Source organism: Mytilus edulis, chromosome 2 (genome assembly GCF_963676685.1).
Source record: "Mytilus edulis chromosome 2, xbMytEdul2.2, whole genome shotgun sequence".
NCBI lineage: Eukaryota > Metazoa > Mollusca > Bivalvia > Mytilida > Mytilidae > Mytilus > Mytilus edulis.
Genome location: NC_092345.1, coordinates 8,899,665 through 8,961,363, shown reverse-complemented (window position 1 = coordinate 8,961,363; position 61,699 = coordinate 8,899,665). Strand labels below are relative to the sequence as shown.

Genomic DNA, 61,699 nt, shown 5'->3' with positions numbered 1-61,699 from the left:
TTTTGGTGGGGTTTGTGTTGCTTAGTCTTTTAGTTATGTTGTAAAATTGAGAATGGAAATGGGGAATGTGTCAAAGAGACAACAACCCGACCAAATAAAAAACAGCAGAGGGTCACCAACAGGTCTTCAATGTAGCGAGAAATTCCTGCACCCGGAGGCGTCCTTCAGCTGGCCCCTAAACAAATATATACTAGTCCAGTGATAATGAACGCCATGCTAATTTCCAAATTGTACACAAGAAATTAAAATTAAAATAATACAAGACTAACAAAGGCCAGAGGCTCCTGACTTGGGACAAGCGCAAAAATGCGGCGGGGTTAAACATGTTTGTGAGATCTCAACCCTCCCCTATACCTCTAACCAATGTAGAAAAGTAAACGCATAACAATACGCACATTAAAATTCAGTTCAAGAGAAGTCTGAGTCTGATGTCAGAAGATGTAACCAAAGAAAATAAACAAAATGACAATAATACATAAATAACAACAGACTACTAGCAGTTAACTGACATGCCAGCTCCAGACTTCAATTAAACGGACTGAAAGATTATGATTTCATTATATGAACATCAGGCACAATCCTTCCCGTTAGGGGTTAAGTATCATACCATCTTTTATACTATTATTTGTCTCCTTGTCTTTTTATTTTTTAGCCATGGCATTGTCAGTTTATTTTTTATCTATGTGGTTGACTATTCCTGTGGTATCTTTAGCCCCTCTTTCATCTACTCCAGCTAATATTTGCAATTTCAGACTCATGTATCACAAAATCATATATTGTGAATTACCTGCCAATTAACTGCAGACCTTTGATTTTACCATTGACTGGTAATAAGTAATTCCCCTTAAACTGACCTAATCACAAACTTGGACACGTTTAGCTTGCAAAAGTTTCCATATCTATGAACCATGATTAAGAAGTCAAGGCCATATAATCTCCTTTACATTGTGACATGCAACAACTTGTACAGCAACATCCCCAATATTATCGGTTCATCTTAAACTGAACTAAACACAAATTTTAACATAAAAATATTCATTTTTTTTTTAAATTCCACATCTCTGGGGATGGGGCCTAATAATCCCCATGGACATCAGATGTGCAAATGCTTCAACAACTACATAGCAAATATCAGTGACCTACTAGTAATGGTTTTCTGTAACTCACCTATTTAAAAACTAACATGAAGAGTTCAGATTATTATCAAATATGCCTCACTCTGGTAGAATGTTTGCCCTGCTATATGACATTGATGATTTTTCAGGAGTTATTATTTACCCCTTTTTTGCATGAATGTAGCAGTTTCCTGAAATTTATGTTAAATGTATGGCTCCAAAATTGAAAGCCAACCACATTTCATTGCAACTTGTATATACTTTATTGGATTACATGAAAGGGAGAGCATATCTGCATACATGAGGATTATGAGTTTGAACTTTGACCTATTTGTATTGTATATATTATCTTCTATTATTTAATAAATGAAATTGAGAATGGAAATGGGGAATGTGTCAAAAGACTGCACAAGAAATCCTTAAGATGTCTTGTAAGTTTTTTAAGTGTTTTTGTGTTGCTGTCTTATTGCTGTACACACAACTGTATTTTTTTTAAATAATTACAAGTGATTAATTACAAAGTAATGTTTCATTCATACTCTGCTTTGAACAATAAATAAATGTAACTGTCCAATCATGTAAAATATATAAGATATACACTATAAACTAGTATGTTCCTTTTATATAACTTTAATGTAAGCTTATCATATACATGAAGAATGCAAGATAAATGCAATATTCTTTTGCTGCCTCTTTCCATACTATCAAACATTCATCTACTAACTCAACACTGTAACATATAACCAAAATAAAAAAAATGTACTTTTACATTTTGAATTTTAAAAAATCATTTTAAAATATCACTTTAACATGACATAAAATTGAAATTTTCATCGCTTAAAGATATTTGCTCCTCTTCAGATTTTTTTAATTTTTTTAAAGATATTCTGAAATCTCTGTTTTTATCCATGTAGTGCCATTATAAAAATTTGTCACTAACCCTACTTTCTTTTCATAATTTTATTACATATAGTTTAAAAAGCCATATTTGAAAATCTTATAAAATTCTTTTTATTTTTCACATTTTTTTAACAAAACAGGATGCCAATGTTAAATGTATGAAAAGTCTAGAGAGAATGCTTTCCTGCCCACTTTTCAAAGGCTTATATCTCAAAAACAGACGCTTCATTTTTTTTCTTTTTTTGGCTCCTTTATTTATACACTATCAATTTATAACAGTCCTTTGAAAAGCTTGTTAGTTTTAAACAGAGATGAGACGGGGAAACATCTTTAAATTCCATATAGTTTAACAGTTCTAAATTTCCATATTATTTTAGGACAGATCACTAAAAACAAAATATTTTTTATTATTTAATTCATTTAGCTAATCTATTTCCAATAGAGGTGCCACAGATTATGACTAGAACATGATTTAAATGAACTCAATATTCATAACAAAAAAGTTATTCAAATTACTTTTTTTAAATGTGTTGTTTCCCTTAAATAAATATAAATAAATAAATAGAAAATAAATAATATAAACTAATCTAAATTTAAGTCTAAATATTATGGATTCATACTTTTTCATTGGAACCAATTTTTTTTTGCTTTGAGGAAAAAGTGTTCTTCATAAATACAGGATGAATAAAAAGATATAGTTAAAGAAAAATTACTTTTCTGTTCCAAAGCTTGGCACAATTATTTAAATGATAAAACAAAATATCAGTTGTATATTCTTTGTTTATTTTAAATGGAATAATTCAGAATTTAGCTTCAAAAAGTTGTTTAGTCTCAGTGTCTTTGTAAAATGATTCCTTGACCAATCAGTGAATTTATAACATATTTTCATAATGCCATACCATTTCTGAATTGGTATTTATAGATATAGAAACATAAAACTAAACTGTTCTACCACATACTAATAACAAGATACAACTCCATGTAAGATATAACCCTAAAAAAAACTCCAAAATATAAATATTTGGCAACAAAATTTGTGTGAATCTTTTATGAAGTTGTACTTGAGAAACAGATAAACAATGGAATGTTTATAAAGTTGTATACAAATGGAAGCAGACACTAACTAAAAAATGACAGCCATAAACATGTTTACACAATAAAGTATCACTATAGTATGAAGAACACAAACTTAGTTGTCTTATTTCCTGAGACAATATCTTTAACTTAAAGATACAAAGTTGTTTGCCCAATGATAATATAATATAATTATTAATTACTTTTAAAACTTATTTTGTTTTTTAAAATTGTTACTTATTTTTCAAATCATCTTATGTTCATGATAAGACATACAAGTTGTGTCAAAATCGTTAATATACCAAAATACAAATGTTAAAAATAAACGAGTAAAATCTTTTTTGAAACTGAAAAACCATTTGTAGACTAGACAGTTTGTAAAAACATGTCTATGAGACTACACACAATTCATTAATTTTAATCCAAATTTACATATAAACAGAGGAGAGAATGAATTGAAATACAGACAGATGAACAATATAATTGGAGCATACAACCCATCCTTCACATGAAACAAAAATGTTTAGGACACTGAATTAATGATAATAACAATTTTGAACATCTGTAGGTATAGAAATTGGTTTATATGAACGTTTGGTGACATTACCATTATTTTCTTAAAGATTATGATCAATATTAAAACAGTTAAAAATTACACAGGTAGTACATAAAATAGATATTCGATGTCTGTGTTATACTACCAGCCTTTTTAAATAACTAACATGACTGTAATAAAAGCATTGTTCACATGGCATCTTTTAAAAAAACACTTCAAGTCATATTTTTTTCAAACAGCTTGTTGTTTATAAATGATGAGCTTGAGTATTACCATCATTGCAGATAAAGCTGTGAAACTAACTAAAAACAGTTTTATATATAAAATGTTCTTTTGTTCTTAGATAAAATTGTTTAATCTAAATCGTCCCCTTTCTTGTCTAGTCACAGCCAAATTTCATCTTCATAGAAGTTCTTCCTATCTGTCCACCATTTAGTGGTATTTGATATTCTGTCCAGCCCTGATCTCACCAAGACCACAGTCTAGGTATATTATAGCACTTTTATATCACTGTACAGAACAAACTCCACTAGATTTCTGGTCCTTCTTTGTTGTCTCCTCAGGTATAAAGCTTCTCCTCTTAGCAGCTGAAATATCATTTTAAAGTTAATAAATTGTCAGTATTATACAGATACAGATACAGAAATTGTATGACAAATGTAGATTTTTATGACATACAACAATTTAAGAACATTTAATAAAAAACATGGATGATATTTAGATGAATATTTGACAATAAATTTATTGAAATCCATGGTTTTGTTTTTCTTAAAAACTTGGATTTCATGTTTTCAAATTGTCAACAAAATAAAATTTTAAATGATTTTTCAATAGGCAGTGGTAAAAAATAAGTTGACTTATTTCTTTTTTTCTTGAAAAATATGTTGTAAATGTGATTTTATTTCTAGGTGCCTTAGTAAGATTCACAGCTCTTCTATAAAAGCATGCAAAGCAAACCTTTGATCAACTTGCCTGCTATGTTTGCTTGGATGTTTGCAAACAATAGGTAGGCTGAGTTTCAGTCTGTTTTATATATACTGGGATTTGATTGAACAATTAAAATTGACAAGAAATGAAGTTAATGTTTATTGTCCAATCATATTCCAGTATACAGTAAAACCTGTGTAAACCGGCCACCTCTGGGACGTCAAAAAGGGCCGGTTTAGGCAGTGGGTCGGTTTATTCAGGTTTTCAGATTGACAGGAAGTCAGTGGTTCATGACGTCAGATATTTTACAGAACTGCATATTTCATGCAATTAACAAATAATAAGCTTGTATAGTACAGTAGATTACTGACATATTATAAATTAGTGTATTGAATAATAGAAAATTCTGAAACTTATTTTATTTAACCTAGAGTGCCGATGATTTGAACACAATATATATTTGGACATGTCCCTGCTTTTTACCATTTTTCTACGAACGAAACATCTTCAATCATTGCTCTCATTGGTATGAGAAAGTTAAGAAATCCATCATCTTTGGAATTTGAAAAATGATTCATACATTTAATGTTTGTGAAGAAATACTCATATGAAGTTAAAGTTTCTGGCTCGTCCGCTTCATTTTCACTTTCGCAGATTTTGTTTACGTCGGAATCTCCGCGTTGTTTGAATTGATAAACACGAGTTGTTTTTCTGTCCATCATAAGTTTCCTCCGTAGGCATTGAAGATTAATTTTCCATAGCAGTTATTTCGTTTCAAAAGTGGTCGGATCTCTGTCGACTCCGAAAGTGGAATGTTTACATCCGGGTCTTCTTCAATATCAACATTTTCATCGAGGTTCACAAAGGGTTACCTAGAATCATGAAAACATAATTCCTTCGTCTCATTCAATGATTAATCGATCCAGTGAACAGTGAAATGAACCAAGAACGTTTTTTTCCTTTATCAGATTCCTGAATAAGATCTTACTTTTGTTTCAATGTAGATTCATTCACGAGACCTCTTTTGGCAATGGTGTGTTCAGTTCACATTGTTTTCAAAATCAATTTTCCTCTTTTATTGGCGTACTTCAAGTCTCCATATTAATATTTGTTTAAACTAACATATTCTAAGGAAAATCTTTTTAATGGTTGTAAAAACAGTTCACTTTACTTTTAATTCACTTTTTGTTACCTTGCTAATTTTATACCCTGAAGAAACCCTTTGTGTAAAAAACCACAACACACGCTCTTGATCAGTTGATTGACATCAATCAATACCGTTATGATAAAAGGCCAAACCCGTTTTGACAGGTAATAATTAAAGTAATTTACTGTATTGGGACTAGATAATTAGATCGGAATTCGGAATAGACAGGGTGCGGTTTACAAGGGATATTTTTGCAAAGAATATTAAGGGAGGAAAATGGGACTTTAATTTTCGGCCGGAATTGACAGGAAACCGGTTTACTCAGGGTCCGGTTTTCACAGGTTTGACTGTATAGTAAACAGACTGAAACAGATTACCTACCTTTTATTTACAAACATCCAAACAAACATAGCAAGCAAGTTGATCAAAGGTTTGCTTTGCATGTTTTTATAGAAAAGCTGTAATACTTTGATATGTTTTCTCCAGTTAATAGAACTAAAAACTTTAAAACAAAGTTTTTTCACCATGAAGTAGGAATTAAAACAGAGATGTAAAATACCTTCAACATAAACTTCTCTGTCAAACTGTCCTGCTGACATTTGTATTCCGTCCCTTCCAGCTTTCAGTATGACATCATACAAACCATAAACTGGACGGTGGTCAGATTTCTTAACATTCATAACTGCATCATAGTGTGTACATGATATACCATTCTTCTTCTTAGAATGAAATAAAACTCTGTCCTGAAAATATTATGAACAATGAAATGTATATTCTTAACTAAAAAGTATCAGATTAATTTTCACTATCTTCAATGACAAAAAGTTAATTTATTTCTTGTAAAGAGTTCAAGATCAGTGACAAATTTTTCATATCATAAGTGCATGACTGATAAAATATAGAAAAATAGAAAACTCAGGGCATCAAACTGTAATTATCTCCCTTTCATGTCTGTGCAATTTTTTTCAAGTTTGTGTATAGTTACTTCCCTTGTCATAATTTAAGTAAGATTTTAAGCAACAATTCTAACATTTTTAACAACTGATGAATCATTTTAATGTTATTTTTTGTATAACATGTCTTTAAGAATATCATAAATTGACCTATTTACTTTTGGATAGAATAATTTCAAAATTAGAACATTTTACCTAATTTCAGTTTAAGACTTCTGCAAATGTCTTTAAGAATTAAGCATCAGGGTATTGCGATCTTTAAGCATCAGGGTAATATGATCTTTCAAGCATCAGGGTATTGTGATGCTATATTGCTATAATAAGTTATACTTTATCTGGGCAATTTTCATTTCACTCAGAAGTTTTAATTCAAAATGAATATGCATACTAGTTTGAATAAGATGTGACTACAATTTTGTGGTAAACTAAGCTAAACAAAAACTTTAACCTGAAATGTATAGTTTTCAAGTAATCATTTTCCCATGTTCAGTAAACCCTGAATTTGAGTCAAATCACTAAATTTGATATATTCTTTAAAGTTGTCATCATGATGAACAAGAATACAAGGTTCCAAGTTGATGTGACAACAACTTCTATGTAAACTACCTTCAACCAAAACTTAATCTTGACATGGGATGAACAAACAGACAGATTAAGAGACAGACACATGCTATGGTACCTTGGGGATCAAAATATCTGAGTTATCTCCCCTGAAGGTAACTTAAGATCTATACTTACTGTATATGATGGAATTCTAAGTTTAGCTGAGGTATCATAATTATCTGTTTCCAAATCAAATTTATATGTTGGTTTAAAATTAATTCTCCCTTCTTGGTATCCTTGAAACACTTTTTCTGAAAGACACAAAAAAATCTTTACTTCCATGTGAAATACAATTTATAGAGATGATAGAGCTAAATTCATTCAAGTGAACTGACCAAGATTTTGCCATTAATTGCATAATAATTGATTACATAATGGTTGTATAACAAAAATATTGCATTCATTTATCTGTTATCTATACCTCTTTTATTAATTTATATGCAGTTTTAGGAAAGTAACAGCATTTTCAAGGTTGGAGATTGGAATTTTAAAAATCTTTGTATTGTGCTACCTTAACCAAGCTTTCACAATGACCGAGTTTTCCCAGAATTTTTACCTTGAAGTAAACAATTTAGTAATTCATCCGTGTGTAATAAATCTTCAAAGTTAGGATGATCTTGTTCAATAATGGCCTTGACAATGTCTTCCACTGTACGTCGACCTTTATCAATACGGAAGTTCAAATCACCTAACCAAAACACACTGTCAAAATTTGCTGAAATATCGCCTAAAATGGAAATTAATATCATCTTTGATTACTATTGTATGTTTTATTAATACTTAAGTTCCAAGATAGTCTGTTCTACTGTGTCTGATTTAATTTCCACACTTATGTCACATGATGACATAGAAATCTATGCAGTGTTGGGATCAGTACAACAGCGTCTGCATGCAAACATCATCATATGGACGATGTCACTTAATGGCAGGTCTTCATCCAGATGAGGAAGCCAAACTAGAACAGTGTGTGCAATTTTTTTTTTATGGAAATCTATTCAAATCATAACATTTGCTTTAATTGTCTTGTAAAAATCTAGCCATGTGTAGAGAGAATGTCACATAATAAAATATTTTGGTTTCTTTTTCATTCAAAAGTCTGAAAGATAATGAGTTATTTCATATCACAACATTGAAATGAAAATACTTAAGAAGGTATTACTCAGAATGCATTATATTCTAAAAGGTTTTATTTGAAATTGTTAGTTCATTATTTCATGGCCTCTTCGTTAATTTTATCATATGCATGTATTTATATCTAATTCCAAAACAGTTATTTTGATATTTTTCATGCATGTAGTTTATCAAATTGTGATACAGATTTCTTTAAATTAATTTCTTAAGAAAAGACAATACCAGTATACATGTACATTTGACAGTATTTACCTTGTTGAGTAGGGTTCTTTGGAAGTTTTAGCGTAGAATTTATTCGTTGAAAGTCACTAACTCTATCTTTCAACTTTCCATCATCAGCTGAAAATATCAATTCATATTTGTATTTATTAAGTTATAGTTAAAAAAAAATAATGTGAGAGAATTTGTCACTCAATTGCAGTAAAGTCAGTTACATGGACTGTATCCCAATATCATTGAACTCATAAAAATGAGGGTTTGTTCGTTTGTGCAATGTTTTAAAATGTTGATATTTTTTGTGTACAAAAATATAAATCTGAACAATGCAAAGTTTGTGTATTAATTTAATACTTTTATTGACTTTTGATCCAAACATTTCTTATGTTTTAATATTGCCAGTAAAGGTTAGAAACCATTGCTATAAGAAACATAGGCATTATATAGCGACCAAAATTTGTAACAATGTTTTGTTCAACAAAAAAGATGTTTAAATGAGAAATATACTTTCAACCCATTTAACCTTCATAATCCGAGATGGAGAAACTATTTGCATCAACATTCAAGCTTATTCTTTTTATAGCCTTGTAGGCAGAAAACCCTTAAAACAAATATCCATGAAAAAGAATTCTTCTGCGGTCTAATAAAGTTGGAATCCATGAAAATAGATGAATCCACAATAATGATTAATACAATTTTCATATAACAAATTTTGTATTTTTTGTTCACAATACTCACAAGTAAAATGACAATTAAGAAAAACAAAGGAAGTTCCAAAAAATGAAAATGCTATAGCAACTGCTCCCTTGGTCTTCACCATGGTAACAGCCCTAGTTGTTACTTGATCTTCATCTGGCACTGAAAAGATAAAAAAGAAATCACAACATTTACAAAACTACTCATTTTCACCATCGTTAACATTTTTATTGCTACTCTGTATCTTGCTCTATATAAAATGAAAATATATTCTACTAGACTACACAAATGTAGTGGCGACACTATAATCAATATATATTTTTAAAACAACCAACATTCTTTTCTTGTGGTTTAAACAGAATACTAAATTTTGCTAACATTATTTAAGTGTTAAATAATGTAAATATGATAATATCAGACAGTTTTATTGTGTGTCTTTTTATGTTGTAATATTAAACTACTGTCTCAGGTTAGGATGAAGGTTGTCGCCTGTTAAAACATTCAAGCATGCTGAATTTTACTGCACCAGTCCTATTAAGTCAGTGTGGTTTAAAGGTGTTTCTGTTTCTCGTTTGTTATGAAGATTAACTGCTAAATTTTAATACATTGTTACTTGGATGGAGAGTTGTCTCATTGGCACTCATGTCACATCTTCTTTTTGATTAGTTTGAGTCAGCAACAATATTTACTTTGTGTTTATAAAAGTTTTAAAACTGACATTTATAATAAAATTAAAGAAACCGATGTAAGCATTGAGTTTCAAGTATCACAAAATGGATAGATGCAACTGTTGTAAAATAAGCTTCTGTTTCCATTTCAATGCTTTGCACCAATAATGATGTTTATAACGTTATCATCCTGAAAATCTACGTAAAATTCAATTTTTAGCTTTCTTCATAATACTTCCGACTTCATAAAACATGTATTAATTCAGCTTACCAGAACAAAACCAAATAAGATCTCTGCGTATAAATATGGCAAGATGAAGGGCACCGTGGGTAGCAGAATGGAATAAGACATGTGACATTCCTAATGTAGCTTGGATCTGAATCTCCCATTCCTTTCTGAAATAATAATTACACAATTATTAATTTAACATTTTAGTCTATTTCTGGTACATGTAATATCCATTTGACATGGCCAGGTACTAATACATGTATCCCGTCATTATGTTATTGTGCATTGTTTTCGTATTCTTGTCTTTCATTTTTGCTTATGTGCTTTGTCTATGTGCCTTTTTGTTTTCCTTGTTGACATATTTGTTTGTTTTTAAGATTTAAACACAATGTTGACTGCTGTACCACTATTTTTGACATTTTTACCTAGGATGTCTATTTGTTTTGTTCACACATCATTGTCAATATAAAGTAATTTTATGCAACTGTCATACAAGTGAGAGGTTTAGCTAGCTATAAAACCAGGTTTAATCCATCACTTTCTACATAAGAAAATGTCTGTAACAAGTCAGGAATATGACAGCTGTTAAATATATGATATTATCGCAATTCTATGAAACTTGCCTTTGATAATTTCCTTTCTCAGCAGAGTAATATGAAAAAATATTGCTAAACAAAGGTGGCCTGTGGCGTTGCTAGTGAAATTGACGTCGTCATAGGTAATATAGCAATAAACAGATCATCTTTGGTTATCTCAACTCGATTGCTTTTCTCACTTTTGTCGTTCCGGCTCAAGCAAGATAATCAATCTTGTTGAGATGATCAACTATAATCTATAAATGTCTTTTAAGAATTATGTTTCACTCTGAAAATTATGAAATACTTCTGGTTGTATATGGATAGTTGGCTGGATAATGGAAATCAAAGTGATAAGAGTGTCATAAATGTATGGGTTTGAAACCGTACCAATGACATTAAATATTATTATACTTTACATATATCTTAATCAATTTTATTGGGTGAAAAGTTATCACGTGACATGGAATAATTCAGTTGTTTTTCATTCAATTGCAAGGAAGGATGAATTACCCTAAAAATTTCCACCAGCATTGAATAACCCTATTATTCACCGGTGAATATCCTTTTGGAAGACCACCAAGAGACGAGGAAATAAGGCGTTGGACATGAATAGAGTGCCAGCAGCTGATGATAGCTCTTATAGAGTAACGGTCCTTTTCAGGGCCATCAATCTTTTACAAAAAGATTCTAACTTTGTTGTACATTCGAGAAGTTCTAGAACACAAATGTATTTTTAAACCTCAGCTTGTCTATGACTTTGTTATAAATGTAAAGTTAAAAAAATATAGGAAGTGTTCGAAAGGCCTTTCAACTGTTAGTTCAGTATATTTAAACAATTGTGGCCCCTTAGAATCGATGAATATCCAAAATTGTCAACCCTTAAAAGTTATTTCACTTCAGGCTGCGCCCTCATTGAAATAACCTTCTCGTGTTGACAATTTTGGATATTCACCTTTTCAACGGGCCATAATTGTATAATATACAATGTGTGCTCATAAAACATTCCTGTTCTTTTAGCATTTACACCCATTTGTATGGTACTTACTTATGCATACTATTTTCCTGAGTTCCTATAACATACATATCTTGTACATATTCACTAGCTTCTGGTAATACAAAATCTTGTAAAGATGTGCTGCATTCCTGTAATGTAAAATATTATATGTAACCCTGGAACATATTTACCAGTTTCTAATTTGGTATAGACCAATAAACATATACATTGTGTACAATTACATAATGTTAGGTAGAAAAATAATAATCTTACCTTCAGTTCCCCCATATTCCAACATCCTACCCAAATCTTTAATCTTTTATCAGGAAAATATCTTTCTAATTCTTCAGAACTCAGTAACACTGAAGATACAGAAGCATTGCCTCCTGTCCCACTCCTGAAATAAAATCACACTGTATAAAATCTTGAAAATGGTGAAGAGGATAAGATGAAATGTTCGTACCTTATAACAAAAAGTACTGTATAATTCCTGTATATACAGTTTAAATGAGGAATATTGTCAAAGATATCTTTGGCAGGTACCAAACCAGGCATAAGGGAGGTTTCTTGATACCAAACCAGGCATAAGGAAGGTTTCTTGGTACCAAACCAGGCATAAGGGAGGAATCTCTTGGTACCAAACCAGGCATAAGGGAGGTTTCTTGGTACCAAACCAGGCATAAGGGAGGAATCTCTTGGTACCAAACCAGGCATAAGGGAGGAATCTCTTGGTACCAAACCAGGCATAAGGGAGGAATCTCTTGGTACCAAACCAGGCATAAGGGAGGAATATCTTGGTACCAAACCAGGCATAAGGGAGGAATCTCTTGGATTACACTAAATAATGTTAGTGCCTACTCATTTTTAATTGTTTAATTTTTTTTCTTGTGTGTTTGGGTTGCTATTCCATTGATTCTTCCAATATTACCATTTATTTATATTGACTAATATACACACTTTTAATCAGATCTTTGTGTGAGCTCATCATCATACATGTTTGTTTTTTGTATAGAATGAAACATAAAGTCTTACCATCTAACACTGGAAGTAAGAATGGGATTCATTTGGACTAAACTTAAACAAGACACATAATTTTCCACAACTTATGAATTATTTCTTTCACAGAACACAAGTATTTTAAGACATGTTAATTTTGATTTAGCATCAAAGCATTAATAAATTTCCCTGTTCCTGCATCTCATAGTTTAAATATTGTAACATTCTACGTTGAAGTCATGTCCGTATTTGTATTTCATAAGATCAGTCTGGTTTTTGACCTTTGGTGTCCTGTGGTATGTGTTATGTTTCCATGTCAAAGAGAAAAGACATATATTCCAAATGTTCCACTAATGTAATGGTTGCACCTTTAAAATCTAACACATACGTGTACATAAAATTTACAAGCATATAAACATTCTTATCAAAATAGTAAACTTGAAGAAAAAAAACATTAAAGAAGAATAGATTATTCCAAATTAGTGATATATTGTATCATTGATTTTATATTATGTCCACAACATTTAGGTTTAAACCAACTAATTATAACTTTTTAAAAGCTTATCTTTAAGTCTAATCTTGAACCCAAATATATATATATATTTAAATACAATACCTATATGGCTATATCATGTTTACCTGCCTTATTTATTGATTTTATGTACACATAACAGTACATGTATACTGCAGTATTTATGATTACATAAATAATTTTGGTAGCAGTCCATTATAAACAACTCTTGATTTCAGTTTTTTTTTATTCAACTCTCATCATTACCACAAAATACTTTATTATCCTACCAAAAAACATGCTTTTTGACATATTTTTGAACAAAAAAACAAGGGAAACCAGTCACTTTTACTTAAATTAGTATTTAAATAAAACATTAGAGCCCACTTTTCTAAAAGTCTATAAATAAATCCAACTACATATCACATTGAGTGCAAAATGTACATAACAACTCACCACAGGAAAAAATAGGGAGAATGTCATGGCTACAGATGATACCCCTTTTGCATATCACCTTATAAAGGGACATAACTAAAGAACAGTAAAAGTGACACAACCAAAATTGGAACTTTATCTGTGTTTTGTGCACAACTTTTATAACATTTATCTGAGGCAAACTAAACAAAGAGAATTGAAACCAATTTTGCAATTGTGATGTTTGAATGGACAAGTGTAAATATAGGTTAAACACTTAGAACGCCCCCTTAACCTAGCAGTGGGGCCATATAAAATCAACAGATTTCTAAATTTTAAAAAATGTACTTGAAACATTAATTATTTACCATGTTTTCTAGCATCTGCATGTCATAAAGATACATGTATCCAGGATTGTTCAAATTTACAAAGGACTATCTCAACCAAACAATATCATTATTAGGGAATGAAATTAATAATTCGTTGTTTTACCCGCAATTCTATAAATGTGAATGGAATATGTGGGAAGAGCACTGCATGTGCTTCCTTTATGTTACATTAATACTTCATAATAACCTACCTCGCTCTAGCTTCTTTTATAGAAATAGGTGCAATGATAGCTGATGATGTAGATGAACGATTTGATACAGTGTCAAAGCTTGTTTTGTCTATTCTTTTAAAGGAAGCATCAGCTTTATACATTGTACGTAATGATCTGGAAGATATATCACCAGGGAGCGGAGGTGGATGAGTCTTTGGTGAGACGGGAGGCAGTTTTCCAAATGTTATTGAATCATTATCATTCTGTAACACATGTTTGTAGTTTTCGGTAATTTGAGCAATGTCAACTTCTGACCCCATCTTACTATCTCTGCCTGGACTCATTTGAACATCGTTTTGATATTTTAGGTCAGATGTAGAACCTGTTTTTGTGTCTTCTACAAAGACATCATCAGTAGACATTGTTTCAGTCATATCTTCCTGTTTTTTAGACTTAGAACTATTAGCTTCTTCCCCGGATGAATGTGTCTCTCTGTTACGCTTTTCACCTTTTGATAAAAATTTAGAATGGCTCCTCCCAGATTTAGGTGTCTCTGGAGGTTTTGGCACAAATGGACTATTTTTCAAAGATTCGAGAGATCCTGAACGTTGATTAGCAACTTTTAAAGCTCTAAATCGTCTCACAGTTGCATCGGATGGAGCTTTATTACTTATAATATCTTCATCATCTACTTTTTTATCTTTTTCATCACTATCTGTGTCTATGTCCATATAATTAGGAGGAGAGATATCTGATGCATCGCTTGAGACCTTATAATTTCTTGGTTTAGGTATAGGTGTTTTATTTAAAGAATCACTTTTTACTGAAGAAGCATTAGTATTCAAACTAGTCTGATTATCTCCCTTTGGTGTTATAAGTAATGTTGAGCTATCTAGTTTATCTTTAACAGTTTCCTTTGTGGTATCAGTATTCAAATTTTGTAACAAATTGTCTTTTATTTCAACTTTTAATTTTGAAGGTTTATCTCCCTTTTTCAAATTAGAAATTTCAATATCTTTCTTATCTGCCTCTAATTTTAATTTATCTCCCTTTTTATCAAGATTGATATTTTCTGCTTGTAAATTTTTATCTGGCAATATTTTACTAGTGTTTGATCGTAATGATGCTGCTGATCCAAATTCACTTCCAGATTCTGATATTCTTCTTTTTTCAGTTAGTTTTGCAATGGCACTTTTCTTTTTTATTTTCTTTGATTTGCTGGCTGGAGGTTTTGTTTCTGTTTTCTCCTTTTCTATGACATCATGGCTTTCCATGGTACATTCTTTTTGCCATATCAACTTCTGGTAGCATTTGTCACAAACATCATCTAAAACACATATTTTTTTAAATTAAAATTTCTGTTTATTCATACATGTAGTTCAAATTTTAATTGTCTTGAATGTGCATGACATATTTGTCACTGGTCATTATCAAGTCAAATCAATGTTTAGGCCAGGGTTTTTTTTCAAATGATTTAATTTGTCTTTGCTTGTAGACATACATGTAACCCTCGTATGCTGAAATTGTATGACAATGGCATGCATTTTGTGTTTATAACAGCTGAGCAATAATATTCCATGGAACTAAAATTTAAGAAATGATGACAAAATAGTGTACCAAACATAGTGTTAGTAAGTGGAAATACACTGTTCTGTCTTGAAAGATTTGTTTTCTCCTTTTTTTAACCGACCTGACTTTTTCATGTAAAAAATCATAAACCAACAAATTAAAAAAACTTGGTCTTATCTATCAAATTTTAAAGACTTCTATTCAATGGTCAGACTCTTTGAGTTATAAGCCAAAAACTGCATTTTACCCCTATGTTCTATTTTTAGCCATGGCGGCCATGTTTTTTGATGAAATGGGAATTAAAACACAAACTTTATTCTAGATACCCTAGGAATCAATCAGATGAAGTTTGGTTTGAATTTGTTCAGTAGTTTCAGAGGAGAAGATCTTTGAAATAGTTTACGACGACGGACGCCAAGTGATGGCAAAAGCTCACATTTCCTTTTAGGAAAGGTGCAGTCTGCACCAAAAACTTTTTCAACTACGTGTCCGAAGACCAATATCCTGACATTTTTCTTATTGGTCCAAACAAAATTTTGCAAAAACTTACTAGTCCGAATAAAATTTTACTAGTCTGGGGCATCGGACTAGTGGCTAACCGTGCAGACTGAAGGTGAGCTAAAAAAAGAAATAAACAGATCCACCTAGCTTTTATCAATTTCAGGAAACTTCTTCACACATGAAAACTAATAAAAAAAATTGCAAACACATTGTAAGAAAATTTGCTTGTGAAAAACATGCAAGTTTGTTTATTGACAGTTTATTTTGTTTTTTTTACTTTTAGATTGGCTTCTAATATGATAACATCTTGGGATGGTATTGGTTTTTCTTTGTATAAGACTATTTTTAATCAGTGTTCTTACAATTAAGCTAGGTCAGTTTAAATCATTTAGCATGTACACTGCTGGAGTTATGATATCTGTTGCAGCTCTTCTTTGCAGTTGTTCCAGGCTATTTATTTTTGCAAAAGTGTGTTGATCCCAAACTCTGCAACAATATTCTCATTTTTGGTCTAAGATAGTTTGGTAAGCTCTTTTTTGTTTGCCTGATGAATGATAATGATTAATTTGCTTTTGCTGTTGGTGTTAATTATTTATAGTATAACTAATCGCCGTATTTGAATATCAAAAATAAGACAACGCGTGACCGAACGACGCATGGATTAAACGAGTGCGCAGCAGGACTTTAGTCCATAGCGGCGTTCGGTCACAAGTTGTCTTATTTTTGATATTCAAATACGGCGATTAGTTATTCTTTTTATTACATTGGCAAATGGCTTTTTTTTATAAAATTAATGTAGAAAATGTAAGGAACTATATCTTTTTCCTACGCATTGACAATTTGTTTTGATCCGACGTTAACGACGTCTTGACAACGCCTATTGTTGTATGACGTCAGAGAGTGAAATAACCGCGTTTATTTCACATGTGAAATTATCGGTTTTTATCTAACTGGGAAATCAATGTATTCATTGCAACCAATGTAATAATATATATTTTTTTTATTGTTCTATTTGAGATAAGAAAAAAGCGAAATGCCTAGATATTTTAAATAATTTTATACTTTTTTTTGAAATTGTTATCATCATTTTGTGAGTTCATAGATCAACTTATTTAAAAATTGAAGAAAAATAAAAACAAAATAAAAAGCAAAACAGAAAACAAAATTATGAAATAAAGGCAATTATTGTTTCACTTTATTAAATTATAGATTTCTAGATATAAAAATCTATAGATCCATTGTTTAGAGTTTAAGCTTGTCTCAGGTTGAGTTACAAATGTATCTAGAAGCACATGTTAATTATCCAGATGTTCAAAATATAGAGTTCTTCCCAAGCCATGCTGAAAGATGTGATTTTACTGTTCAGTGTTGAAATTTTCAATGCAAATGTAAACTACCACTATCACACATTTTCAGAGTATATGCCCACAGGCACTTGTCTCAGAAAAAAATTTCCTATACCTTATTATAACACAAGGTACTTAACTTGCATTTTAGAAAAATGTCAGGTTGTGACGAAGTTCCGTTATATGCCGCTTTATAGGCTGTCAACCCCACTAAAACTTGTTATATCGTAAATCTAAATTGATTTATCTTTACAATGGTGTATAACATGCCTATATTTGTTGTCGGAATCATCCGTATCAATCCTACCAAAGTATGTCAATCGTAATAATTTTGCAAACCGCTGAAGAATTGGCAATACACGTCCGCAGTAAATGATATATTATAAAAATTGTTTTAAAAAAAACCTGTTAGTTTTCGTATGAATAGAACTTATCATACAGTTAGTAAAATTATATAATATACCATGAAAAAAATCTAACAAGTGTTGTTTGTGGTATGTCTAATTACACTTTTTTCAGATAGTCAGACCTCAATTGGAATTTTAACTTTAAACTGGAAATCAGAGAATTACATCAAAGTCATAAGAGAAATTAAGAAAAACATGAAAGTATTAAAGATGAATGGAATTCCATTAAATTTTGAATGGACACCTGGTCATGCTGATATCCAAGGAAATGACATTGCTGATTCACTGGCCAAAAAAGGAGCTAAAGAAGCTGAAAAAATAGAAGAACCATCAGAAGTAACCAGGCAGGATATAAAACGTGCAGCAAGAGAAAGTGTTTTAAGAAAATGGCAGAACCAATGGGAATCAAGTCAACGTGGCAGAAATTATTACAACTATCATCAAAAAGTATGTCAGAAAATACCAAAAGATTTACCATCCAAATGGTCGTTTTCAATTACAACTAGTTTGAGAACAGGTTATTGTGATCTAAATGATTATAAATCCAAAATTATACCATCATCAGACAAAAACTGTTCCTGTGGAGAGCCAGAAACTGTAGAACACGAACTTTTACATTGTTCTAACTATGAGGAGGCTAGAGAGAGGATGAGAACATCTATTTACTTTATTACAGGAAATATACACATGGATTTAGACACCTTATTAGGAATCGATGAAGAAGACATTAATAGAGACAATCGAAATGAGATATTGTGCCATCTGGAAAATTATTTAACGGAGTCTGGTAGATTCAAAAACACTATACAGCAAAAAACACTATAAATCTATATCAAAATTAAGTCAAAATTTTTTAAGCAGCAGCCACAATTTCAATTAAGTACATGAGTGAACATTACATATGTGAAGAAACTACAAAAGAGGAAACGTACACAAGTGTTTACAGTGTCATTTGGGACACTTACTAAAGACTTAAGACTAAGTTACAAATTTTTCCATGACGTCAATGTCTTGCAGACTCTCTTTTGACTTTACGTATGAAATGAAACAAGATCAGAGATAACTCCGAGAATCATTTAGACTTTCCCATAGAATTGACCAATCGGAAACCGAGATATACAAGGAGACGTGACGCGTTTATTGCCAATTCTTCAGCGGTTTGCAAAATTATTATGATTGACATACTTTGGTAGGATTGATACGGATGATTCCGACAACAAATGTAGGCATTTTATACACCATTGTAAAGATAAATCAATTTAGATTTACGATATAACAAGTTTTAGTGGGGTTAACAGCCTATAAAGCGGCATATAACGGAACTTCGTCACCACCCGACATTTTTCTAAAATGCTAGTTAAGTACCTTGTGTTATAATAAGGTATATAGGAAATTTTTTCTGAGACAAGTGCCTGTGTATATGCCTCATATCAACTTACTTGTATTGACAGAAAAACTGTTACAGCAGTGATTATCAGTATGTGAATATAAAAGTTGTGTGTGAAATTTGGGTAACACATCCATGTTTACATGTTTACCTTCTTTACTTACTGCATATCAAATTCATGCATTATTGAACATAGATAGTGTGTTTTCTTAACAACTAAAGTTGTTATGCGGATGTATGATTAATTCAGAAACCACAGTTAATCATTATTCTTGATTATTATTTACCCCGAGTAAACCATAGCAACTGTATAAATTCAGAATCAGCATCTGAGATTTATATATGCCATTATAGATTCTGAGTAATTTGACAGAGAAAACGTTGATTGGCAAAGGCTGTAAGAGAACTGATAATATCATATAAAAGTTGCATTAATGTGATAAAACACGCTTATTTACCGGCGTGTGTATTTGTTTATATCAGCAGCCACCATCTTGGAATGCAATCCACAGTGCGCAGCCTCAGTAATATTTGCAAGGTACTTAGAATCTCTGTTGCGTTTGCTGGTAAGGTAAATGTCCATTCTGTCAAGCGTTTGCTGGTGGAATGTCGTACAAAAATATTAATGTTAAAAGAAATGAAATAATATTGCATATAAGATATAACTTTGCACTCAAAAGTGTAAATACTGCATTTTTTGTACATTTCATGATGAAATACGTAGTTTTTTAATGTTGCAAATCATAACAAAACATTTACGATGCTGTTCTATTCACTCCCTCTTATTTTCGTTTTAAGATAATTACATTTTAATTAATCTTTTGGACTTCTGTTAAAAACAATCTTTTAAGAGGAAACGATTAAATTATTCCGTAATGCAAATTGTGTTTGAAATCTAGAATTGACAAATAATTAATTAAATTTGGAGGTTAAACAAAAAGTAACAGCCAAGAGGGATGTTCATGCCAACAATCATTGTTTGAAAATGGAGGAAAGGGCACATGTGTCAGGAGACTGCAGCAACCTTTTCCAATTGGATATATGGATAAAAGGAAGTTATTGATAAACTGCTTGTTATTTTATTTCAATTTAGGTTTACACTTGAGATGAATGAAAGGAAATGTCATGACAAAGTAGAAATCATATTTAAATTAAACTTAAAACTGTGAGTTGAGTAACCATGAACTCTGCTAGAGGAGCAAAATCCCCTTCAAATCATGATCTCAATATATTTTTGGATAGACAGATTCAAAATAAATTGCTGGAAATTGATGATCAGTTGTGGCTGACTGATTACATGGTTGAATCAAAAGGAAACACTGAATTAAAAGTGCCAAAAACTATTAAAGTGACCAGGAATGAGGATGTGACAGGATGGTTTAGCAGTTCAAAATGTGTTCTACGCAAACTGGAAAAGGAGAAGCCAACTCCACAACCTATTACTTACTCATGGAGAGAACAAACACGATTAAAAAACTTGATTCAAAATAGTTTCGTGTTCAAACATTATCCTTACCATCAATCATATATTGAACAATATAGGGAAGAAAATTCTCAGTTAAGTGGAATTAAAACAGTAGCCCAAAAAGAATCCAATGAACCCCGAAAAATAGCAGTTCAAAATACTGCAACAATAACAAGTGCACAAAACAATACCACTGCATCAGGAAATATTTATTCACAGAATTCTGGTCAGAATATATGCAGCCATTGCAATCAACCATATACTGTTTCAACATCACAGCCTCTCATTACTGCAGCCTTTAGTTACACACGTAGAGAAACTACCTCCCTCTCAAATGGTGCTTGTAAATGTTCTCAATCTAATTCTAACCCCATTCCTCATTCATCAAGTTCTCATACTTGCACTAAACACAATCATCACCAACACAAAGATGTGGCTAGTTTAGCCTATAAGTATAAACTTTCCAAGGAAGCATTGATGCACAATATTGCATGGAAATCAGAATCCGACAATTCAAGTGAGCATGAAAGAGATTCATTTAAAACACCAAGAGTAGCATCTGGAAAAAGATCAGCTGGAAAAGCACCTACCAAAGTTACTGTGCCATCTCTACCAAATGGTCACAATAAAAACATTCAAACAGTTACTGTGTAAGTATATAAATACATTGAATCTTGCTAGTAAAAATAGACAGATTGTACATTGTAAGTCCTTCATGGGTAGTAAAAGTTGTTCTCAGTAATCAGAAAGCTGTTGGTAGTAAATTGCCAAGTCTGTACAAAACTGTTTAAGTTCGCCATGATATTATAGCTACATGTACTGGGCCACTGACCCCAATACAAGTTTTTTTCCACAAAAATTCTTTATACAATGTTATTTTACAGGTTGTTGCTAGATAACATGTACATGATGTATGTATTAAGGAATTTGTTTCTGGTCCTTCTACATTTTAACTCTCCTTTCAAATTCAAAATGACAAAAATTAAAGGCTTGTTACATGCATATTAATTGTGAAAACTTCAGCTATAATCATGATAATCATACATTTAAAATTTAACATTAATTTACCTCAAATATTCAGTTACAAATGAATGTCATGAACGTATACGTACATGTATGTCTTTGAGAAAAAAATCAAAAATCAAATGACATTCAGTTTTTAGATACAAATTGTATTTAAGACATTCATGTACACATACATGTACATATATTTTGTGTATTGAACATGTTGAAAATGATGTGTTTGTCACTTTTACTTTACATGATTTTTTTAAATTCTGAATTGATGTTTGAAGGACTTGTTGGACATTTTCTACATACATTTGTACATGTACACATATAACTGTCTCAAAAACCAGCCAAGGTACAAATGTACATTGTACAGTAATGAGGGGGAGGACAGGGGTAAGGGAGACAGGGAGAAAGGGAGTAGGAGAAAGGAGAAAGAGGGTGGGAGAAAGGAGAAAGGGGGTAGGAGAAAGGAGAGGAAGGCTGGGAGAAAGGAGAAAAAGTTGGAGAAAAAAATAAAATATGAAAAAATAAAATATCTCTCTTTTTTCCGGTAAATTAAAAAAAAAAAGTAAGGAGAAGAGGGGTAGGAGAAAGGAGAAGAGAGGTGGGAGAAGGGAGAAGGGTATCCCCTGTCCTCCCCCTCAGTAATATTGTAGTACAAAATGTATGTATATGACTATGAGAAAATATAAATTAGTTTTTGAACAACTATTGATTTAAAAAATGATCATTTGGTTATTGCTTTTCATGTTTTTATTATAGGTTTGTATCATTGAGCAGTTTAACATATATTCTTAAGGAAGTATTCAGATAAAACTTTTTCATATAGATTTCGATCAGAACTATTTAACAATTGATGAAAGAAGTGTATTGGAAAAACTTGTCATTCAATTCTGAAAATCTACAATTTGAATTTTGAAAGCCTTTACAATTTTTATTTTCACCTTTAAAGATTCTCAAATTTCTAAAATAGCATGCATACAAGAAACGAAAGGTAAACATGTTAAAGAAAATTGACAAGTTTATCCATTTAAAAAGTAACATTTGATGTGGATATCTGATAAAAAGCAAGAATGACCCACTGTCAGATGTCATTGTTATCAATTACAGAATAGGTTTACTTGCTTTTTCAAATATATGGTTAATTTGATGCCCCTGAAAAATCTTACAAAGCATTTACATACATTAAATAAAAGTCCTTTATTTAAAGTATTCTTGTACAGAATTATATAAAGTTTAAAAAATGAAGATTTACATCTGTATATACATGTATGCATATTAAAGTTTCAGATCCCTAATTATATATAATTTGCCTGTTTAATCATTCATAGAACAATATAATTTTACTCCATATATATATACTGTAATATACATGTACATGATAAATGTAAAAATAAATGCGTATACACTGTACATGTATATATATATTTAAAATCAGAGCAATTACAGACTGTTTTCTGAGAAAGAAAAAAAAAGCTAGAAATAACTACATTGTCATGATTGTATTCTATATTTACAAAAATATAGATACAGGTGATTTATTAATATTTGTTTTAAAAATAGTTTGTTAAAAGAATAGAACATTGTTGTTATTTCCTTTGCAAAGATGTAATTATGAAATGAAAATTTTCCAAAAGCTTCATACAAAATAGGATTATTCAGAATAAGGGCATGGTTGTTTTTAATCCAGATTATTATGATTCACTGTACATATATATATATATATGATATATACATATATATGCGCTATAAATCATACATTGTAATAAAGCATTATGTTCAGTAAATGACAAGCGTTTAAATAATTTTCACCTTGATCTATTTTTGATTTGACAGATAGAGTCCATTTTTCATCTATTTAATCAAATTCTCACACAAAAGAATCTATAAGCAAATAAGAGGATTAAAAGCTTACTTCAGAATGCTTACAGTTGTGGGAGAATAAGAGTAGTTGAAAATTTTGTGTGACATTCTAAGTGCACTTATAAAAACCCTTACGTTTACATGTAACACCAGGGAGAAACCTTTCAATTGATAAATATATATATTTTAAATTTATTCAAAGAGACTCTTCAGGTGCAAATAATGTTTTGATTAATTTATTACTTTAAAAAGCTAGAGATATATACATGATAAAATTTATAAATCACATACATATAATTACATACGTCCTACATATAATTACATACATGACATACATAGGTGTATGTAGAACTCAAAATTATCATGATTATAGAGCAAACATAAAAGTCTTAACTCTGTACGTATACCTTTCAACATTAACATGAACATTTGCAAGTCATGACAGCACATATTAAAAGTAAAAGTACTAGCATTGACTAGCATTCCATGCATGCATTTGTACTTACATGTATTCATACAGAATATTTACATGTAGTCTGGTAAATGGAATATAGACAAACAGTAGATCTACAATTAAACATGTACAAATATGTAAGTTAATATTTAGAATAGGACAATGATTGATGTCCTTCTATGTTTGTTGCAATTATTAGATTTGCAAATTAAATGCCTAAGAAAAATGTGAAAATGCATCAGACAATTTCTTCCTAAATTGTTATGATACAATGAAGGATGCATATATTTTTTGGGAACCCAAACATTGAAATGAAAACTTAACTAGAATCAGTATAAAGTGTTAAACATTGGTATAAATTCATTTATTTAAAGAGTTATCTCCCATCCATACAGTTAAAGTTTTCAGAAACCAATATAATATTTTGGGTAGATTTTCTTCAGTATGTAAAGGAGACAGAAATCGTTGTGTGACATGGTAAACAAATTGGGTAGCATTTACAGCCTATTGCATTGGTTGTGTAGGCAAAGGTTATATCTTTGGTTAGCTTGCTTGCTAGCTGAACCGTGAAGTCATTATTAGGTATGGTATTTTACCCTCCTTTCCTTGACAACAGAAACCATTTGAAAATCAACCTTGAAAAAAGGACATAGATTTCAGTCTCATGATGTCACAAGACACATATTTCAGACTTGTCGCTATAGACTATAATCCGAATTACTTTACGGTGTGTGATATTGAAAATGCCATACAATATTCTTTAAAGGGGCCTTGGTGGCCGAGTGGTCTAATAGTTATACTGTAATCACTAGCCAGTCAACACTGAAGTTGTGAGTTTGAACCCTGTTGGTGAAGATGCCTCAACTCAAATCTTAAATGACTAGGATTGTCAGTTTTCCTATCTAAGGTCGTGGTTTTCTGCGGGCACTCCGGCCAATTTCCACCAATAAAAACTGGCCACCACAAAATAGGCTAGATGCGGTTCTTAAAATTGGTGTTGAGGCCACAATTAAAAATATTTTGATTTGTCCAATTTGACCAAACCCTACCCAAAGGATTAGACAGTGGGTAGGTAGGTAGGCATTTTCTTTTTTTTTTCAAAAAGAGAAATTGAAGTATCGGGTGTTTATTAGTCTTCATGCCTATCTGATTAAAAAAAAACTTCTTCAAATCAGGACAATAAAAGAATTTGAGTAGGCAGCTTTTTTCTTGGTAGGTAGCGTTTGGGCAAACAAACCTATTCTTTTTTATGGCCTTATTAAAACACAAAAAAACAAACCAATTGTTTTACATTATATTATTTTATTCATGAACACATGTATGTAGAGCCTAGGTGGTCAAGTGGTCTAGCACATTGGATACAGTGCAAGAGGTGGTCAAGTGGTCTAGCACATCGGATACAGTGCAAGAGGTGGTCAAGTGGTCTAGCACATCAGATACAGTGCAAGGTGATTTGGTGCTAGTGCCTGCCATGATCTCTCAGTAGCGCGAGTTTTGAATCTGGGTGAGGGAAGACCAATAAAATTGCGAAAGCAAATTTACAGATCTAACATTGTTGGGCTGATGTTTAGACGAACTATTTATGCCATACTAAGTATTTTCTAATGACCCTCACTGCATAGAACAATTTCATTTCACCTTATTTAATTATGTGACTAACAGATAGATAAATTAAATGTTTGTTAGCATTCGCAGCAATTGAATTTTTGTGAAATAATCTAAATCAATTAAATGGCAGACTAAAATACCATTTAAATTCTTCTGTTTAACATTGTTTGAGGGCAAACATAATATTAAACTCTATTAACTTTGATCTTAAAAAGATACCAGCGACTGGTATAAATGTATAATATTTAAGGCCTCCTGAAACTCGACCAATGGTGTTGATTCATGTATGCTTATCTCAGATCAAAAACGGCATTTAATTTACCAAAGAGATTTCAGTTTATTTGAATTGTCACTGAGATAACCTGATTTCAAATGTTCTCGGAAGGTCATACATGTCAAGCCCTTTACATTTAATCTGTTGTGTAAAAAAGTTGTTCTGCTGATAGTTGATACAAGTCCATGATCGATCATGTCAGTACCAGTCTGAAGTGACAAGGTGTTCCAATTCGATAGTTTGTGGACTTTTCTATTTACTTGTGAAATTGAATTATTAAGACTGTATTCAGTCCATTAAATAAATGTATGTGAAATTGATAAGAAATTTAGTGTAAATATTATTTAAAATATAGATTATAATCCTCTTAAAGAATTATTTACAGTGCATATGAAATATAAATTTTCATTATGACAAATCAATAGGTATATTGAAATTGAATGAAATAAAAGGGATATATACATTTTGTATGTAAATAAAATATTATTTCTATACATTTGGTAACATTAATCCTTTTGAATAAGTTAATGTTATGTTTCCTTTCTCTGAATATATTTTATTTTGAAATTACATTGCATTCTACATGTGTTCTGTTTGTTTGACAAATGTAATTGAAATATTTATTGAATAATAAAAGTTTATGATTTATAGAATTTCATAACACTAATATAAATGGACATAACATTAAAACCCCTTATCGCAATTTAGTCCATAAAAAAAAAAAGTTACTTAAGACAACTAAGAAAAAGTTTTAGTATTATAAATCAAATGAAAGAGATAAAATTGAGAATAGAAGTGGGGAATGTGTCAAAGAGACAACAACCTGACCAAAGAGCAAAACAAAAGAGCATTTATATCATTGTAGGGGCAGATAACACAAAAATCTGAACAACATGCATTTATTTCTTGGTCTATTATCGCTAAACCTGTTAATTGCAGCTTTAAACATGTTGAATGGCATTTTCCCTGTTCTTAATTAACACAATATTAATAGACAGAGACAAAGGAGTAGGTCCAGTAATTATATAAGACCCCTTTTTGGTCCCAACATATAGCAGTTTTCAAAATTGTTTAAATGTAAACTGTTACTGTTAGTTATTTATTGGAAAGTAGAATGCTTCTGTTATATAAATATGGGCTGGTTTTGACAATACAATACACATATATTGGGCACTAGCATCATTAAGTCATGCTTAATTACTGAAATCTTCACAATTTTATCATTTTAGTTAAATTTAAGATGGTTTCCATCTTAAATAAAAGAGGCCACATTTGTGTTCATTCTTAATATTGAAATGTAAGTTGATGATAATACACATCATACATACATGTATAAAGGTTGAGGATGGAATTTCATTTTTGACAAAAACATTTTTTTGGAATATTTGATAGATTTTTCCTATTTAAGCTTGAATCAAAGCGTTTTTAATGACTAAATTAGTAAAAATCTTTCACATTAATTAATTGAATCAACTGAAATAGACACTGAAGTTTTAAAAAAGTGTCTAAAATCTTTCGTCAGATGAACCTGAAATTTAAGGCCAAACTCAGCCCTTACCGGACGTAACTCCTTTAAAGATGGCTAAATTCCTGTACAAATGTTTACCACTAAAACAAACCTAAAAGTTTTAAAGATATATGTGGTCTTCGGCTGTTGTCTGCTCTTTGGTCTCTTTGACATTCCCCATTTCCATTCTCAAGTTTATATCAGGTTTTTTTATAAATATTTTCAGTATAAATGCATAACTTAATTAGCAAGTCGTGATATATACATGTATTTAGAACTATGTAAAAAAGCCTATGTTCCTCCAACAATTTTTTATATTTTACCTAAGTGAATTAACTATGTACACTTTATTTGGAATTTCTATTAAAAAAAAACAACAGACATGTTTCTCAGATCTTTAGTTGGATTGTTGTCTCTTTGACACATTCCCCATTTCCTTTCTCAAGTTTAGTTAACAAAAATTCTTTAGTTAAATGTTAATTTCAAAAATTGATTTATTTTTTTTTTAAGAAAATATGTAAATTTTGTTTAATGGTAAATCAAGACTATATGCAAACCACCATTTTAATCTGATCAGCATTTTTACCTCCAGCTCTTGGCGACTTCCACGGTAAGTTGTAATTGGCGAAGGAAGAAACTCTTTAACTTCTTAATTCTTACATTTAATGTCCTACTATGTATAGCTTGTAGTATATAAACCACAGCATGTTTCATAGCTTTTTCTCTCACCAATGTGTAAACAAGAATCCTGAGATTTATTTAGCATTGTATATATGGTGGTAGTGTCACATGATTGTCACTTGTTTGTGTATTGAGTAATGGGTATTTAATTCATACAGTTTGATGAGTAGAAGTTGATGTTTATATGTTATAATCAATCATATCATAATTAAGAATCAATTAAATTGGCATATATATATATATTTTATTTTAAATCTGGGCAATAATGAATTGAATTGTGAGCCCAAATTTATGCAAGCTGTCACCTGTAGGTCTTTTTATGTAATCTCTTTCTGCTTGGTAGTAATTTTATCCCCCTTTTTGTTCTTCAATTCATGACTAAATTTTCTCACTTTTCTCTACTTTTGCTGTTGTGGTGGCATTAAGAAATGCACGCATGTGCATGTAAGAAACAGCTGCAAATCATTCATTTTGTTTTAAAAACGTCCAATATGTCTTCTTTCCAGTAAATACATTAAACCTATCTACTTACTATAAAACATAACACAAACTTGTGCTTGTTGACTTGGGTGAGTATACTGCATAGAATTAAAAACACATACATTTTAATTATTGAAGCATCAGAAAGCCTCATGTTTTACAGATATCTTCTGTTTGTCAGGCATGTCATTCAGCAATGAAGGAATATATATATCCCTTTTCTCTGTATGATTTTGGATTATTTTTTGTATCTGGTTTATATTTAATAGTTTTAGATTTTTTATGTATAATTTATGTTTAGAATGAATCTTCAAAAGAGGTATAGTTTGTTTAGATTTCTGTTCAGTAGTTTGTGACTGTTTTGTTATGAACATTGTTTGTCAGTAGGGCTAACACAAAGTTAATACTATCAACAATAATAACTTAATCTGATCAGACTAATAACCAAAAGAATTAGATATAATAATTTGCAATACGACTTAGTTTCATTGTCTAAGTGTCTTTTAAATGTTTTGTTGTTTAGCGCTTAAACTTTTTACAATAATATATAGCATAAATACTGTACTAAAATGTTTCAAGAAATTCACAAAATTTGTCATGGTGTAACTAAAAAAAAAGCTCATGATTTGACTTTTAATCTGTTTTATAATGTTCAAGAAATCTCTCTTAATGTAACTAGTTAAATGGTGTAGTTCACAAAATCTTTCATAGTGTAGCTCTCAGAATGTTTTATGGTGAAAATAACTAAATATTTCATGTTGTAGCTCATAAAATATTTCATGGTGTAACTCATAAATGTTTCATTGTGTAACTCAAAATATTTCATGGTGTAACTCAATATGTTTCATGACTTATCTAAAAAAAAAATGTTTCATTATATATAAATATATGGTTCATTGTGTGACTCATAAATTTTTCTTTGTGTAACCCATAAAATGTTTCAAGGTGTAATTCATTAAATGTTTCATGGTGTAACCTGTAAAATGTTTCATGGTGTAACCAATAAAATTTCATGGTGTTACTCACACAATGTTTCATGGTGTACTGTAACTCATATAATGTTACATGGTGTAACTTATAAAATGTTTCATTGTGTAACTCACAAAATGTTTCATGATGTATAACTCATAAATGTTTCATGGTGTAACTCATATAATGTTACATGGTGTAACTTATGGAATGTTTCATTGTGTAACTCATATAATGTTACATGGTGTAACTTATAAAATGTTTCATTGTGTAACTCATTAAATGTTTCATGGTGTAACTCATTAAATGTTTCATGGTGTAATTCATTTATTGTTCAAGGTGTAACTCATAAAATGTTTCATTGTGTAACTCATTAAATGTTTCATGGTGTAATTCATTAATTGTTTCATGGTGTAACTCATAAAATGTTTCATTGTGTAACTCATTAAACGTTTCATGGTGTAAATCATAAAATGTTTCATGGTGTAACTCATAAAATGTTTCATGGTGTAACGCATAAAATGTTTCATGGTGTAACTCATAAAATGTTTCATGGTGTAACGCATAAAATGTTTCATGGTGTAACTCATAAAATGTTTCATGGTGTAACTCATAAAATGTTTCATGGTGTAACGCATAAAATGTTTCAAGGTGTAACTCATAAAATGGTTCATGGTGAAACTCATAAAATATTTCCTGGTGTAACTCATAAAATGTTTCATGGTGTAAATCATAAAATGTTTCATGGTGTAAATCTTTAATTGTTTTATGGTGTAACTCATATAATGTTACATGGTGTAAATCTTTAAATGTTTCATGGTGTAACTCATATAATGTTACATGGTGTAACTCATATAATGTTACATGGTGTAACTTATAAAATGTTTCATTGTGTAACTCATTAAATGTTTCATGGTGTAAATCATTAAATGTTTCATGGCGTAATTCATTAATTGTTTCATGGTGTAACTCATAAAATGTTTCATTGTGTAACTCATTAAATGTTACATGGTGTAAGTCATTACATGTTTCATGGTGTAACTCATATAATGTTACATGGTGTAACTCATTAAATGTTTCATGGTGTAATTCATTAACTGTTTCATGGTGTAACTCATAAAATGTATCATTGTGTAACTCATTAAATGTTTCATGGTGTAAATCATTAAATGTTTCGTGGTGTAACTCATTTAATGTTTCATGGTGTAACTCATTTAATGTTATATGGTGTAATTCATTAAATGTTTTATGGTGTAACTCATTAAATGTTTCATTGTGTAACTCATTAAATGTTTCATGGTGTAACTCATTAAATGTTTCATGGTGCAACTCACAAAATATTTCATGGTGTAACTTATAAAATATTTCATGGTGTAACTTATAAAATGTTTCATGGTGTAACTTATAAAATATTTCATGGTGTAACTTATAAAATGTTTCATGGTGTAACTTATAAAATGTTTCATGGTGTAACTCATTAAATGTTTCATGGTGTAACTCATAAAATGTTTGATTGTGTAACTCATTAAATGTTTTCCAACACTCAGGTGAAAAATTATGATAGCAACTTTCCTTGCATTACGTAAACATGTTGCGCCTGTCTTTTGCTCAACAAAAACTTCTATTCTTTCAATATTCATAAGGTTTAAAGCATCACATTGAAAAGCAATGCTCATATGCTGTTTTGTATAACATGCTGAATTTTATTTTTGAATTTGGTTACTTTGTTTGACGTTACTTTATCAAAGTTGTTCTCTTTGCATTGCTAATAACCTAGATTTGCTTGAATATTAAAAATTAATATTAAACAGACAAAAGTAAATGATATTGACCTATTTGTATTGGTCACTGGTTACAGTTCATTTTAGTTCATCCACATAATACAAGATATCAATGAATCAATGAATTTTATAAGGGATGATTAAGTCAATATATTTGCTGAGTCCTTAGGATGAATATATTTTTTTCATGCACAAATTGTATCATGCGCTTAATTAAAAGACATAAATTATCTTATCAAAAGATTTTTTTCTCAGGCTCAAAATTAACCTTTATGATGTTTCCTTTGATAAAACAGGTTGCTATGCATTGGACAGAAATATTCAATGTTATTAAAGTTAATGTAGCTTTTTATCAAAGAAAGCACAGTCACTTGAATTTCTATCCATAAATGATAAATAAAAAAAATAATACCATATAGGGCCCTATACTGCGCATGAATACATGTATAATTTTTTGTTTTTTATCCCCTGCATAGTTTCAATGGTGTTAAGGTTTACTCTTGTCCAGCTATATATTTCCAAATTGGTTCAGTTTTTAAATGAATTTGAGTGATTGCAAAGAATGTTACTATAATATCTGGAGTCCTCCAATAAATGTAAATGTCAGGATCATCAAAGATTCCAAGAAGCTACATCCAAACAAAATAGTTCTTGCCAGTAATATTAATTCGATCTCAAACTTTTTTTTTCTTCAACCAAAGTTGATTAATTTTAAGAACAAAATTCAAATTTCAAATACCCAAGTATTGTAATTATATTTTAAAAGATGTTATTAAATTTTACATGGGATGCAATTTAAATAAGGACCAAATCAATACCATTTTATTGGTAAAAGTTGCAAATACAGATTTCATGATGTTCTCTTAGTAACATTAATGTGGGACTGGAATCAAATTCGTTGACGTTTAATATGAAGTAATTATATATTTTTGATGAAAATATAATTTCATTTAATGATAATGTCAATGCATTACAATATGACTGATTATTTTCAGGCTTCAAAGTACAATAATGTTACCAATTAAACATAGTTTACTTCCTCTGTAAAACAAGAATACAATCTTAAAACAATTTTCTCCATATTTAATTAAACATAGATTTTACAAGATCTGTATTCACGACCTTCCACAATCAATTATTTATGTAAATGTTCATGAATAAAATATTTCTCACTGATAAAATCACCAATTACATTGATTCTAAATAGCAATAAAAAAAAGTTCTTCCGATTTTGTATAAAGTATCTCTTGACCCTTGCTTTCTATTTTTCATCACCAAATATCTCGGTCAGGTAAGTGATGATAGAAAATCAATTTCACTGATGCACTTATAATCCTTCAAAATATTGCAATTTTAATTTTAATTGTAAATAATAAAAGTTATGAAAGAAATATTATTTTTACAGTTGAAGTTTGACGTCATTCATTGTTGATTCAATTAATTATGAGTAATCGGCATAAATTTGAGGCTATTAAATGCCATAAGAGCATCTATAGAATTTTCCTATTTATGGAAGTTACACAAACTGAAAAAAATAACCTGAAAGGATGATTAATGTATAAACCAAATATTTCTTTTTGATACCATGTTTGAAATATTGTATAGGACAAACCTTTAATAGCTGAAAGTGATAATTTGGGAACCTGCAGGTGATTTTTAAAAACATATTTTCAAAGATTATAGCTAATTTATTTTAAATGATTTCGAACTTTACATACTAGCTTCTTACTCGTATGAAAATTGGTCCTACACCAAGCTATTCAAGAAAAGCATTCCTTACTATTACAATTTTACAGTAATTTTCTTGCAGCAAAAACTTAGGTTAGCTTTACAAAATGTCTACTTTCAATGAATTATTTTCTTGAATGATGGCATGGTGACATTTGATAAAATGTCTTAATGCCAAAAGATTAGGGTATATGCTGTTAATTTACACCAGAATATTTTCAGATACCTTTTCGTGTTAAAACCATTTTCAGTTATCTTTTTGTAGAGATTAGTTATTCTAGATTTCTTAAATTGTTTTTTGTATTCATATAAGAGAAGGTCTGTGTTTGACCAGTATTCACTACACTTTATACTAAAGTTGTTTTTTTAGTCCCGAAAATAAATTGCTTGCTGCAGATATCAGTTGGTTTATAAATGCAATTAATTATTAAGAAAATATCCTCTATATTTTTCAGCCAACAGATTTCTCAGGGAAAGCCTAGTGGTGATGGTCTTTCTGTAGCTACAACCCAACAGAATTTACGTGCTTTAGATGCTCTCAGCTGTGTTGCAGCAGAAAAACAGGTCTGTAAAATACTGGTTTCCTGTTGATATTTAAGTATGACGACAGGTTGATCAGATGATCTGTTATGTTGTGTTTGATCAGCTTTGTTTGTAAGGACTGGCAATGTTGATATTATTTTATGTGTTAATGTTATACCTAAGCTATAATTTTTAGCTTTATTTGCTAGAAGTTTGCAAGTGATTTATAAGCTTTTCTGGTTGTTTTTTTATATCCAAAGGGGTGGTTTGAGCTTTAGCTATTATTTGTCCATCCTTTATCCATTGTAGCTGTTTTTCATCATCATCATCAGTCTCTTATCCTTTAAAACCATGCCAGACCAATGGTAACTGAACAGATGTTTGGTTCCAATCATAAGGTTACTTTTACTTGTAATTATGACTATGGAACTAAAGCAAATTAAATAGGCTGTTTTCTGATCAAAATTTTCAGTAAATCTTGGGTACATGTATATAGGTTTTAAGATGATTCATTGTAAATTATATTGTTATTAACTTTAAAGTTTCAAATGTTATGCTACTTAAATATGTTATTAAAAAATTGTGAGGATCATTTTAGAATATGATAAACGATCTTCTTGCCCCAGTCATATATACCTTTACTTAAAAGAATTAAAGGGGGATACAAACAAAGCAGAATTAACAAAAAGCTTGTGGAATGATAATTACAAAGATTGTGTATTGTTAAGGTAGCACAATACAAAGATTTTTTCACCCCAAATCAGACAACATTAAACTGATGTAATTCATTTCATCCTTCTTTATATTTTATAAATGAGGTACCAAAAGAAAAAATAAAGATTAATCTTTCAAATTGTGATAATTTCATTATGACATAATTATTACATAATTAAGTATTATGTAATAAGTTGCTTTATTGTGATGTCCACACTTGAATGAATTTGTTCTTCATAGCATCCCAAAATATTTTATAGATTCTTGTACAACACAGCTCCACCTCCAAAACTGTGTCTCAGATTTCCAAAAACACCAATAGAACAAATTTTATACCCAATTGAATTTAGTGGTCTCTTATGAATTGATGTTGCAAACTTCATTGAAGATTTATGAGAGAATGAAATACAATAAGAAAAATCTGAGACACTGTTTTGGAGGTCAAACTGTGTTGTGCAAGAATCTATAAAATATTTTGGGATGCTATGAATAACAAAGAAGCTAAATTCATTATGTTGATAATTATGTAATAATGAAATTATCACAATTTGAAAGATTAATCATTCTTCTTTCTTTTGATACCTCATTTATAAAATTTAAAGAAAGATGAGTGGAATTACATCAGTTTAAAGATGTCTGATTGGGGATGAAAAATCTTTGTATTGTGCTACCTTAAATAGTTGTAAGACTATACTATCATTTACTATATATATACAAGATTGCTAACATGAATGTAGAAATATTTAATATTTATATTTCTTAACCAGAAATATACAGCAGAATTGACTAAATTTTTCCACTCCATGTTATAAGGTAAAATATTTGTATAGAATTTTAAGGGATCTTTCACGCTATTTTGTTAATAGTCAAATTTAGAAATGGTGAAGTATGTTATAATTGTAGCGGTGGATGTTAGACAAGTTAGATCAGCATAGGAATCAGGGTTCCAAAGTCTGTAGAATTATAGGAATCAGGGTTCCAAAGTCTGTAGAATATACAGAAACACAATGATTGTAACTGGAGACAGTTTATCAATCTTCAAAAGTAGACACAACCTTTATGGAAATACATAACATTCAGACCTATCCACTGACCTGTTAGATGTTAACCATGTCTCTGTATGGTATGGGAACATACCAATCTTCCTGTATCTGGTTTTAAGTTTTGGTTCAATAGTAGTTTATCATAAAGTTGTGTTCACCTAAACTTAGTACAAACATTTTTTTTATGTGAACCATTTTTGTGGAGCCTGCGACTTTTGTCGCAGAAAGCTCGACATAGGGATAGTGATCCAGCGGCGGCGGCGTTAGCTTACTTCTTAAAAGCTTTGTATTTTAGAAGGTGGAAGACCTGGATGCTTCATTCTTTGTATATAGATGCCTCATGTTACGAAGTTTCCGTCAGTCACATGTCCAATGTCCTTGACCTCATTTTCATGGTTCAGTGACTACATGAAAAAAAAAATAAGATTTTTTGTAACGTTAAATTCTCTCTTATTATAAGTAATAGAATACCTATATTTGGTATGTGCGTACCTTGCAAGGTCCTCATGCCTGTCAGACAGTTTTCACTTGACCTTGACCTTATTTCATGGATCAGTGAACATGGTTAAGTTTTAGTGGTCAAGTCCATATCTCAGATACTATAAGCAATAGGTCTTGTATATTTGGTGTATGGAAGGACTGTTAGGTGTATATGTCCAACTGGCAAGTGTCATATGACCTTAAACCTCATTTTCATGGTTCAGTGGTTATAGTTAAGTGTTTGTGTTTTGTCTATATTACTTATACTGTATGCAATAGGTCTACTATATTTAGTGTATGGAATGATTGTAAGATGTATATGTCTAGCATGCAGGTGTCATCTGACCTTGACCTTATTTTCATGGTTCAGTGGTCAAAGTTAAGTTTTTGTGTTTTGGTCTGTTTTACTTATACTGTATGCAGGAGGTCTACTATATTTGGTGTATGGAATGATTGTAAGGTGTACATGTCTAGCGTGCAGGTGTCATCTGACCTTGACCTCATTTTCATGGTTCAGTGGTCAAAGTTACGTTTTAGAGTTTTGGTATTTTTTCTAATACAATATGCAATAGGTCAACTGTATTTGGTGTATGGAAATATTTTATGATCTATATGTCAGTCGCGCAGGTTTTATTTGACCTTGACCTCATTTTCACGGTTCATTGCTCAGTGTTTAGTTTTTGTGTTTTGATAAGTTTTTCTTTAAAAACTATAAGCAATAGGTCAACTATATTTGTTGTATGGAAGAATTGTTAGCTGTACATGTCTGCCTGGCATGGTTCATCTGACCTTGACCTCATTTTCATGGTTTATTGGTCAAAGTTTAGTTTTCTTGGTTAATGTTACGTTTATGTGACAGTTGTAATAAAGCTTTATATTTAGGACTATCAACTTACTATCAATGTTTAGTAAAGAAGGCGAGACATTTCAGCGTCTGCACTCTTGTTAAAATATATACCAAATAAAGGATTTGACAAGGATTTCACTGCTCACTAAACTTTTGATATATATATATGTGTGTCATTTGCAGATATTGTCCTGTAAAATTGACAAAATTATTGTCAATTTAACCTTGTTTGTATAGAATTCAATCTACAAAATACATGCATATGTTGCACATGATGAAGCATTCACAGTACATCATCACACACATCGTAACTGTTTGTAAATGAAATTTACCTTTTCACATTATCACTATTGATGAGCATGCTCACTGTTACTTTATCAGCGTAAGACACGTCCATACAGCACAGTACAAGTACGAGCACTCGGTCACATTCTGATGGACACAATCAAGGGAGTGGGTATAAAACCACCAGACTCTAGACTCATGTACACTGCTATGGATTTTTCACGATCCAAAAGTGAAGTATGTTTTGAGGATTTTTATCTCACCTCTAGTACTAGTCTTCCCATAGTGCACTTTGTTTTGGATGGAGCTTTATACTAGTCTTCTCACACATAGTATAACATTTTTTTAATGTAGACATTTTTTAATAGTATAATATTTAAAATTTAGACTTTTTGTTATCTTATTTTATAACATATTTTCTGCATGATATAAATGCACACTATTATTCATGAATAATTGAAAGTGTGAAGGGAGAAATGATTTGTATGTGGGAAATTATGAAACAGTTGATTTTTGCTCTTACAATGAAGACTAACCAACCATCTCCTATTACCAACCCTCATTGGTAGTCAAGGTTGTTAACCACTCCCAGCTCCCCTTTAGTAGTTTCCTATTTCTACCAACCAACCAATTTTGATTTACACCTTAAGTGCATATATAGTTTATATAAATATTTCCTGGAAAACACATGTACAAAATTTTTATCCACTTTTCAGTCAATAGCAAAATGATAACAATAGCACACAACTTTGATATTTTATATATGATGATGTTGATGGGGGATTTACTGAATAGAAAATAATGGACAAAACATAAAAAAAAAATACAGAAAAATGGACCCAAAAAAAAAAGAACAGAGAATAGTGAAGTGCTTAAATATAAAGAAAAAAGGGCAAAAATTAATAAACTCATAGATACCAGGGTTGAATTTTTGTATTTATGCCAGACGCGATTAAAAATAAAGCATAGAGAAATTTTTAAAAATTTTATAAAAAAAATAAGGAATTCAGAAATGAAGGCTCCCCATTAGGACTCTCATATTATATGTTATATAAAAAAATATTAGTACTATCATTTAGTAAATGTTTCGATGAAAATAAAACAGTTTATTCGGGAGAAATATCCATTCTGTAATTTTGTAATCTAAAACTAAACCGCTAATGTGTGCATATTTTAAAATTAATTTTGAAGAAATATAAAACTTGCATGTCTACAGTTTAATAATTTAATATACATCTCCTAACCAACATTTTTTCCTTTACATATGATAGCATACAGCCAACTTTTCTATAAAAATAACCAATTCACCCCTGACATATACATCTTGGCTGAAACTTTGTATTACATCTCTGTAAATCCCATGTAAGACAGCTTATCAACAATATTGATCAATATCAGATTATTAAAATATGATTGTTTATCACATCCATATATAGGAAAAATCTTGAGCTTATATCTCAGTCTCATAATTCATATTGGATTTAAGGAGAATGTACTTTTATTTATAAACGCATGCAGTTTATGTCAGACTTTGAATAGAATCAAAAGTGTTCTTTTTCACCCTATGATTTGTATGTAGATTATTGATATAAAACTGTTTTCATATATTACTGCTTTTAACTAGTAGAAAATCATACCACTTTAAACTTTCAGAAACATTATAAACGTAACAGAAGACAGATTTAGATAAAAGGCAATTTCAGAATCTGTATGCATTCTGGGTATATATTTTTTTTTTAAAGTGTACAACAAAACACTTTGATTACCCACAATCCTTTTGTTCCTAAAACAGTGAATTAACTACTGGTACTGTAAAAGTAATCATTTTATTGATGTCCAGAGGATAAGGCCTTCAGATATAACATTGTTTGTTACCCAAGTTTACTAACATGTCCTGCAACATGAAAGTAAAATTTGTAGTTCCACAGGTTAAACTGATGTGGGATCCCTCTGTTGTGTTAGTTTATTATGTTTTGTATGTAAAAGACATGGAAACGTTATAGATCTTTTTATTTAGTTCATGACTTTGTAGATGTATAAATATAAACTTGCAAAGATTTGTTGTAAAAATGTGAGTACTTTCAGGACAGACCTTTGCCAACAGTATTGCAGGTACTGTGTTAAATCTCCATCACACAAACTAATGTTGTTTTAATGAAGAAAATCAATACTTTACACAATAACATACATACAATATTCAGTATATTTATTGAATTAACAAATTGTGAAAAGATTTCTCATGATGTTGTACATAACAATCACTTAGTTTCACTTGACTCAGATATTCCTGTTTCCTCTAACATTTGGGTGAAAACATGTTGATTCCTCTTTGCAGACAATTTTGAACAGTTTTCCCATAAGATCATTAAACAACTGAAAAAGAAATCAAACACTGTATAGATTACTAAACAGTCTAGTTTCAAAATGGCTGACCCTTGTGGATAAGATTTTAGTTCAAGCCTCTGTATAGATTACTAAACAGTCTAGTTTCAAAATGGCTTACCCTTGTGGATAAGATTTTAGTTCAAGCCTCTGTATAGGTTACTAAACAGTCTAGTTTCAAAATGGCTAACCCTTGTGGATAAGATTTTAGTTCAAGCCTCTGTATAGATTACTAAACAGCCTGATTTCAAAATGGCTGACCCTTGTGGATAAGATTTTAATTTAAGCCTCTCTAGAGATTGGAAATCTGCATTCACTTATGGAAGACTAAGGAGATGTGGTATGACTACCAGTGAGACACCTATCTACCAGAGAGTCAAAAGAAAGAGTTAGACGATAATAGAAGTAAACAGCAGAACTACAGATTGCTTGCCATATAGCCTTGAATAATGAGGTGGAAACATACTTTATAACAGGTTTTAACACATCCATTATCAATAAAAAAAAAAAAAAATATTTTTTAAATATCCTTTTGCATATGTTTTAAATCCAGCATTTCTATTTTTCAAGTTAACTAGTAAGACAATGATTAACATCACACAGAGTGGAAATTCCATGCAGATTTGTCCACACATTTTCACATTTACAAAGCAATCATAATACTATTACATAATATTTGAGTTTCAGATCACCATAAAAACAATAATTGTTTTAAACCCAATACAATTTTCTATACACTGTTTTACTCACAATTAGGTTGCCAATTTTATAATTTCAAAACTATTTTGCAAATTTGTATTTTTTATCCAATATATAACAATATTTAATTTCACAATTATTAGTTCATAATATATTTATTGATACTTTGTTAACTTTTTTCTACACATGTTTTTCTAATTGTAAATCATAAATGAATTATAGTGCTGGAAGTTTTGAATAGAACAGACCTTTTCCAGAAAATAGGGAATAGGTTATTTTATAAATCTATTATTTAATGCATTTACAGAAATTCTGTAAATTCTGAAAAGGCAAATTGTGCTCTTATATTATCTTTTAAGGTGGTACCCAACACTTTCACAAAAATGAATTTGGCTCGTTCAATTTTCATAAAATTTTGTCAAAATCTTTACTTTGACCCTTTAACAAAAATATAAAAATTTCAAAAATTTTGAACTAACCGTTTTGTCAGAAAAAATACACTGGTTATATAGCAGTTTTACAAACACCAGTTTTGATCATTGAGAAGCTTAATATTCCTTTTACAACACAACGTTATTAAAACTTTTAGCTGACTTAACAGAGTTGTCTCCCTGTAGTGTTAGGTACCACCTTAAGCATATAATATTGAACAAAACTATATAAAAAAAAACAAGAAGATAGTTCAAAATACAAAGAGGACAATCAAAACAAAGACGGACAATATCATGGTTAAAGGAGAGAAATGATATCTTCATGTAGATTACATTGTACATCTAAGATCCATGCAAATTATATTGAGGATCATGCAAATTACATTGTAAATACAAGAAAAATACATCAAAATACATGCAAAGTACAATGTTAATACGAACAAATTACATTATGTAGTTTCATGCAAATTACATTGTATATATGCACTCAAATTACATTGTACAGGTAGATATATATAAATATGCAAAATAGATTGTAAAAACAAGCAACGAACATTGTAAATACATGCAAATTTAATTGATAATACAAAATGTACAAGGAAATAATATTGTAAATACAATGTACATGCACATGACACATGCAAATGTCATTGTAAATATATGCAAATGACATTGTAAATACATGCAAATTACATTGTAAATACATGCTAATTACATTGTAGATACAGGCAAACATTTTGTAGATACATGCAATTTACTTTGAGGATACATGTTGATAATTTCATTAAAGATACATGTATACATTTGTTGTGTGTGGGGTGTTAGAGTATTTCTACTGGATACTTATTAATTGTTCAGATTTAATTGGGGTCATTTGTCATTGTATGATTGTTGTACATACTTTTTATTTAACATTCCATAGAATCATAAACTTATTGATGTCATAGTTTATAGATATTTCTGATAGCTGTTTTATTTCATGATTTATTCAGCTGCCAGAAAAGCCAGAGAGCAAAAACGGAAGCTTGGACGGCTCACAAGAACATCTGCCTACTCTAGAAGACAGCGGCATGATCCTCCCAGAGGACATAGCTGTGATTTCTGACGAGGCTAGTGATGTCATCAGCATCTCAAAGTTATCCACCATTTGTTTAGGAGCTGATATGAAAACAAGAGAAAATGATGGACTTGAGCCTTCCTGTGCTATTCAACTTTTCCCTAATAATGATATTATGATTCAAAATGCAATGAGAGTTCTGAACTCTGGAACTGTGGTTTGGCGGCCATCTGCTTCAGTAACTCCAAGTCAAAAAGAGAAAATTAAAAAAGAGTTTACCTTACATTACCCTTCTCCTACAATAACACATAAGATACCAGATTTAAAAGATTCCCAGAAAGTCTCTACCAACCTTCACCGATCTCAGTCAGAAGCCAGGATTGATTTTCCAATCATTCGTACAGAATCCAGATCTGGAATGTTAGTGTCCGATATCAATATGTCTAAACAGGCAAAACTTGGCAAAAATGGACGAACTTCTTCTAGTATGGAAACAAGAGCCCCATTGATTCCCAAGGGAAATGTAATGAAGAATTTAAGGCATAAATATGCTGGATATGTACGCAGTAAAAATTTAAGAAAGACAAAAAGTGAAACAACATTATTTTCCTTACCAAAACCTTCCCCTCCACCGACTGATGGGAGAAGTTGTTCTGTAAAACCATATCCTTCAGAATATACCAACTTCCCTGACAACATGAAAGTTTCTCAAGTTTATACACTTTGGAGCACAGATGGAAATAGATCCACTTTTACATCAAGTGATATTCAGTCTGCTACTGGATCTCAATACCAGGATGAGGATGAAAGAAGACTTCAAAAAGTGGCTCAATATATATTAAATGAGCATCTTGACTCGTCTATAGAAGCCAGAATGAAACAGGAAGTAGCAGTTGCTGATGGGGTAGAGTTTGATGTTCCACACACTTACTTTTCCATAGCATATCATGTTCACAAAAAAAATGATTTTTTCACAAATACCTGTAACATGTACTTTGTATTTAATAAAAGCACCTCAAAAATTTAACTGTCTGTTCACTTAACTTTTCTTTATTTAGTTTTGTTTGAGCTTGATTGTTATTTGTAAATGTTGAAAAATGTTCTCTGGAATGATAAAAAATTATTAAACATTCATTTCAGTCCGCTGCTCTTTAGTTTTGTTTAAGCTATGTTGTAAAAGTTTAAACTATTTAATCATGGATTCCTTGCAAATTTTCTGTTTGTTAAAACTATTTTAGGTAGATAAAGGGGAAAACTACAATGCCTCACTACTTTCACTTCTGCCAGTGTTTATATGGACACACAAAAAAAACATCAGACCTAAAAACAATTTTGTGCAACATTCTTACATTTTAAGATACCAGTATGAAGATTTAAACAAGACGAGTGGACTGTTTTGTATTCTTGTCTTAATTCCTATGAAATAAAAACAAATGGATAAATGTGAGGTCATTATATATATTAGAATATGTTACATTTAATTGCATATGTACAAGTGCTAATATATATTTGTTTTTGCTATTAGTTTGTTTTTCACCTAGATTCTCTGTGTGATATTCACTGCCCTACCCGCTTATTGTGTAGTTTCTTTTCTATCACTTTTATTTTATTAGAATAATTTGGTATATAAGAACTACTGGCCTGTCACAAAATTAGACATGTTAGAAACCAGACTGTAGAACAGTTAGTTCATTAACAATTCCACAATTATACTAGATTGTAAAAGACGCCCTCTATCCTTATCAATAAAAATGAAACAAAAATTCAGACAGCCAGAGGCAGGCCTCAGCTGGCACCTTAACAATAATCCATATTGGTTGTACAAAGTCCATTTATCTTGGATCTATTTTTTATTTGTTTTATAGCAATCTTACTTTTAATAAATAATATGTCCTGTTTTATTTACAATTTTCAGATTTAAATTTTGCATGGTTCGTTATAATGGTTGAAATAAATGATCATGATGACAAGATTGTTTAATATAACATTTGGATTATACAAGTTTAAATCATAAGTTGCGATTGAGTTTTATAAATTGTGTGTTTAGCTCCATGAGGAATTACAGTAATCTTATTAAACACACCTAATTGAATAGTTTGTAAAGCAGATAAACTGAATTAAAATGACTTTATAGGACTTATATATTATAAAATTACTGCCAAATGAAAGGAAATATTTATTGTCACAAGATATTATAAAATATTACATTTTTTTTCTAAACAAAATTCTTGTATGGCATAATCAAGAATACAGTCTTAGGTTTCAGATATGTAATTAATTAAACACTGAACTGGAAAGGGGATTTTAAATTTACTAATAATAAATTAAGGAGATAAGGTAATTTAATAATGTACCCTATGATTGTAAATGAGACAAATGTCCACCTGACATGACCTGAGACCAAAGGACATTGATATAAACTAAGTTTACATATATAAATGGTTAATACTGAGATCAATTGATGATTTGGTATGACTATATTTATGTGCATTTCATTTTAGGTTACCTTAAAATAATAAAAATGTTAGAGTAAACCCAAAGAAAATGGTTCAAACATACTGCATAATTTGTGAAACACTCCTTATATCCATCCTTCTTGTGTTTAATTTATAGTCCAGAAATATCAAAGATAGTGAAAAGACACATATATCAATTTTTAAAAACTTACTTATGATTAACTTTTGCGTGTAGTAATAATTATACCTTTTTTCACACAAAAATTATAGTTCAGTTATTTTCGTTTGTTTCTTATAATCTAAAGAAGTGTTAAAATTTTAATTTTAGTCATAATATTTGTTCAGGTTTAAAGTGGATGAAAACTGTCAGCTATTAAATGTGTTTTTTTACATATCAACTGTATTAAAGCTTATACATGTAATACTTATTTTATGCATACTACAACCAACAGCTTTTATGTTTATTTATATTGAGTTTTACATATAACCATTCTATAGATGTAGTGTTATATTTTTACAGATGTGGTTTGATACAGCGGGCAGGGCATATGTCAGTTTAGCTGCTAGATATGACCCTCTCAAAAAATGACCAGCTGTCTTCTCCAAGGTATAGCTTAAGTAAAATGGGAGATAACTCAACCAAACAAGGGGAGATAATTGTACCTAAATAAAATGTCCCTCCAATATAAGTGAAATTTCTTAGTTTATTAGTAATTCAGCATTTTAGTTTATGACCTTAGTTAACAGATCTTATTTCAGTCAGATATTAAGACTTTTTACAGGTTTTATTTGAATACTGAGAAGTTATGAAATATTAATAATATTTTACAATGCATAGGTCTCTGTTGCAAACTACATATATATACAGTTAGCTATTCACGTTTTCTATATCCATTAGCAATTCACAACCTTTGCTTCAGTCTATTTGTTTGTTTTATTAACATTGAGAAATATTTCTGTTGCAACTTCTTTTGATTAATTATATCACTTTTGTACTTATAAACAATCTTAAATTAATTGTATATAATATTTTAAGATATGCTTAATTCCTGGAATAATTTGGTGCAAACTTTTATACATAAATAAACAAACATTTCCAATCATCATTCAGAGATTCAATTATCACTCAGTAGATATTTTTTTAATTGATAAGCTAGTTAAAAGTCGTGCATTTGATATGCTAGTATTTAAACTTTAATGAGTGTATTTTTCATTTCAGAGTAAATTATACTGGTATGTTAATTTCTAGGAATTACAACTAACAATTATCTAATTTAGTAGATATAGTTTCTATTACTAATTCACTTAATTTTCATTGTATGCTTATCTATGGTGAATGTGTATTGCATGAATTAATGGGAGATATTGTTGTGTCATATTATAGATGGAGTTGATAAATTTTTAAGTAGTCATTTAGCTGTAACAAAAAACCAACAGTTTATGATGCCTTGCTTTACTTTCCAACCATTTATCATTCTTTTCTAGATAGACTTATATGATTTTTATCTCCCTGCTACAGATTCTTTGATGTGCCCACTGGGATCCTAGACTTGCAGTTTCCAGTGGTGTATTTATAATTTGTGTAAAGGAACCACTAACTTTAGGTCAATATAGTTGGTATGCAGTTGTATTACAATTGGCACAATTCATAGTACCTTCCAAATTACACCCAGAAGACACAAATCTGTGTCAACAGTTTATTTGTGGATTTTTGTTGTTGTCATATTGATATATACATATATCCTCACATCCTTTAATTATTCATGTGAATATTACTACAGTTACATTGTACATATGTTGTAATCATATGAGTGTTTTGTGTTACATATAAGTAAACTGGTGCACATCCAGGATTTTAAAAAGGGGGACTCTTAATAAGACAAAGTTAAGGAGTGGGACTTGTAAAACAGAGTATACATAAGCAATGCATTTATATATATATATATTTATATATATATATAGCTCTATTAGGGCCCATCTAAATCTGGCTCTTGTTAACAGGAAATTTTATGTTAGAAAATATTTGAAAATTATTTCTATATTCTACCAGCTTAATGTGTTATCAAGGTTTTCATTGCAAACCAACTTGAGATAGATTTCACTTAAACAGTGATATGTTTTTTGGTATTTTAGTAGGTGTAAATTGTAAGTACCTGGAGATGTCTTGTTGGATTTTAATATTTCAGTTTTCTATTAGAAATATCAGAATGCATTTTGTTTTGTTTTGGTAAAGTAATTTGAGATATAGTATGACTAAAACTGAAATTCAGAACAAGAAGTGAGATATATATATGTCCAAGTCTTTTTCTTACTTGTTCATATCTTTATTCTTCCTGCTGGATAGAATGGTTGACGTTCTGACACAAGACTCTGCACTTTAGACATTAGAATATTGCATATGCACTGTTAGACCTTTTTTTATGCAATATAGTGTAAGTTTTTCAAATTAACAAACTGTCATTTGCTTACTACTTCTGTCATTCGAGCAAAAGATACTGGTTATAAAGACGCCTATAGAATGTATAGAATATGATCTACTAGTATGTTGAATCATGCTTTGGACTGATTCTTCATTATCTTAATTTTCTATGAATGTTCTTTCAACTCTTTTAGCAGAATGTTTTCTGATTGTCAAATTCCTATTGCCTTAAATTATATGATCATCATTGTCAAAATTTTATTTCTTTCATTTAAATAATCAGTCACTTATAAAATATCATACAATTAAACCAATTGGTGTGTAGTTTAATTTTATTTATAAAGTTCTTTACAGATAAGAAAGAATTAAACATTCACTGAAAAAAATAGATGAAATTTGAATTTAATTTCAGAATATATACAAGAAATAAAATTATGTTTTTTTCCCTACATTGAAACCTTTTGACCTTTGCTGGCAGCTAACACAATTTGAATGAATACTCTGGATCATACACAGTTATGATTTTCAAATGTTGGTTACCTTATGTTGGTTACCTTACAGTATAATTATATTCATGAATGGTTTACCGAGTGCACGAATAATAGTACGAACAAGTTATTTCATTTCTTCATTGTTGTGTTCAAAACTTGTCGTATTTTTAATCTTTTTTTCCAGAAGAGTGCAAACCATTTTAAATCAGAATGTTATTTCTGTACTTTAATTTACACAAAACACAATAATTGTTTTAAGATAGTAAACGAAAGACCTCTGAACAAATATATCGTCTGTACTTTAATAAGGTTTTTATGCCCCACCTACGATAGTAGAGGGGCATTATGTTTTCTGGTCTGTGCGTCCGTTCGTCCGTCTGTTCGTTCGTCCGTCTGTTCGTTCGTCCGTTCGTCCGTTCGTCCATCTGTCCCGCTTCAGGTTAAAGTTTTTGGTTAAGGTAGTTTTTGATGAAGTTGAAGTCCAATCAACTTGAAACTTAGTATACATGTGCCCTATGATATGATCTTTCTAATTTAAATGCCAAATTATAGTTTTGACCCCAATTTTACGGTTCACTGAACATAGAAAATGATGCAAATTTCAGGTTAAAGTTTTTGGTCAAGGTAGTTTTTGATGAAGTTGAAGTCCAATCAACTTGAAACTTAGTATACATGTGCCCTATGATATGATCTTTCTAATTTAAATGCCAAATTATAGTTTTGACCCCAATTGTACGGTTCACTGAACATAGAAAATGATAGTACAAATTTCAGGTTAAAGTTTTTGGTCAAGGTAGTTTTTGATGAAGTTGAAGTCCAATCAACTTGAAACTTAGTATACATGTGCCCTATGATATGATCTTTCTAATTTAAAAGCCAAATTATAGTTTTTACCCCAATTTTACGGCTTACTGAACATAGAAAATGATAGTGCAAATTTCAGGTTAAAGTTTTTGGTCAAGGTAGTTTTTGATAAAGTAGAAGTCCAATCAACTTGAAACTTAGTATACATGTTCCCTTTGATAAGATCATTCTAATTTTAATGCCAAATTAGAGAATTTATTCCAATTTCACGGTCCACTAAACATAGAAAATGATAGTGCGAGTGGGGCATCCGTGTACTGTGCACACATTCTTGTTTTATTTATAAATTTCAGCCAATAAAGTCAAAAACTAGATGCAAGTTTAATCAAACAGAAAAGGAATGTTCAGCAATAATTTAGTTTCTTTTTAAATAACATTAAGAATTATTCAGCTTTTTGAATTATGATAAATAGTTAATCATTTAAATTTTGGTTTATGTTTTATTAGATCCTGAATTCTGATCATCCAAACATGGATGGATTAACTTGGCTAGAGAAGATGGAATTGTTACGATCAATCAAAGGAAAGAAAGAGAAGTCTAAAATACAGAAACAACCAAAGTTTACCTTTGTTAAGGATATACCTCCCGAGGACAAGCATCAGAGGTTGATAGGTAACAAAGGTTCTCCTTCACCAGATAATATGACCTCTCTGGCTGCACAGGGACAAACAAGCTCACAACTATTTGAACAGAGACGAATTAAACATCTTCTTCAACAGGCTAGGCTAAAGAGAAATGTTAATTTTGATTGGTTAACAGAAAGCCCACGGTTTCGTCATTCACAGAACAGCTCTAAAGATGACTCGGATGATTCATCGGTGTCTGATATTGAGGAAGAGCATTTACGGACAAAGTCACCAAAATGTTTTAGTCCAGGGATGGATGTAGGTCATGCAGAAAGCACGTTGTTGAGTAGATATAACATCAAACCCTTTGTTAAAGGAGGGGGAGGGTGGAAGGTTACACCTATGACCATGCAAAGGGCAAGGACGATCGTCTATGATGATTGACTTATGTTATGAAGATGGGAAAGAATCATGAAAGTTAAATCTCAAAAAGTTTTAAATCTGCCAAATATTTGTTCAGTTGCTAGGATCATTTCTTTCATGTTTTAGCTTTGTCAGTTTTAGTGTTACAAGAATTAACTGTAAAACAAATCTGATTAGTTACAATTATTTTCAAATTGAAAATGGATTTTCAAGTTTTATTTATTTTAATAAAAATTTGTTGAAGGATATGTTATAGTATCAAAGAAACATTTTTCTTTATATAATTATTTACAGTGCTTATGTTAAGATAAAAGAGTGCCAAAGTTGTATACAATCTATAAGTATAATTATTATATACTTATATCTAGGTTAGGAATATTTATTAAATTATTTATATTATTATTAAGTAAATATCTTGGGCGAAAATCCTCTCAACAGTCATTAATTAACATGTAAGGGAAAGTAAATCCATTTTTTTTTGTAATCATTTAAGGGAAATAACCTCATTTCTTTTGATCATGTAAGGGGAAGTAATTTAGTTTTGTTGTGGTTCTCTGTAATAACAGTACTACAGTACTATTGTACAAGGTATAACAAATAAAGGAGTAGGTCCGGTAAGGACCGATTTTGGCCTCAAATTTCAGGTTCATCTGACGAAAGATTTTGACCACTTTTTAAACACTTAAGTGTCTATTTTATTTGAATTAATTGGTTTATGTGAAAGATTTTAACAGATTTAGTCATTAAAAACGATCCGATTCAAGCTCAATATGAAAAATCTACCTAATATGCCGAAAAATGTCACTTTTCAGATGGTTTTTGGTAAAAATGAAAGTGGCCGCATCCGTGTTCATCCTCAACCTTTATATATCGTCGCTGGGCTTCTAAAATGTTGTAAATTACAAATTTTTCAAGAAAAAAATATCTCAAAAACAGGCTTTGAAAATTTTGGCAAAATGCATGCTTCCAAAATGTCGTATGTGAACTTGAACATTTTTGTAAATAGCAGTGAAATAAAAACTTTGACATTTCTGGATTATCCAAGAACTTAAATTATTTTCACAGAAATAAAGAAATGTACAATTATTTTTTTCCCAAAGCCATTCTACAACGATTTTCAAGTTTTCATACAACATTTTGGAAGCAAACTTTACAAACAACTGACATTGGCAATTTTGTAATATGTCTTATTTCACACATTTTGATTGGTATAACTGCATGCTATTTTGTTGGGACAAAGATTTCTTCCTGCCCAGACCATTGGTGTCAAAAAGTATTTTTAGCCAAAAAAGTCATACACGACATTTTAGAAGCCCAGCGACGATATGTTATGTATTATCATCAAATACAACTTACATTTCAATATTAAGGATGAACACTAATGCGGCCACTTTCGTTTTACATGAAAACCGTCTAAAATTTAACTAAAATGCTAGAATTATGAGGATTTCAGTAATTTAGCATGACTTAATGGTGCTAGTACCGGATATATGTGCATTATATTGTCAAAAACAGCCCATATTTATGTAGCAGAAGCATTCTACTGTCCAATAAATAACTAAAGGTTTACATTTTAACAATTTTGTAAAACTGCTATATTTTGGGGCCAAAAAGGGGTCTTACTGAACCTACTCCTTTCATAAGATATTAGGAAAAGTGAATTTATTATTGGTACCCCAAATTACCTTACAATGCAGAAGTATTATCATTTTCAACAGTATTAGTGGATCTATTATGCTTCATTATGCTACATGCAAAGTTTTAAAATGTTTAGTAACGTGAGGATGGGTCCAGATCATTTACACATTTAGGAAAAACGATTTGGAAAATAACTTATACGGCACCAATTTTTACAGCAGAAACTGTACCAAAATTTGTTAATCAGTATTATTGAGATTTTAAATATGCTTGAATTTTTATAGTACTTAATATATAAAAAGCCAAACACATTTTAAAAAATTGGTCATCATAATAAATGTTTGTGTTTGTAATTCATATTAAGCCCCCAAAAATTACTCATACTTTCAATTAAATAAGGAAATTTTCAATCTATGCATGTTGAGAATAATTTTGTTGTACAATTTTTTTTAATCTGACATTTTTGTAATTTTCCAAATTTTGACCAGCATTAGTGGTGCTGCTCTGTGATTTCAGTAGAGCACTACAAGATTACTATCATATTTGATCTAGTCATTTTTTTTGCATTTCAGTATATTTATATAGATTGACCTATACAATTTATGTCTAGCCAGATTTGTATTTCAGTGGGGTTTTGTTGTTGTTGGTAGTATTGATATTTTGTATTAAATATACATCAATAGACCACTTTTGAGTTCATCCGTCACCGGAAAAAACTCGTCAATTATACGCGCCTTTATGACGTCATTTACCAGATAGAGGGGTTCGCCTGTATCCCTGCACTATTTACGTTCATCAAGCGTCTTGGTGATCGTCATTGTGCAGGATAAACTAGAAATAATGGTTGTTCTGTAGGTACTTAATGACAATTCCCTAATGACATCAATGCTGATTGTCAATTTTGAGAATTCAATTTGTCGTATAATTCGTACAATATAGAATTATAGTTTTCCAACCACTCACTCAACATTGGAATGGAAGTGACGACGCCCCTAAACGCACAAATGACGTTCACTAAAACCAGAGTTTTTGACAGAAATGCATCGAACTCGAAAGTTGTCTATTGTATGTAGTAGCTGGTCACCTTTGAAAATAAAAACATTTAATTGTTGTTACCTTAAACAAATTATACTATTGAAATTGTCACCAAGGATATACAAAAATGTGTCAAAGACATATATTTTGCATACACAAACATATAAAATAGTGCATTTTAAAAAATAGTAAGTTCTTTTTAAGATTGTTCTGAAATCTGTGTTTAATGTAAGTTTTCCAGTGCATGTGAACTTAATTATGATATTTGTCAATTATTGAACAGGGTAGTATTTATTTTTGTCATAGATTTCATTTAGGTGCTAGACTAATTATTAAAAATAAGCACATTTTAGAGACCACATTTTGAAACAGTATTAAATTCATAATTGTATGTAAATGGTCAAGTTTTGTCATTCATTTTATTTATAAAATTGTTTTTGCCAAAAATTTAGCAGATATCCCTTACAGTACATTCTTCAATTTTCTGAAGGCACATATGTTTGAATAACATCACTTTGGATACATGTAATACATGTGTAAATTTAGGTCAAGAATAAGTATGAAATCTTACACAACCAAGTAGTTCTGCATTTTACCAAATGCAACTGCTTAATCTGAAAATAATTATAGTGCATTTTATAAGAATTGTAAGAAAATGGTTGTTTTTAATGGAGTTTATTCCATTTTAAGCGCTATTGTTTACTCACAAACTAATATTTTATTGACAATTCAGTTCTTGAGTATCAATTTTTGGTTTTCATATAATAAACTCTTTTAGTATAATTTGTATTACTGAATTGTGGTTTTAGAGGGTGAAAATGTTCTGATTATGTACTCTTGTTAAAGACTTCTTAGCTCACCTGGCCCATCACTTGGCATCTGTTGTGTTCGTCTGTCATCGTTAACTTTTACAAAAGTCTTCTCCTGAAACTACTGGGCCAAATTAAACCAAACTTGGCCACAATCATCATTGGGGTATCTAGTTTTGAAAATGTGTGGGATGACCCGGCCAACCAATGCTATGGCTAAAAATAGAACATGGGGGTAAAATGTAGATTTTTACTTATAACTCTGAAACCAAAACATTTAGGGCAAATCTAAATGGGTGAAATTGTTTATCAAGTCAAGAAAGCCCTGAAATTTTCAGATGAATCAGACAACCGGTTGTTGGGTTGCTGCCCCTGAATTGGAAATTTTAAGAATTTTTTTCCGTTTTTGGTTATTATCTTGAATATTCTTATAGATAGAGATAAAATGTAAGCAGCAATAATGTTCAGCAAAGTAAGATCTACAAATAAGTCAACATTACCAAAATGGTCAGTTGACCCCTTAAGGAATTATTGCCTTATATAGTCATTTTTTACCAATTTTTGTAATCTTTTACAAAAATCTTCTCTGAAGCTACTGGGCCAAATTTAACCAAACTTAGCCACAATCATCATTAGAGTATCTAGGTTAAAAAATGTGTAGGGTGACCCAACCAACCAAACAAGATGGCTGCCATGGCTAAAAATAAAACAGGGGTAAAATGTAGATTTTGGTGTATAACTCTAAAACCAAAGCATTTAGAAAAAATCTGACTGGGTTAAATTGTTTATCAAGTGAAGATTTATCTGCCCTTATATTTTTAGTTGAATCAGACAACCAGTTGTTGGATTGGTGCCCCTGAATTGGTAATTTTTAAGGAAGTTTTACCGTTTTGGTTATCATCTTGAACAGCCAAGTTCATTATAGATAGAGATAATTGTAAGTAGCAAGAATGTTCAGTAAAGTAAGAACTTCAAACATATCACCATCACCAAAACACAATTTTGTCATGAATCCATCTGTGTCCTTTGTTTAATATACACATAGACCAAGGTGAGCGACACAAGCTCTTAAGAGCCTCTACTTTTAAAACACTATTGCTAGAAACACACATTTTCATTAAGAATGATATATTAGAACCAGTTAATTACTATGATTAATAAAACACTGTAGGACATAAAATATACTGGTGGTCAAGTCATCTAAGTTAGATGTTATTATTTTCAAATTATCATCTGCAACTTTTTTGTATAACATTTTGAAAAAAAAATGCTGAAAGAAATACACATTATGTAGTACTATGTTGACTTGTGTTCTGGTTTTACTTTATAATTGCTCAATAAAACATGATGTATGTAAGTTGTGATTTATTAAGGAACATCAGCTTGAATGTAAGGTTGTAGGACAGAGGAATGTAATTCAGTCATTGAAAAACAACTGTTTATCACTTGTCTCATGTTCAGTAACGAAGTAGTAGGAAAGTTTGCTGGTTGTTTAAAGTTGGTTAACCAAGGCTTCTAGTTCTATTATGTTTAGTAGTTGTAGAGTTAAAGGTCTTTGAAGGAATATTTTTAAGGACCCATTGATTGGCATTATGTTTTCTGGTCTCTTTGTTCGTCTGTCTGTTTGTTCATCTTTCCTGCTTCAGGTTTAAGTTTTTGGTCAAGGTAGTTTTTGATGAAGTTAAAGTCCAATCAATTTGAAACTTAGTACACATGTTCTCTATGATATGATCTTTCTAATTGTAATGCCAAATTAGAGTTTTTACCCCAATGTCCACTGAACATAGATAATGATAGTACGAGTGGGGCATTGATGTACTATGGACACATTCTTGTGTAATCCTAGATTTGGTTTCAATCAAGATGTGCTAGAGTTTGTTAGTTGTTGAAAGAAGAAATCCAGGCTTTGGTTTCAATCAAATTATAGTAGTTTCTTACTTGTTGGGAGGGTCTTTGTTTATAAGTTGTCAAAGAAAAGTGGTTAACTAAAGCTTCCGGTTTAACCAAGGTGTTGAAGGGAAGTTGGTTAACTGAGACTTCCCTTTTAATCAAGTTGTAGTAGGATAAGTGGTTAACTAAGGCTTGGCGTTCAACCAAGTTGTTGAAGGAAAGTCGTTAACTGAGGCTTCCGGTTAAACCAAGTTGTAGTAGAAAAGTTGGTCGACTTAGGCTTCGGGTTCAACCAAGTTGTATGAGAGCACAGTTTGTTGCTAAAAAAAAGTGCTAAACTGAGGCCCCCTTTTCACCCAAGTGGTTAAATGAGGATTCCGGTTTAACTACGTTGTAGGAGAGCTCAGTGTTGGTTGTTAAAGGAAAGTTCTTTACTGAGACTCCCTTTTCAACCAAGTTGTTAGAAAAACGGTTAACTGAGGCTTCCGTTTTAACCAAGTTGTTAAAGGAAAGTTTGTTAACTACAGCGTTTGGGTTTCAGCCAGTTTGCTGGAGTGCTTAGTGTTGGTTATTAAAGGTAAATGGCTAACTGAGGCTTCCGTTTAAACCAAGTTGTTGAAGGAAAACTGGTTAAATGAGGTTTCTGGTTTTAACAAGTTGTAGAAAGCTAGTAGTTAACTGAGGCTTCCAGTTTAACAAAATTGTAGGAGAGCTCCGTATTGGTTGTTAAGGGAAAGTTGGTTTACTAAGACGTCTGATTCAACCAAGTTATAGGATAGCTCAATGTTGGTTGTCAAAGAAAAGGTAGTTAGGTAACGCTTCTGGTTCAACCAAATTATAGGATAGCTTATGTTTGGTTGTTCGAGGAAAGTGGTAAACAAAGGCTTTGGGTTTAACCAAGTTGACTTGTTAGAGGAAAGTAGTTAACTGAGGCTTCCGGTTTAATCAAAATGTTGAAGGAAAAATGGTTAACCAAGGCTTCGGGTTCGACCAAGTTGTTAAGGTTATATAGATTTGGTGATTTCTTCGTTGGAAAAATAGACACAATTCGCAACAACCTGAGTAATTCGAACAAATCATCAACAGAAATTGGTAATGCCCTTGAAGTCGATGTAAAATTCGACGGAAATCCGCTTCCTTCGCTTTCACCAGCGTCAACTGAAGAAGTACTAAAGACAATCAAGAGAGCTCCGGTATAGTCATGTGAACTCGACCAAGTTCCTACTTACCTGTTAAAATCATGCCTCGACAGCTTACTTCCTATCGTAACCAAGATAGTAAACACTTCAATGACAGAATCGCAAGTTCCTGTGTTTTACAAGGAAGCAGTCTTTTTTATATAAATAAGGCCGTTAGTTTTCTCGTTTGAATTGTTTTACATTGTCGTATCGGGGCCTTTTATAGCTGACTATGCGGTATGGGCGTTGTTCATTATTGAAGGCCGTACGGTGACCTATAGTTGTTAATGTCTGTGTCATTTTGGTCTCTTGTGGACAGTGGTCTCATTGCCTCTTAATATAAAAAAAAAGAAGATGTGGTATGATTGCCAATCAATGGCAATCATACCACATCTTTTTTATATTAAGACCTTTGTTGAAAAAAACCCGGTCTTGACGATGATGAGTTAAAAAAACACTATCGTCCTGTTTCAAACCTGCCTTTTACCTCAAAGATCGTAGGAAAAGGTGAGTCTTGGGACCCCGATTTTTGCAAAACCGATCAGTGAAATATGTCGGCGACACAACTTTAACTATCATGGGTATGCTGATGACACGCAAGTCTACCTAGTACTTGATAATTGGGACAATATATCTTCACGTCTAGAGACTTGTTTAGTTGACATTAGTAAATGGATGTGCTTAAACATGCTGAAACTGAACAAAGACAAAACGGAACTGATCTTATTTTCACCCAAAACTCGTGTGTAAAGGAATTTTCGAACTATCATCTATTGTTTGAGGGATCAATAGTAAGCAATACATCTGAGGTAAAAAAAATCTTGGTGTTTATTTAGATACAACATAAAGAATGGAAAAGCAGGTCAATCGTGAATGGCATCACGAAGTCATGCTACTTCCAAAGTAGGAACATTGGTAGAATTCAGCAATATATCACCGAGGATGCCTGTAAAACTTTAGTCTGCTCGCTCGTCACATCACGTCTATAGACTACGGAAACGCTAGATGCTATATGGAGTAAATGCTAGTTTAGTCAATAAGTTACAGCGAGTACAGAATACGGTAGCCAGGCTCGTTACACGTACGAAGGAACATGATCATATAACACCAGTTCTTGTGTCTCTTCACGGCGCAGTACCGAATACAATACAAACTTCTTTTGTATACTCAAAATCCTGCATGACCTAGCGCCCGTCTTTCTTGGGGAACTCATTAGCGCCTATCAACCATCAAGATCTCTTAGATCGGAAAATGCAATGCAGCTTATACAACCTCGTGTAAGCACCAAAATATATGGAGAAAGACGTTTCGACATAGCTACTGCGAGCCTCTAGAACAATCTTCCTAGCCATCTTAGACATGAATACTCACTCGAACTTTTTAAGAAAAAATTGAAAACACATTATTATAGACTCGCTTTCAGTGATTACATTTAACTTTTTATACTGACAAAGATTTTTTAACTCTGTTCTTTTCGTTGTAGTATAACATGCCTTTTTTAAATTTATGATTATTTTTATATATTTTTTTAACTTTTCTGTTCCTTTTGTTTTTTATATGTGTTCAAAATTTTATTTCATTCTTATTGCATTCATTGTTTTAATGTTTAACACCTCTTTTAACTGTATTGATTGTTTTATGTTAAGCGCTAATAGTAATTTCAATTAGATAATGCGCTATATAAATATTGTAAATAATAAAAGGGAATTATGACTGATTTTAAAAAGATAAATGAAAGGATTAAGCAACGCTATTGTAAATTGTTTTATATAACTTTCTGTAGACGCATTTGCTAGTTTTCCTGATCGAAAATATGCTCCTCGTCATACAACATTATATCGAATTCGTATTAATTTGAAATAACAGATTTACCATTGATTTCATAATGTTCGAACTATAACTTTCATTTGATCTGAAACGTCGAATATCCTGACCTGGACGGATACTTAATCCAAACAGTGTGATCTACAATGTACAGAGTATATTGCATGGGACAATTCTACAGTACGAGTTATAACTTTTGAGTATTTGTAATCTTCACCGAACATTGCATAAGACGGCATGTAAAAGGGATATTCTGTGACACAAATTTTAGAAAAAAAAGTGAAATAAACCTGCAGAAATAAATTAAGCATACATGTATAAACATGCAGTATTATTAGGATTTTTATCCGGAAGTTGGCGAGTTGTCTCATCTGCCTCTGAGTACTAAATACGTTCGCATGTCACTTCGAAAATATTACCCTCACAATTCCATATCTGGTATAACATTTAGTTATCTCTCAGAAATGAAGTATGTACTCACTTAATGCTATGCGGGTATACTCTGTAAAATTCTTATACGAGCATAATTTTTGGGGTGCAATTTTATTAAAACTTGAGTCTTTTTGTTGCCTCAAAAATTGCGTATAATATTTTTTTTTTGTAAATGCAAATTGAATGTAACCTTGTAGCGAAATTGGAATACTGCATTTTTCAAAATATGGCGCAAACGCAATGCCGGGATGCAATGTACCTCTTTAGATTGCTGATATACTGGGCTTGTAACAAACACGTAGTTTTAATGTGTGAAACGGTTTTTGCCGCAGAAAGCTCGACATAGGTATAGTGATCCGGGGCAATGGCGGCATTAACTAACTTCTAAAAAGTTTATATTTTAGAAGGTGGAAGACCTGGATGCTTCATACTTAAACAGATGCATCATGTTACGAAGTTTCCGGCTGTTACATGTCTATTGTCCTTGACCTCATTTTTAAGGTTAAGTGACTACTTGAAAAAAGTTAATGTTTTTTGTAATTTCAATTTTTCTCTTATGATGAGTTATATGATAACTGTAATTGGTATGTGCGTTCCTTGCGTACTAAAAATACATTGAAGAAGATATCACTGCCATGCTGGACTTTTAATTAACAACATATTTGTTGAATTTGGAGGTTTGGTTTTCCAACAGACTATTGGAATCTCAATGGGTACCAATTGCACTCCTCTACTTGCAGATTTATTTTTGTATTCCTATGAAGCAGAATTTATACTGTCGACACAGATAAATCTGCTTCATATTTAGACCTTTTTCTCGAAATGACTACTGGTGGTAGGTTAAATACCAATATGTATGACAAACGCGATGATTTTAATTTTCCTATAGTCAACTTTCCATTTCTGTGTAGCAACATCCCAGCGGCACCAGCATATGGATTATATGTGTCTCAATTGATACGGTTCTCTAGAGCTAGCTCTTAGTACGTTGATTTTGTTGAACGAGGAATACTGCTTTCTCAAAAGTTGCTATGCATTTATCAAATTAAGGTCACCACTCAAGAAATTTTACGGTCGCCATCATGACCTGATTGGCCATTATGACAAAAGTGTGTCAGAAATCATATCTGATATTCTCCCTCAATCATAACCTTCCATCATTACCGAAATGTACAAAGAAATAACACGACGGGTGCCGTATATACGGTGCAGGAAAAGCTTACCATTCCGGAGCACCTGATTTCACTCCTGGTTTTTAGTGGAGTTCGAAATAACTACTGATGGTAGGTTAAATACCAATACTAATGACCAACGCGATGATTTTAATTTTCCTATAGTCAACTTTCCATTTCTGTGTAGCAACATCCCAGCGGCACCAGCATATGGATTATATGTGTCTCAATTGATACGTTTCTCTAGAGCTAGCTCAAAGTACCTTGACTTTGTTGAACGAGGAATACTGCTTTTTCAAAAGTTGCTATGCATCTATCCAATTAATGTCACCACTCGAGAAATTTTACGGTCGCCATTATGACCTGATTGGCCATTATGACAAAAGTGTGTTAGAAATCATATCTGATAATCTTCCTCAATCATAATAACCTTCAATCATACCGAAATGTACAAAGAAATAACACGACGGGTGCCGTATATACGGTGCAGGAGATGCTTACCCTTCCGGAGCACCTGATTTCACTCCTGGTTTTTAGTGGTGTTCGTGTTGTTTCTTATTTATTATTTATAACTGTTGATGTAAATGTCTTTTGGTTTTATGAGTCTTTGTTTACTCCTTGGTTTTGATTGTTATTGTCTTGCAAGGCCTTCATGCCAGTCAGAAAGTTTTCACCTTGCCTCTGCCTCATTTCATGGATCAGTAAAGTCCAAATCTCAGATACACTAAGCAATAGGTCTAGTATATTCAGTCTATGGAAAAACTGTTAGGTGTACATGTCCAATTGGCAGGTGTCATATGACCTTGACCTAATTGTCATGGTTCATTGGTTATAGTTAAGTTTTTGTGGTTTGGTCTCTTTTTCTGATACTGTATACAATAGGTCTTATATATTTGGTGTATGGAATGATTGTAAGGGGTACATGTCTAGCTGGCAGTTGTCATCTGGCATTGACCTCATTTTCATGGTTTAGTGGTCAAACTTAAGATTTTGAGTTTTTTTTTCTATTTCTATATGCAGTAGGTCAACTATAATAGGTGTATGGAAATATTTTATGATGTACATGTCAGTCTCACCTTGACCTCATTTTCACGGTTCATTGCTCAGTGTTAAGTTTATGTGTTTTGGTCTGTTTGTTTTAAACTACAAAAATAAGTCATCTATGTTTGTTGTATGGAAGAATTGTAAGCTGTACATGTCTGCCTGGCATGGTTCATCTGACCTTGACCTCATTTTATTGGTTTATTGGTCAATGTTTAGTTTTCTTGGTTATATAAATCTGTTTCTCAGAAACTATAAGTAATAGGTCAACTATATTTAGTGAATTGATAATTGTAAGGTGTACATGCATTTCTTGTTTGTTTTATATGACCTTGACCTCATTTTCCTGGATGATCCATCATGTTACGTTTAAGTGATAGTTATAGTAAATCTTTATATTTAGGGACGACATCAAAAGATCGATGTAGGATAAAAAACTTAAATCAAATATTTTTTTTTTTGGGGGGGGGGTCAACATTGCTGCAAGTTTTGTTAATCCAAAATCCATTTTAAAGATATCCCTAGCTATTGGTCAATCAATTTGTCAGTTAAAAAACTCGATTCCCGTTCGGGATGAAAATTTCAGGAACTCAACTTTCGGCTCTCCCTTGACACCATTTGCGAGTAAGGTCTTGAGGAAACGATGATAGTCCGTCGGAAGGGGACGATAAATGGCTGACCCGTGTTAAGAGAGAGCCATATCTCTTGCACGTTAAAGACACCCTTGTAGATTTCGAAAAAGAGTAGGCTAATGCCGCTACAAGACAGCACTTGCACCCGCAAAGTGGAAAGGGATTAATATAAGTTGCAAAACTTGTTTCCTAATCCACTATAAATAAATATGTTTAAACTAAAGTGAAAAAACTATGTGAATTAAGTTTTTTTTATCCTACATTGAACTTTTGATGTCATCCCTTAGGATAATCAACATAATTTCAATGATAAGAAAAGAAGGCGAGACATTTCAGCGTGTGCACTCTTGTTTAGATGAAGTTTTTGTTCGTGAACACTCATTAATTATCATCATATGCAGGGGCATTTTTTTTATATGTATATAGAACCATTAGAGTATCTTTGAGAAATACAAACATTCAGTTTCATCTTATAAAAACTGTTTCACACCTTAGAATTACATTTTTCTGGCCTCAAATTTTGAGTTTTGGGTACCAATCTGAATATTTAAACGGCCGCACTCGTGAAGCATATAAACTCAAGACAGATGAAATAGAATATACCCCGTCTCTACATGATACATTCCTATTTGTAGGGGTAGTTAATTTTTTTTATATATAAATTGTCGGATTCTTTAATTGACGACAAAATAATTTGTTAATTGTTAAGTGCGCGAAATATGACGAAAGTCTTTCTATTCAAAACACTTTCTTGACGAATAAATATTTAGACACACAGGAATGGTGTTCAATTAGAAGTCATGCAAAACACAACGTGTGACTTTTAAAAATTAGAAAAATGAAAACAACAGTTTTGGTCGGAGAAGAAATTGTTCCTATTGTCCATATGTTTTTAATTATCAGGGTCTGGATGATCGGTGTTTACAGAATTTAGAATAATGATGGAAAATTGCAAAATAAAGGTAAAAAAAAAATATCGAAAAGAGAAAAATATCGAAAAGAGAAAAATAGAGCAAAAAAATAGAGTAGAGAAAAATACCAAGGGCAAAAAAAAATGGGATGCTGAATTATAAGGAAAAGAGAATAAT

General features: G+C 31.1%; 2 protein-coding genes across 6 annotated transcripts; one reads left to right on the top strand and one right to left on the bottom strand.

Moving 5' to 3' along the window:
• Nucleotides 1-1,729: 1,729 nt before the first annotated feature.
• LOC139511392 (phosphatidylinositol polyphosphate 5-phosphatase type IV-like) lies at nucleotides 1,730-20,045 on the bottom strand. 3 transcript variants are annotated; one of them, XM_071298092.1, is made up of 11 exons: nucleotides 19,918-20,045; nucleotides 14,289-15,576; nucleotides 12,061-12,184; nucleotides 11,839-11,936; nucleotides 10,258-10,382; nucleotides 9,361-9,480; nucleotides 8,659-8,745; nucleotides 7,832-8,002; nucleotides 7,411-7,526; nucleotides 6,279-6,462; nucleotides 1,730-4,232 (listed from the first exon to the last, which is right to left on the bottom strand). In XM_071298092.1, exons 2-11 carry the CDS (start codon nucleotides 15,521-15,523, stop codon nucleotides 4,153-4,155), a joined length of 2,340 nt encoding a protein of 779 aa, XP_071154193.1. In that variant the 5' UTR covers nucleotides 15,524-15,576; nucleotides 19,918-20,045; the 3' UTR covers nucleotides 1,730-4,152. The 3 variants fall into 3 exon arrangements, with proteins under 3 accessions (XP_071154193.1, XP_071154194.1, XP_071154192.1); XM_071298093.1 differs by having other exon boundaries at nucleotides 19,747-19,969; XM_071298091.1 differs by lacking the exon at nucleotides 19,918-20,045 and adding an exon at nucleotides 19,512-19,739.
• A 185-nt stretch (nucleotides 20,046-20,230) lies between these two features.
• Nucleotides 20,231-48,555, top strand: LOC139511391 (uncharacterized). 3 transcript variants are annotated; one of them, XM_071298088.1, is made up of 9 exons: nucleotides 20,231-21,574; nucleotides 28,234-28,251; nucleotides 33,736-33,844; nucleotides 37,268-37,408; nucleotides 39,257-39,283; nucleotides 41,676-42,644; nucleotides 44,717-44,803; nucleotides 45,416-45,429; nucleotides 48,418-48,555. In XM_071298088.1, the coding sequence occupies exons 1-7, from the start codon at nucleotides 20,640-20,642 to the stop codon at nucleotides 44,783-44,785; spliced, it is 2,268 nt and encodes a 755-aa protein (XP_071154189.1). In that variant the 5' UTR covers nucleotides 20,231-20,639; the 3' UTR covers nucleotides 44,786-44,803; nucleotides 45,416-45,429; nucleotides 48,418-48,555. The 3 variants fall into 3 exon arrangements, with proteins under 3 accessions (XP_071154189.1, XP_071154191.1, XP_071154190.1); XM_071298090.1 differs by lacking the exon at nucleotides 37,268-37,408; XM_071298089.1 differs by lacking the exon at nucleotides 28,234-28,251 and having other exon boundaries at nucleotides 20,233-21,574.
• Nucleotides 48,556-61,699: the final 13,144 nt, after the last annotated feature.

What these genes read in the sequence shown, in the direction of transcription:
- LOC139511392 (XM_071298091.1), bottom strand. Translation starts at nt 19,596, where the DNA reads ATGGATGTGTTACCCAAATTTCACACACAACTTTTATATTCACATACT. An exon ending in ACTAAATTGTTTACTTCAAG is followed by an intron (nt 7,527 to 7,831) that starts GTAAAAATTCTG and finishes TGTGTCTTTCAG; the next exon opens with AAAAAGTGTTTCAAGGATAC. An exon ending in CAGAGAAGTTTATGTTGAAG is followed by an intron (nt 4,233 to 6,278) that starts GTATTTTACATC and finishes ATGATATTTCAG; the next exon opens with CTGCTAAGAGGAGAAGCTTT.
- LOC139511391 (XM_071298088.1), top strand. Translation starts at nt 20,640, where the DNA reads ATGAACTCTGCTAGAGGAGCAAAATCCCCTTCAAATCATGATCTCAAT. An exon ending in GTGTTGCAGCAGAAAAACAG is followed by an intron (nt 33,845 to 37,267) that starts GTCTGTAAAATA and finishes TTACTTTATCAG; the next exon opens with CGTAAGACACGTCCATACAG. An exon ending in CTTTGCCAACAGTATTGCAG is followed by an intron (nt 39,284 to 41,675) that starts GTACTGTGTTAA and finishes TGATTTATTCAG; the next exon opens with CTGCCAGAAAAGCCAGAGAG.